Genomic DNA, 60,948 nt, shown 5'->3' with positions numbered 1-60,948 from the left:
TATCCTGCTGTTCTCCTGTCTTCCTTTTGTCAGGATCCTGAATTCTATCTCATGGTCACTGCTGCCCAGATTACCACCCACTTCTACTTCCCCTGCCAATTCTTCCTTGTTTATGAGCAGCAGGTCAAGAGAAGCATGGCCCCCAGTAGGTTCCTTCAGCACTTGTACCAGGAAGTTGACTCCTCCATCTCTTTGGAGATGTGCCAGCTCCAGGACTTGTAGTTGTAGGTCACCCTCAGAGAGTGCTGCCATCTGATGACAGCCTCGGTGCTGAAGTAGGCTGCATGGCCTGTCTGAGCAGGTACTGCTTCAGATGAAGATCACTTGCCATTTGAGTCCATTTTGTGAATGCTCTTCGAGTTGAAAACCGCTCCTTGACATGGGCTTTGCCTAGGTACACCAAACACTGCAATGTTTAACACAAACTACAACTAACACAAAGTCTAACACTATATTGGGGGTACTAATGAACTATATACAACTAGAAATAAATTAAAAAAAAATAAATCACTGAATAGACAATTACGAGGTTGAAAACTACACAGAGCTCTGACTCCAGCCATGGGCAGTAAGAAGTTGAGGGAAGTTGGGGCAGCATCTAGTCAAGGGAGGTGCTACAGCCACAAGGTGTGAACATCCCCCTCCCCAGATATTGCCAGGCAAATTCTCTGGCTCTGGCGTGTTGACACCTAAGTGGAATACACCGCTGCATCTACTCAAAAGAAAAATCTAACATACTGACCAGGTTACAGAGAGTGACATAAAATTACAGATCAGTGTTCTTGGGTTACATAGCAGCTCCATGTATTATTGCCATTTTAAATGCTGAAAAACAGAGGCACAGAACTTATGCAACAGACTTGTTATGTGGAGTTGTGCAGATCTGGTATTACAACCCAGGTTTCCCAACTCTGCCTCCTGAATTAGCAGATGCAATTCTTTGTGTGTTCAGGGCAGCATTTGGAACTAAAATACAAAGAAGCAGGAATTTATATATAGTTAGAACCTGTGGGTTAGAACCTTTTGTTATCAGAGCCAGAGTATCTTACAGCATACAGGCTAACCACAGAGGTGGTATCTTTATTTCACAGGATTAAAGATACAGTACAAAATGAATCTGTACATCTTTCTATTAACATAATTTGTTTACAATTATATTACACTTTACCAGCCTTTATATTGTATTTCCTTAAATACAAAATAAATTTAAAAAATCCCTACAATACCCTCAACAGCTGCAGACAAAAAAGGACTTTTTCCCAGTAGCTCTGGCCTGCCCTTATGCACTTGTAGTAGTTCTCAAGTCATACTAAGCCTTTTCATTGTTGTAAATTTTTTAATATTATCTGGAACCCAAATATAAATTTCAGCTCATGGTTGCCTATCTAAAAAGGAAAGGATTGGTGAAGTTGAGCTTTCCCCCTGTAATAACAATGCTTTCAATGTGCCAAACAATTTGTATATTGATAGCAACAGGATCGGTACATAGTTTTGAACACTATAAATCCTCTGACAGCATGTTTAACTTTCTTGAAGAGTCACATGGAAAGATTGAGTTTTACTTCAACAAATTTATCAAAACAGCTGAAGTCTCATGGAAAACATTTTTTAAAAGTTTCGAAGTTTAAAACGATCTGAGGACATTTGTATTAAAGCAAGCTCCTTTCTTCTGCTACTTATTCCTCACTTGAAATTAGTTCTAGGGTGAAATATTTCCAAACAAACAAATAATGACAACTGATGTAAGCAGACTCTTGGGCGAACATCACCAAGGAAAAGGAAGATTACAGAATCCTAAATTCTCAATTTGGCAGTTAAATCAACTATTTAAGTGTTTTGTTTTCAAACTACAAGCAACATTTTAAAGTCCATATGTACATAAGGTTAGTGATTTGGGGTCATTAGAACAAAATTCTCTCCTCAGATCTTCATCTTTCTGATTTCTTTCCACGTGTAGAACTCCCAGTGATGGCATTTGGGTGCTCTACAGTTCTATTCTCCTTATGCAAACTCGGTACAGCAAGTACTGGGGTGATCAGACAAGTGAACTTTGCCCTTAAAAACACCAAAAGACAGGGGGATCACGAAAATTCTTTCACTCAAAACACACTGCAGTTCACATTCAGAAACCCTGCTCTCATTCAAGCTTCCTGAATAAAGAATGAGAAAGAAGAAAAAGAAAAGTAAACTGAGCATAATTTAGTATCAGTAGATCTTTAACTAAGAACAATCTCAAATTACCACTTATTTCTGATTGAAGTTACCTAACTTCACAGTGGTGAAGTAGTCAGAACTCGCTGATTAGCCTTCAAAATTAGGCAGGTGCGTACCCAACTTTAGCAACTGAACTTCACTGAATTAGAAACAGAATTTGAATGAACTGCCACACCAAGTCATCAGCTGAATGGAGAACTTATTTTAACCCAACCAATTTTCAAATTGCACTTGCACATAACTAGAAAAACAAGGTGTGCCACTAAAAATGAAAAAAGATGCTTTATAAAAACAAATACCAGCAAGGTAGTTAAAAACTAACTCCTATTTGCTTAGGAAATTGAAAGAGCTGGTTGACAAATTGTGCACAATATGAAAGAATTCAGTATTACTAATGCTAGTCTTTTTTTTTTTTTTTTTTAAAGAAGCAAAAATATACTGCAAAGTTTGGAGCAGAACAGCAAGGGATTATCAGAAAAACTAAACCATGTTGTAGGCAGCTGACTTAGAAAATCTACTGATATTTCTTTAATCCCTGAGTTAGTTTGATGGTTCTCGTATTAACTAGCCTAGCTTCTGCTATTATCACTTTATTCAAATGGATGCCATTTGACAAGATTAAGCGATGGTCAACAGTAGGGGAAAACTTCCTTATTGCTTTTATTGTATTTCTCAAAAGGCAATTCTTTAAAATAAAGTTTTGGTGATATTTCCTTTATTGATTTCTTTAATGTAAATGTTTCAGCTCTGTGCAAAGTGACTGCTGTTCTAAACCCATTAGGTGGGAATGAATTCCCACACAGATAGTATTCAGCCTTTAGAATTAGCTTTATTAGATTATAACATTCTAAACCTTTTGAAGATTGAGAGATTAGCAAATGGTAGAATTGTTAAAAAAAACAGACACAATGCATTCAGTGGTGGTGAATTGGAAAATGTTTTCCATCCAGCCTTTCACTGCCTCATGCTGAGCTACAGAGATCTACAAAAATCAAGGGAAAAGGTAAAATACTGCAAAAGGAAAAGGCTTTGGAAGTTCAGTTTTTTTTTTTTTTTTTAAATAATGCAGTTACTGGACTACTGTACATTTGAATCAGACCATGTAGAAATTCAATACTGATCCCTCTCAGAACGAACTGATCTGAAACATCCCCCTGCCCTAGAATGCAACTTCCATGAGGACCAAGTGAGATTCTGATTTCACGTTCTTGGAGTATCTAAAAGTTTTTTCTGTATTCATAATACTGAAGTCAGCCACAAAATGTCAGCTCCCAGAAAAGAATATTTAGCCCTTCTCCCAAAATACAACAGGTTAACCGCAAAGAGATCTTGCACATTCAACTCTTTGTAGTATGTTATGAACAAAAAGTACAAGATCTCAGTTTTGAAGCCTTTTCATATAAGTTGGTTCTAACTTAAATGCCAATCTACTGAACAAAAGCCTATATAAAAGGAAACAGTTAACTTTTTAAATGCACAATGTATGGTCAATAGGAAGCATCAGAGTCTTGAGCATTCAGATTTCATTCTGCTTTTAAATAGTGTATCCATAGTGTATAGCGTTAATATAGAAACAAATATCCATATATGCTACTGAGAAAAAGGAGTACAGATTTCTGCCCCAAATTTACTTTGTGCATTTAGCTTCGAAATGGTTATGATCAGTTAAAACAACTATCAAGAATCTTACAAAACAAAAACCTTGAGTTCATGGTTCAGATTCTCTACCCTTGTGGCACTTTTGGACTGCTCTGGTGACATGAAGAAGCCATAAACCATTAGGACCTCCTCCACTCTGGGTTTCTCCATCATGCTAATGCCATCTGTTAGGTCACTCTGGCATGGGTGGCAGAGGGGTCACAGCTAGACGCTGCTGTGCTCTATTGATCGGCTGCTACCAGCCAGCACACTTCTGAGCAGTTCTTAGGCTGCTCTGAAATGCAGCAATACTGAGCAAAATCCAGCTCCAAGGGTAGGGAGCTGGAATCCACCCCTTTGTAGCCTCTTCATTTAGATGTGCCCAGCAGATAACGGGTGCAGCAGAGAATTTGCCTCTATGTATGTAACAAGATAGGTAGATTTTAGCTGCATACAGGTCATGTCCATTGCACTTCCTGACTGGATCACTGAAGTTGTAAGGTTAGCTGGAGAAATAAAAAAAACCACTGGAAAAATAGTCTACCTATAACTGAGCTGAGAAGTCTTCTGGCTTTGTCCCCTCTTCAGAGTCTCTCTTAATACTAATTTTTGCTGCACACTACAGTTAGCCAGACTAGTGAGACAAGAATAAAAAAAGCAGGAAGACTAACCAATTGCCCTTTTGCTCTTGTGCTAAGAAATCCCACAAGTTACACACAGCTACAAGAAAATACTCACTTTTCCAAAGTTTGTGGAGGACATTCTGTGAAGGATTTGTTAAATCATTTTTTTATTTTACAAATGCAATTTATCTCTATCCACCTTCTGGACTAGAGATTGGCCATGAGCAAAAATGTACGCTGAAAAGGAAAAAACAATACCCCAAAGCGCAAATCACAGAGAACAAGAAGTTGGCTCACTACAGTTACAGATTTTGCTTTTGTTTTTGCTTCTTCTGAATGGAACATCCAGGTTAAGCCATGTAAGGTAGATGAGATTACGTGAACTGTGAAAACTATTATTAAAGAATAATTAAAATAAGGACTATAGAACACTTGGGATGCAGATCAGGAAAACAAGTTCTCTCACAGTTTTAGAGGATCTTTTTTTGCTCAGACGGGCACAATTCAGCTTTTCAGCCTTCCAACAATTTTTCTTTGTACATAGGCCAGCTCCTATTAGCCAATGTGTCCCACGCACTTTAAGAAATGATGAAAAAAGACTTTGAATAAAGAGAAATTGTATAGAGCAAGCATCACTTTTGTAGTTGCACACTTGTGTTTCACAAAAAAAAGCCATTGTGTTATTCCATTGGCACTGAAATAACATTCAAATCAGTTTAGAAAAAGTTACTTATCCCTGAAAAAAGGCATCATTCTAAGCAGCGTTCAGATTTTTATGCTTTTTCGAGCCTCTTTTGGGGGTGGGGGAAGGAGCATTGATCTGTTGTCCTAAATCACAATGAAAACAGTTTCTGCTGGAGAATCCAGTTCTTTTCATTGAGATTCTTGTTGCTGCTATTGTGGCAGCTGATGTTCTGGTGGAGGTTCTTGTTGAGGCACAGCTTGCCGCAGCCCTGGGGGCCTGGGGATTGCCTGATGTTGCCTCTGTCTATAAGCTATAACTGTTCCCAGTAGCAAAGCAATGATAGTCATAAGGTAAAGGTCCCACTCAGGTCCCAACAGCTGGTCCATGTCAAGATGTGACAATATCTCTCTGATCTAAAAAACAAAACAAACAACTCACCATTATGTTCTTCTAGCTGTACAAGAGTCAGATATGTCATAGCACTTTCAGACATTTTTTAATTCTGGGGAAAGCCACCTGCATTTTTTATTTTTTAGCAGTTTCCTTTTAATACACCAGTACCAATATTTGCCATTATAGATTAACCAAAATCAAGCTCCAGTTTCAACAGCTACAACAGAAAATGCTATGCCCTATAAAATGAACACCTGCAATTTCTTTTTATGTATTTTCATATCTTTCATATGAATAAAGCTTTAAAATGTGTAGTGGGCCCTTTAACTCACTTCTCTTAAACCTGAAGCAAGAATAACCCATGCTGCCATATTAACTAGTAGAACTGTTCTGCTCCTCCTTCCTTTTAATGTTTCTTTTCTATCATATTTCCTTCCTTGGAGCTCAAGACTTAAAATCTATATGAAAACTACAGGGAATACAAATTTTGCAACAATTCAGTCTCACTTGCTTATTTTCTGATGAAGGCTGAAGTTTTATTTTTTTCCCCCCTTTTTCCTCTGCTGGAGCCTGCCAAATGGCCTGAACAAAAGTGCAGAAGTAGAAACAAGCAGCTGAGAAACAGAGAGAAGGGGATGATGGTTTTAAGCTTGCAGCACTGAACTGGATCTCAGGGAATTGAACCCAGGTCTCCTAATCTCCCTACACTTCTGGTTTGACCCTCAACAAGTCAATTAATCTCTCTGTGCCTCAGCTCCCTTTCTGCGACATGTGGATGATCACTTCTCTCACCCTTTGCCTGTTCTGTCTTTAGGAGTGTTGAGGAAATACATTAAAATTAATAAATATAGGAGGCAGTCAGATAATATGGTGATGGGAGCCATATAAATATCAGGACAAAGATTTCTTTAATGCCCATCACTAAGCATTATGTGGAGACCCTGCTGGAGAGAGCAGCACAATAATTGTACTGATGATAGTCGCTGACTGGGATAGGGTGGAATTGTTAAGGTTGCATATAAGGAAGTGCAAATACAGTATGATCAAGCCACAAAGAAAAGCAAATAAACACTGACATGCTGTTCCTGGGGAAACATGGTCACATACAAAAGTGGTCAAGTTTTAAGCCAAGAAAGTTCTCTTGAAGGGAATACTGGCACAGTGTCTAGAACACTGATTCAGGGATTAGTTATTAGGATAAACTGAGAATAGTGTCCTGCAATTGCAGAGGTAGGAAAGGCAATGAGACCATGGTCTGTTTCATTTATTTTGTTAAATAGAAGAAAACAGTGCAGAAAAACGTATCCTAAAATGTACGGAGATTTGAGGTGGGGATGTGATGCTTTGCTTCCACTTCTAAGGAAATTTTAGAGTTAGGAATAAGGGTTCCTTGCCATCACTCTTAAATATCTGCATTACTTACATTGGTTTCTCGTACATACTGCAAGGAGTAGACAATCCCGAGTTTACAGAGTGCTAGGAAGACAGGAACTTGGGCATCTGGGCTGGCTTCAGCTGCCATATCATAGAAGCGTTTTGCAAGGTGAATATCCTGCAATACACAAAACACTGAAATCTATTTCCATAACCCTCCCCCAAAATTAAGGTATTTAAGCTGGCAGTTACCTCAGGGCCAGAAGCTTCTGATACCAAAAGGAGTTTTTATACTACACTATCAGCTAACAAAACACAACTTAGCTTTTATCTGGCAAACAGGCAAATAATGCTTGTTCATTACGAATTGTTTTGTGGCCAGCTTTCCTTCTTCATTAAGATCTGTTTGACCCCCACCTCCTTTTTCAGGCCATGTATTTGCATCCACATCCATGCTAGGTTTAGAACTGCTTGAGTGTAAAACTGTTGAAATTGATGTAAAAGTGGCTGTTCAATCAATGTATTTTAATACATACAGAGAACTTTGTAAAGCAGTAAGGGAGCCTTAATTCTGAAACACCCTCCACGCACTCCAGCATAGCAGATTAGGCACCTACATTAAAGAGTATCAACGAACCACAACCAACCAATCAAGCCCCAGGATTTTAGGCCTCATCAAATCCATTTTAGAATGGATATATGCAAATAACTATGGAGACGCTACTAATCGACTCCATAATTTTTCTGCTTGTTGCTATATGACAAAGCCTACATTTATATCCGAGTTTTGAAAAACACACAAAACTGTATTATATACACTTTGTGCTGATGGGTTATGTTAGCTATTTTATACGGTTGTTTATTTCAATAAAAGGAAGGTTGAGAGAATTCCTTAGAAATCTCCCCTAGAGCAATCTTATTGTTCAAGGTGATAGGGATCACTTCTCTTTTCACATTTGTGCTATACTAGCAGTAATAAGAGAACAGAAGCCAGCCTAAAGTTCGTTAGTGCTTTTAGCTAGAATCATAGCTGCTGTGTTCAGTTTATACAGTGATTTTATAGTTGTTTTGTATTTCCATTTCCTTCTGCTATTTTATGAAGATGACTGTGTAGTGAATTTGTTCCTTACACAAAATATTTGCTATAAATTCATTAAGTACAAACTCAAATTTTGATCATTAATTATATCCAGTACCTGATAAAGGAAAACCTGCCATAATCAAGTCTCTTTTTGAGAAAGAAGCTTTTGGCAAAGAGAGAAACTAATACAACATGGCAAACTCTTTCCTCTCAAGCCTTAAACCCATGAAATAAAAACAGTTCTTCTCAATCCATTCACCATCCCTTGAAAAACTTCTGTTTTTAAAGCCATAATTGAGCATCTCTCATTTGGGACAAATTCTAGAAATATTGACATTAGCACCAATTATTTTTTATTTATTTTTATATACACTCCAAAAGTTGAGAACTATTGAATTCTGGAAGCACTTGTAAGAGTTCAAATTAAAAAAGTAAAAAGTTGACTAACTGTAGTGAAGGTGAAAAGAGGATATTTTATATCCTTACTGTAATCAAACTTCGGCTTTGCTTTAAACTTTGTAAATTGCTTAGTTTTCTTAATGGCAAGAGTCTTTTTTCTAATTTCATATTGTAAATTCTTTAGTGTATTTTAATGTGAGTAATGATTCATATTTTATTTAATACTTAAGGTGCCTGCAATTCTCACTCTCACTCACTCACTCTCTCTCTCTCTGCAAATAAACGTTGTAATCTTAATGTTCTTTTAGCAAAGCCAAGCAATCAAATGTTAGAAAATGCCAGAATTAAGGTTGCAATGCAATCTTCGGGAAATTTTGGGTGCTAAAATTTAATAACCCTACTGAGCACAGAGTAACAATTTATCAAAGGCTTATAACAGCCAAATTTGGATAGATTTACATGGAGATGGCAAAAGGCACATTTCTGATTTCAAGCCCCTGTTCCAAAGCATGGGAACACTAAAGCTTTTCAAAGAAAAAAAGCTTGTGTGAATTTCTTTTTTTTTTTTTTAAATGAGCAAAAATATTTTCTAGCTTCATTCTTGCTGATCCATTTGGCTGATATTTCCCACAAAGTAGTCAGCCTGAAGCAGACACCCAGCAAGGAAAATTTTCCCAAATGGTTAAAGTTTAGCAAAAAGTTACAAGCAATTGAAAACAGGATCTTATAATGGGAAATGTTGGGCCACTTTAATAACAAGTGTTGCTACCAGCCCTGGCTTTGTTATAATAAACACCCCTAACCCCGTTAAGAGAATATTAAAGTTTCAAACACAAATACTCCAAAATTATGAAGTGCGAGATTTATGATTGCCTATTGCAAACTTAATTCTGTCCCCTTGTGAAACCAACCTATGCACTGAATATGGTAGAGGTTCTGTGAAGAAGCAGTATGGTACAGTGCAATTAAATAATGCATACACAAAGTGGCAGAATGAAGGTAGCATAGGCAATTGCAAATCTGGCATTTCTTAAGTTCAAGGGCTTGACTTTCCAACGTAAGTAACAGTTTTTTGCATATAATCTCCTGGCTTGTTTTGTGTGTGTTGAGGAAAGGTAAGAAAATTGTACATCTAGAACAATCTGCATTCCATCTCCTCCCCCACCATCACAGTTTGAACCTTGAATCTTCAGTATTGCATCACAGGCTTCTATCATTTGAGTTATAGGACTAACGACAAAATAGATCACAACAGGATCACAACAGGCTGCCATCAAAGGGGAGGAATTTTGGGGGGAGTGGAGGGATGGGATATGGGTCTATAGAACCATGTGCTGGGTCCAGGCGGTGGATGAAGGTGAGTCTGGATTGGCTCCTTTCTTGCCCCCTGCAATGTCCCGGTAGTGGGAAACAGGACTATTGAGGCCATATCCTGGATCCATAGCCTGGCTCCTTCCCTCCCAGGTGTTCTGTATATTGTCTACTACTATTTTGGCAACAGTACGGGTCCTGCCTTAGAATTTCCAGGAATTATCTTGGCATGCTGCCAGAAGTTCTCAGCAGAACCCAAGGGAAGAAAATAGAAATAGGGTTTAAAAAAAAAAAAAAAAAAAAAAGTTTTCTCCCTGAGAAATTTGAGTGGAATTTCATTGGGAGTGGAGGGCACAAAACAAAAGAAAACCAAAAAATCAAAGCAGTTCTGCTTGAGGGCGTACTGGATTTCTGCTGCAAACAAGGGAGGTGAGAGTGCCTCTTAGGATTCTTGAGACATTTCATTTTTCTAAATGGAAAGTATTAGGCAACACAGAGAGAGGTTGCTTCTAGATTCCCCTATGAGTTCTGAGCAGTTCTTACATGTATGTACATTCTTCATTACACAAAAGAATGAGACAATGGGGTTGAGGATTAGTAGACCAAAAGACCTATTTATTCATGCTTTTAAGGTTCCTTTAGGTCCTACAAGTGATTCACAAGTGGTGAGGAACAATATGTTTCCTCAATAACCAAATATGTTGACTTCTCTTTAAAGGAGTGTGGTTTGGGGAGAGAGTCATAGCTTAGTACAATGTGAAATTACAGCTAATATCGCAAGACAGTAAAAGCAACTATTTTGTTGCTTAAGAATAAGGATGAATTGAACCTGATTGGCAATCACCAAAGCACATGAACATGGCATTTGAGCGAGGACAGTCTTCTGGTTAAAGCACTGGATGGGGACTCTGGGCTGAGGTTTTAAAGCTGTTTAAAGAATTTGCACATCCAATTCCCTCTTTCTAAATCCCTTAGGAAGCTTTGGAAATTAGCCCAGGACATTTGGGTTCAATCCTGTTTCTACCACAGACATCTTGCAACTTTGGACAAAGTCACTTTCTCTGTGCCTCAATCCCCCATCTGCAAAATAGGGATAATAATAATAATTTCTTCCATCCTCGGTCAGTCTGGTCTATTTAGATTGTAAGCACTTTGAGGGATTGTCTCTTATTAAGCTTGTATATAGTGCTTAGCATAGTAAGGTCAGATCTTACAAATATATTTATTAATAAATAAATACTTAGACTGAATAAAAGTAATTACTCGTATCAAGCTGTGCTCACCTGTTTGATGCCCAGTCCTTTCTCGTGCATGTACCCCAGGTTAAACATGGCTTGGGCACTATGTTGTTGCTCTGATGCCAGTCGGTAGTGAATAAATGCAGTTTCATAATCAACATCGGTACCAAAGCCATAGAAATGGTAATCTCCAAGCTTAATTCTAGCAACAGTGTAACCTAATTAGAGAAAAGGCAGTACAAGTGTAAGAAACGAGAGAGATATAACAAGTGTGTCTCTAGTTTCAGTTTAAGATGCACTGATGATTTCTAGAAAAACATTTCATTTCAATAGGTCTTGTACATCATATCATTTGCTTTATTTTTCTTCTTGTACAATGAGAACACAGAATTTTTTATTGTGAAGGCGATCAGAAGAGCAGCAACAACTGAACTATCCTGCTTTCATGCAGGTCTTCAAAGTAATAAAATGATAAAGGGAAAAGTCCCATATTCACAGCAATATTAGCAAAATAACTGCTGTTTAAAATACTGACTGTAGCCTCTGGGAAAACTATAAAAAAGGTTCAGGTGGCTTGCATAATGGTATGGCTACTATTTTATTTGCTATTTTTTTAACCTTACATGTTTTACCTTACAAGATCCTTACATTGGCTAATTTAAAATATACCCCCCACTGCCCGCTCAGGAAAGAGAGACACTTTTACAGTTTCAATTTTTTCAAAAATTAATTGCCAAATGGGTTTATGTTTTAGACCTTCTCATACATCAATTTTTCCACATTTCCAATGTTTTGTTGGAGCCAACCCTGCAGATGTGTGTCACATGCCTAAACACTTTTGGTATGTCTACACTATAAATGCTACTGTAGAATCACTGCATCTACATTGCTGTACAACTATAGTGTAGACCAGCAGTTCCCACCTTTTTGAGTGAAAGCCCCACTAGTTAACATTAGGTAAAACACATGCCCCCCCATTCCCCAACCTGCCCCCTCACCAGCCATAAACCCCTATAAAACACATATAAATGATAATAGTACTAAATTACATTAATAGGAATAATAAATTACTCTTATCTGAGTAAGAAGCTAAGCCTTCCCTGACACAACCTCACCTCTTCCCGTTCCTCATGGACTGATGATAATGGAGTGGGCCCTGGCGGGTTGGCCAGGGCTGCTCCAGGCCCCCAATGGTACAGGGCTGCTCCTCTCTGGGCCGGGTGCTTGGCCAGTGTGGGGCTGGGGGGGGCTGCTCCTCTGCTCTGACCAGAGTGCCGCTCAGGGTTGCTGCTCCCTCGAGGGGGATGCTTCTTCCCTCCAGGCAGAATGAAGCTTGGGGACGAGGGGGGGGGGGAAGCTGTGCCCAGCCTGTGTGGAGCTTGGGGGGGGGGGGGGGGGGGGAGGGGGGAGGAAGAGGGCGGGGACTCCTCCACTCTGGCTGGCATGGAGCTCAAGACTGCTGTGCCCGGCGCAGAGCTCAGGGAGCTAAATTATCTCAATATTACTGAAGCCTCATGGATCCCCTGTAATCTTTGGAGCCATATCCCAGGTTGGGAACTGTTAGTGTAGACACTTCCTACAGCAACAGAAGTGGTTGGGTTTTCCATTGCTGTGGAAAATACAGAGATGGTAGCCAGGGTGGCAGCCTGGTCAATGGAAGAATTCTGCATCTACCATGAGGGTTACGTTGACCTAACTTCATTGCACAAGATGTGAAATATGATATGTAAATAGATCAATTTAAGTTTTAGGTATAAAGCAGGTTTTTTGGCAATTCCTTAGGCCCAATCTACATTGCAAACTTGCCCCATTTAACCCCTTGGTGGCCAGTTGCTTATATAACTGTATCTGGGCAAATCTCTGCTGTACACAAGGCAAGTTGCAATTTGCAGTGGTGGAGCTTACTCCTGCTTTAGTCAGGATATGCTCTAACACAAATCCGACCAACTTGTCTACACCAGGCATTTGCAACTACAGTGGTGGTTGATCACTGATGGCTGTAATTGGGGCACACTGTCAAGAAGGCAAGGTTTCAGTGGCCAAATAGTGGTCAATGACTGATAGCAAAAGTGCAGAGGGCACTTGCACCTAGTTTTAAAAGGAAACCAAAGCTGAGACAGATCATCTGACACTGTCCCTTCAATGTTAGGCTGTTTAAGGCCAATGTATAATTTCGCACTTTGCATTGCCAGTTTCAATAGTAACTGAAAAATGGTTGCTGATTATGCAGAGTAGCTATTGTCCAGAAAAAAAATGTAAGTGTATATATTTATACAATGCCTTTCATGCTGAAGGATCCATAGATGCCTTATGTACTGAAAAACACATATGACATCATCGTACGCAGTGTAGTTGTAGTTGTGTCGGTCCCAGGATATTAGAGAGACAAGGTGGGTGAGGTAATATATTTTATTGGCACTCGAAAGCTTTGTCTCTCTCACCAACAGAAGTTGGTCCAATAAAAGATATTTTACCTCACCCACCTTGTTTCTATGACACCACTGAAATACACCTATCTCTGGGTTGAAGGTCACCAGCTAATCACTACAGAGCATACTTGACGTGGAGAGGAAAGTTTGCCAAGCACACACAGGTAAACCTTTACTCTATGAAAAGAGCTACACGTTGGGCAGTGGCTACACTGTGCAGCTGGAGCCTCAGTTTATAAGGGCCCATTCCAGAGATCATCACCACAATTAACTGCATGGCACTCTAGCATGGAAGGATAGAAAGCTGAATCCAGCCTGGATGGATTTGAATCTGGAATTCCAGGGAGCCTATGTATTTCAGTGTTAGATCATTAAATTGCATCTTCCAAAGATCAGTTCACAGATAGCTAAACCAATGTATGGAGGATGAGCCATCTACAAGAATCTTAAATACTTTCTCTTTCTCCCCCAGTCTTTCTGTAACAGTACCAGGACTTACTCTCATCTTGGCCAGTTCCCAGCAACACAGCTTTTTGAAAAATAAATGTTTTCTGAGTTGTAGGAAAATATGACCCCCAAAGAGATGTGTCCCAAACCAGCGAGCTATTGTTTGCACTCAAATTAAGGACTATCGAACATATTTGAGAGAGACTAAAAAATTGTCTGATTGTCAAAGTAATTGTAAACTCTTCAAAATAGTGATTTAAAAGGGAAATCACTGGGAGCAGTAGCCATGCTACTGAGAATGCCTATAAGATAGGTGACAAGTGTAAAACTGCAGAGCTGAAAGTTACTGAATCTCTTCTAATCCTCACAAAACTCGATCAGTATGTGAGCTAGTTTTCATTTTGAAAATTGGATAAAGAGTAAGCCTGGACGAACAGCAGAATACTTCAGTTAAGGAATGACTCATTGGGTTGTCAATACTACACTTATTTTATTCCAAAGGAGAGTGTAAACCTGTGACATGCTATACGAAATGTACACCCTTATGGTGTGATTTGTGCATCATTCATGTTCACCCTTATAGTGTAACTATGTATTGTCTAATGCAAAGTGTGTCATGGAAGGTGTTTCGTGAATGCTCATGACATACTGAATATTATTGTAGTATGTTTCCTGCAATGTCACATATATATAGATATGAAACTCTGCTATGTAATATTCCCAAATGTGTCTCTCACATGGCTTGAATAGATCCAGGCAAACTCCAAGCAAAGTGAGGGTACATGTCTTGCAGAGGCATGCATACAGGAACAATGGTCTGGCCTGAGCATCTGATAAGGCGATGCTCATTTGACTCAAGTGGAGAAAATTATGCCCATTGCTGGACATGGCCAATCACCTGCCCCAGGGGGTGACAAGGAAACATGTTAAAGGCAAAGGTGTTTTTGTCTCTGGAGCTCTCCCTTGGAATCCATCTACAAAGCAACTACAAGCAACTAACAGACTGCCCATGGGAGTGGGGTAAAAGGGCCTGGCTGAAGGAGTCAGCTCAGCCAGCCTGTGTGCTAAGGTTACATCAAAGACTGAAAGGCTACTGAAACGTTAAGTTTAGTTTAGTATGAGATTTTGTTTTATTTCTCCCTGATCAATCTGACTCATATTATTCTGGTTTATGATCACTTAATCTTTCTGTACTTAATAAATGTATTTGTTTGTTTTATCTAAAGCAGTGCATGTGGTTTGGGTGTGTGCAGAGACTTCATTTAAAGTGACAGAGCTGTTGCATATCAATTTCTTTGATAAAATCGACTAACCTAATTGAGCTTGCAGAGTGCAGTGGGAAGCACTGAACTCTGTAAGATGGCAGTTCCCAGGGTTACATCTAGGACCGGGGATATTGCCTTGGGGTCATTCTATTGCAGAATCCTACAAGTGGCTGGCCAAAAGCACTCACTACTAAAATAGGAATCACTTATCTGCAGGAGACTGTTAGTTAACTGACACAGGAGTGGGTGGTTCACACAGCAGGGCAAGGGCAAGATGGGCTCCAGGAGTGAGGGATTGGGGTGACACAGCATTATACCAATCCAGAGTGCAGAAGGGAATGTCACAAACCTATTAATATCCTATAAATAATAAACTATGGCAGGTACTCAAAGTGAAATTGTCATTGTTGAACTGTGACTCACCTTGGGATGCTGCTCTATTCCAATGCAGCAAGGCTCGAGGATAAGTCTCATTCTCTCCTACTATGCTGGCCTCTTCTGCAGGAAAACAAAGAAAGTAATTAAGTCAAGCAGAAAGAGGGCACAGAACCTCCATGCAATTTTCCTGATTTCATGCATGTCAGGGTCCATGTTCACCCATTTACAAAACTACTTTGCTGAGCTGGATTAAACTGATGTGTCACTAAGAGATCATGAGTCAGATTCTTAACTTTGGTTGTTTTCCTCCCTGTGTTGTTCTTGTGGTACAAAGGGGACAAAATGCTTAAGTGGTGAAAAGCTGGTGTAGCTGCCTCTCTCTCTCCCATTCTATATCCTTCCATAGATTCCCATGTGGACCAGAGGTACAAACGGACAATCCACATATTGCACAGCATTCCATAGATTTCTCTAGCTGGAGTAACTTAGAGCACCTCCTCTAAGTTACCTCCATGGCCAGTTCAGTCCTTGGATCAGGGAAGCAGAAGTCTACTGCATCCCAGGTCCTGTGCTGAACACAACTCATTTGCACTTGGTGATTTAGCCCACTGTGCTCAGCAAACAGCACTTACATGCTGTTTAGACCCACATCACCAAGCACACTCAAGTGATTAAAACAAACTATAACCACTGCTTCACAGACACTAAAACTATGCTCCTTATGCTGTGTAACCACATTTGTGTTCATTTACAAAACAAAGCACATTCCTCTGGAATTTTACCAATTGATGTGCCAAGAATGTTAACTGTAGTTCATAAATAAAATCCTTATGAACTCCTCCTGCCCAAATGATAAGAAATTTCCCTATCCTCTTCAGAATGCCATAAGCTATGGCAAAAATGAGGCTTTATCAGCAGCCTATTCATGTTACAGTACGTGACAGGCAACTGTTTAGACTTTCTGTGCTCTGCAAGTTATCTACTCCACTAAATCTGCCTTTTAAAAACAGTAGTAGCAATATACCATTCCTTTGAAGAATGGACCACAAGTTAGAAAACTTATTACATGGTACAATATAAAGTTTATTTCTATTTTAGGCAGTTTGTACTACAGATAACAGCTGCCGTTACTCTAATGGTGGCTGGAATAGTTTGTAATACAGCCCAAAACTTTTAGGAGCTAGATTTTCAGGCGTTCTTAGCACCTTTGATGAGGCCAGATTTTCACAAGCTTTAGCTCCCATGTATGCATCTAATATAGTGGTCAGATATTTTCTTCCCCAAGAGCTTAGCACTCAGCAACATCTATAGTTTTTAATGGGAGCAGGAAAGATTTGAAAATCTGGCCTTCAATAGTTTTTGAACACAGGAGTTGAACAATTCTAGTCATTTTAACTCAATGTACAAATTTCAAAAGGGTGTAACCTCCACGGATGGTTGGAGGAATAGGACGACCTAAGTAGTTAAGAAAAATTACACACATAGCACAGTGCTAGAATCCATTTCAGAAACGTGTGGAAGTTTTAGATTTTTGCTGACAATGCCACAAATAAAAGGATAGCTGTGGAAGTGTTGCATACGTCAGGAGATTGGAAATGGAATATTAATTCTTTCAACTCTAAAGTATTGGTTTCAAATTTGAAATGTTATGTGGCAGCAATTGATACCCTATGTAAAATGAATTAGTGTCAGTCTAGTCCACGATGGACATGTGATCACATCACAGGATTGACATCACAAATGGCAGCCTCAGAGTCCATGGAAACTTGCCCTCTTACTCTCAGAGGTGATGTCCTTCAGATCAAGATTGAGAGACACAGAGAGCAAGCTTCCAAAATGCCTTGCCACTGGTGTATCCTTTCTGGATATTTCAGCCATCAAGGTGCTCAGTATGGCACCTTTTAGCAACATTAAAATGAACTTAAAAACACCCCAAACAAATTATGAAATCTACTATCAGACAATAGGTTGGCTTGGTTAGTAAGGTAATTACACAAAGCCCATACCAGTTGTATTTTTGAGATCCACACAACTTGAACGCTGGGTTCCTGCACTGTCTGGTAAAATGTCTAAATTTTTTTTAAAAAAGCATGCATCACTGTACTTCTAATATGCATTTATAAGCCTGCTGAACTGCAACAGTCTTTATTTTGGTCACCCAGTTTTAAGCTTGATTTAATCATTAACCAGACTTTCAAGTCTAACAAAAAAGCTCAGCTGTCCAGCTAACTACTTGTTATTGTCCCATCCTCTCCTTTCATACCAGAGCCATGTCAGACTTTAAATGTTCATTAATACTTGGACCAGAAAAATATCCTTACAGGGCAAATGAAACAGAATCAATAACTTCTGAATGTAGGAGGCATTCAGGATGGGGGAGAATTCTTGCTTTTCAGTTGCTTATTAGTTGAGACTAGCAATTTAACCCTAGATATGCCTTGCTTGGTGATAATGCATTGCATGTTAAAAGGACAGTCACTACTAACCCACAACGAGCTATTGTTTGACAACAGCTAACACAGCCCCTTACTCTGATCAAGTATGAAGGCAGCATTGCTCTGTGCCACTTCATAGCCTTGTTCTGCCAACAGGAGATATTGAACCACAGCAGCATTTGAATCACCATCTTTATAGCTATTGTAGGCACTCATGAGCCTCTCAGACCAGCGCCCTCGTTCACATACGTTCTTAAATAACTGCAGGGAAAAAAGAACACAATTGTCAGGAGCTTCTTCAGAAGTTTACTGTTTAAAGGATATGAAGAGATATATCGTAGACAGCCTTTGAAACATTTTATTTAAGTGGACATTAAGGATTGTGGAAATGGAAGGAAACAGAAGAAACTTGGTTTAATAGTCTAACAGCACATCCTTAATAATGAAAGTACTGCAGGAATACAACAGCCTCAAAACAAAACAGTAAAACACTAGGGGCTGGTTCACACTTACCGCATGATTCGGTGGCAGTCTACGGGAGTTACGCAAACTACGCAGAGTAGTTTGCATAACTGACGTCGGCTGCTCAGCTTCCCTTCTGCGTGCTGTTCTCACTGCTGTTCCTGTCGGCTCAGCCCTACGCTACTTGAGGGGGTGGACTTACTCAGTTGACTTCTTGATCGATCGAGCAGGTCTCACTGACCGCTCAATCGATCAAGAAAGATCGATCTAGTGGCGGCAAAATGAAAATAGCCTTAGTTTCTTCAAGTATTCTCCAAATAGTTTCTCCAAATGGCAGTCTCTGTTTAGAGAGGTCCATGCCTCAGCCAGAGTGAAAAGAGGCTGATCCAAGAAGAGTGAACACATGTCCCAGGCAAGGCAGCACCAGGAAAAACGACAGCTCCATTGTTACCACTTTTCTTGTTTCTTTTAAAAAAGAGCATTTTAGAATTCAAAGTAGTCCCTATTGCATGTGTTTGTGTACAGGGCCCACACATTCTACCACAGCTTTTGTGTAATCCACCTGCTACTTCAAAATCTCAGGTTTTTTGGTTTTTTTAAAATAACGTTTCAAGCACTCAGGCCCACCAACTGAGGGACTGTGGGAGGCCAAGGGGAATAATTGCCCAGTGGCCCAGCAACTTTAAAAGGCCCAGACGAATGGGAGGATAGCTACGTATCCTCCTTTCTTCCACACACACCCCTTCTTCCGAGACCCCTGCCTCTTGCGCTCTCCACCCCTTTCCTGAACTGAGTTTATTTATTATGCACTATGCAGTTCTCCCGAAGTGGTATCTGCTACTCAGCTTCCCAGGTTCACCAGTAATCTTCCTAGGGAGTCCAATGGTCCCAGGAAGAGAAGTAGTAGATACCTGCTCAGCTGCCCAGGACCCTGCATGGCACACAATAAATAAGTAAACTTCTGGTGAAAGCCCACTTGGACCTCAGCCATCCCTTTCTAGGGGGGCCATTGAGTGTTCTGCCCTGGGGCCTGGACTGCTGTCAGTGGGCCTGCTAGCATTCCATTACAAAGATAATCTTGAAGCCCTCTCCAGCTGGAGAATTCAGTGTCAAAATAAATAGGGATTACCATCTTGATTGTATCATTTGCTTTCATGTTAAAATCCTCTCTTTTTTCTACTTTAAGTGAAGCTATTGTAACACTTCCAGTCTGTCATTCCAAAGTGCCACATAATCTAGGGACCTTGCTATGGAATATATAGGGATTTGTTCATTTATCCAGTTATATTGTGAAATGGGGTCAAAACACAAACAAGCAAAACTCAACTCTGTGAGGTTAGGGGGAAGTGTACAACTCCACTGATTTCAACTGAGTTGTAGCCTACTTACACAGTCAGTACATTCATTCATTTTCACAAATTAGTAGAGCTGGATGAAAAACCCTTTTCCTGCCCCAAGAACCATTAAGAATTTGAAAATTTCTCTATTCTGAATGGAGACAGTCAAAATCTTGAAGATTTTCAGACAAACAGTTTGGGGAAAAAAAATTGTTTGGAGTCAATTGAAACATTGTTTCAATTTTGACCTAATTTTTAATTAGCTTAAATTTCAGAACAAAAAGTAATTTCAAACAAAAAGCCCTGGAATTTTTATTTCAAAACTGTCAAGATGAGACATTTTCCAGTTTTTCAGAACAAAACAGACTGTCTCTTATGAATAGTTTTGTTCTGACAAATTAGCATTTTTCACAAAAATAATCTAAATGGAAAAATTCCTGACCAGCTCTACAAATTAGCCTAGGTTGTAAGTTTATAAAGAGAGGTCCTCACCTCAACAGCAGTATGACAGGATCGCATCACTCCAGTGCCAGTGGCATGCATCTGTGCCAGGTTATAGAAAGCCAGAATATGACCACCCTGGGAGGCCAAATTAAAATATTTCAAAGCCTGTTTATAGTCTCTCTTCACTCCAATGCCATCTACAAAGAAAGAAGCAACACCAGAGGTCAACTGTATTCATTTGCAATCTCTGAATACCCTACAAAGGCAGAACTGCAACCAAAATGAAGGATATAGTATTTGTGTTTCTAATTTAAACAATTATGTAAGAATAGCTGAAGGCAATTTGTTAAGAAAAATACCCTCAGGTAAGAATTACAGTATTCAAATTGAAGGAACATGAAAATTGTTTTACCATATTTTGTGCTAGATGGTCTAAATTCCTGAGATGAATTTATTGGCTCATGTTAAACACACTCCAATTGTCCCAGCGCCATCTAGTGAATATTTAATGGAACAACATTCTGAAGCTACTTACTGTAATACATGGAACCCAGCTGAAGCTGTCCATCTACCCATCCTTGTTCTGCAGCCTTCTGGAAATACTTTAATGCCAGTTCATAATTCTGCAGGAAGACAAGTCCAGTCATTAGAGAGCCTAGCAAGGTGGCACCCTAAAGAGGTACATTCTCATTAAAATGAGGATGGACTTGCATGCATGTATCTGTGCATCAAGAATGGATTATACGTGGCCCAAAATCTTTATAGGAAATATTTTTGATGACAACAGAATAAATATATTAATGCTTCTTGTCCATCTATATAGATGAGTTACACATAAAACACAAAAGAGTTTTGCTGAGTAAGACAACAATGTGATGCAGTTGTGAAAAAGGCTACTATCATTCTGGGGTGTATTAACAGGAGTGTCGCACATAAGACATGGGAGGTAACTGTCCTGCTCTACCTGGCACTGGTGAGGCCTCATCTGGAGTACTGTGTCTAATTCTGGTGGCCCACACTTTAGGAAAGATATGGACAAACTAGGTAGAATTCAGAGGAGAGCAACAAAAAGCTTTGGAAAATATTTACAAAACCTAGCCTATGAGGAAATGTTAAAAAAAAACTGGGCTTGTTTAGTTTTGAGAAAAGAAGAGTGGGGACCTCATAACAGTCTTCAAATTGTTAACAGCTGTTACAAAGAGGATGGGGATCAACTGTTCCCCAGGTCCACTGAAAGCAGGACAAAAAGTATTCAACTTAATCTAAATCGCCCTTGCTGCAGAGTAAGTATTAGGAAAATCTTTCTAACTAAACAGGAAGTTCTGGAATAGGCTTCCAAGGAAGTTTCGGAATTCTTGTCACTATCTAACCTTTTCTTAGAAACCTCCAAGCACCTCTTAAGGGTGGACTAGGTATACTTGGCTCACGGTCCATTCCAGCCCTACATTTTTGTGATTTTTATGTACTCTTCATAGTAGATTATTTCCTAGCACTTGTTGTCAAGTGTAGAAAATGGCAGCTATTAACTCATGTCTTTTAGAACACTAGAGAAATCACTAAAAACTTTACATGTTCTTCAAAAAACCTCTGCTTCAGAAACCTATGCCAGTAGCTGTATGATGTGTACCCATAAAGCTTCGATACTGGAACAGCTGATTGCAGTGCTGTGCACAGACATAGTTAGTTTGTTTAGCTAAATGGGATGGACATGCTGTACTGTTTTAGAAGAAAACAGTTCCTGAACCTCTTAGCTACACTGTTTAGCTTTGAAATAATTCTGCTCAACTATAAACACACCTTGAATTTGTAATGTCTCTCTTTGCAAAGCTGAAGATCTAGAGCTCCAGGAAGGTATATATTGCACTTGGGATCACTAACAAGGCAAGTGAAGTAAGCATTTGTCTCTGCAGAGTTCCATAAAAAATCTATACATAGACTTGTGTCCTTGAACCAAGAATAAGTAGGAATAGTTCAAAGTCGCATCTAATTTCAAGACAAAATAAAGTTGGATTTTAAAAGTATTTTATAGTATATGTTTTGTATTTTAAGAATTATTTCAGTGCTGTGACTAGTAACATCTTTAATAGGCATTGGATATTCAAGTTATTTAAAAATATCAGGGTATGTTTCTCAGTGCTTGAGTTTTACTTTCACGATTCATATCAATAGGATTTGAGCAACTACAATCTTACATCACACACACACACACACACACACACACACACACACACACACACACACACACACACACACACACACACACACACACACACACACACACACACACAGGATTACCTATGAAGGAAGAGTCAGCAAATAAGATTATCTGACTTAATACTTACACCTCTCTTCTGCCAACTAGATATTTTAGAAATTGACTGGTTTTTCCACTAGGACTGTAAAGATACTATTCAGACTTACCACTGGAACTCCTCTTCCATACAGATAAGCCATTCCTAGCCCACTCTGTCCAACTGGATTACCCTAAAAACACAGGAAAAACACTTATGGAGGAAAAAAAGGACCTGGCTACTAGTTTACCAAATTCATTAATATGTCCTTTAACGTCCTCTAGGATAGATACTGCTTAAAATTAAAGAGTTTATGAAAATCTGTTAAAGTGTCTCAGACCCTATTTTATCTCTATGCTGCTGGTTTTCTTTGGCCACCCCTATTCTGTTACCACTCTATTGATTTCAATGGAGAACTAGTGTGTGTCCAATATGAGAAGTGAGATCCTGTGTCGTGCCTTTTAGAGACACAGAACAGAAGTTGCACTCCAAGAAGAGGCACCAAGGTAGCCTTCAGCCATCTGTGTGCTCCTGAGTCTAGGCTGTTCTGAGGACTGGAGAGGCTCCCGATGTAACAAACAGTCCTGGTGCCCCAAATAACAGTGTCCCTGGAGCTGCCTATGCATGGCCTGCAACACTGCCTAGAATCTCTGCAGGACTGTGTGCTTTTGCTCTGCCCCTGACACATACCCCTCACCCCCACACAGCAGGGTTTTGAGCAGTCTCCTGAAGGTAGCTTTACACAGCTGCCTTCCACACTGCCTGTACTTGGGGGAATTCTCCCCCAGCCAGGGCTGTTAGGACCCCGTTATGCTGGGTAAAAGGTCTGGAGTAGTGTAAAAGCTCCGGGAAGGGAACTGGAAGGAGCCATGAAAATCTCACTCCAGGTATCTTGACAAATTCAAGCAGTAATTAAGTTGCTAATGTTAGTTGCCTTGCAGGACATGGAAGAACACGAAGAGTACTAGCACTTCATCCCAAAACCCAAAGAATTGTACTCTCACCACATTTTATACATACACCATATTTCTTTCCCAGAAGGCTACTTCTTATGTGAAGATTAACATGAGTGAGAAAGATTTTAAATGCTCAAACGTCCTTCATATTTAAAACTCAGTCAGATAATGTGAACATATTATCAAAGGAAAATGAAAGCATACGGTGAAAGGACAAGAGAAACAAACTGCAATGTCTTTTCCTTCTGGGACCCACCCACGAAGCCACCATCCCCCCCAACACAAACTGCAGGGGAATTTTAAAGAGATGGGATTTAAAAATTTAAAATAGATTCAAAGGTTGCAGTTCATAAGAGAAGTATTGTACCTGCTCAGTGCAACAGACTCCACAAAGCACTATGGTCAGGAGCTTAATTTTACGTTTTATGAAATAGTCTGTATTTGTAAAGTAATATATATGAATTTTTAGCTATTTAAGTTACAAAAAGTGAAGTCAAGGGTGACTTTTCTGAACCAAGAATTATATACCTTTGAGCAGATATGAGTACAAAAAACAAAAAAACATACCATATCAGCAGCTTTCTTGAAATACTGAAGAGCAGTCTCATTGCTCTGGGGTATGATATCACTTCCTTCTGAATACATCTGGTAGACAAAAACACTACTAACAATTAATTAAGAAAGGGGCACAGTTTAGTTTTAGGTGGGAGAAGTGAAGAACCTTGACTAGTTTTCCATGTGGAATTCATCTCCATTTCTTTTATTGGCAGTCATTGGAAATATATAAAAAATTACTGTTTAGTGCAAATTTTAATATGTATAGGTAAGAAAAGATGTGTTTTTAGACTAAGTGCTATATAGTGGTCTTTTAAAAATAGAACAAAAACACATCTATGAAGAGAAATTGCTCATTAACCAATAAGATATTGATTAGGAGGCTTTGTTATGTGAAACTATTGTACTTCATCAAAAGGCATTCTGGAAAAAGTTGAGCTACCATATTGCTCCATTAACAGTGGTGTATCTCACACACCCATAGACTTAATATGCTGGAGAGACTAAGAAGTCAACAAGGCAGAGCTAGAACTCTTGCACTACTGGGGCTGCTCAGGGAAACAGATTACTCCACAACCACCTACTGTGGGATTTCCTGCATCTTCCTCTAAAGAATCAGGACTTGAAGAAGAGCTCTGTGTAGCTCGAAAGTGTCTCTCTTTCACCCACAGTAGTTGGTTCAATCAGAGATTACCTTGTCTCTCTAAAGAGGCTTTGTTTGTTTTAAAATGAATTCTTAATGTTAGGAGCTTAAGTCTTTAATTAGACAACTAAATAATTATCCTAATTTTCAAAAAAAGGGGAGAGTATCCAGCAGTGCCCAATGAAACAGACACCCACATTTGCATGCTCTGGAAAATACTTGTGTCTTACCTTTCCTAGAAAGGCCATGGCGTGAGAATTACCAGCATTAGCTGCTTGGTTGAAGTATTCAAATGCTCTCTGCAAGAAAGAATCCAAAAATATTTTAGTCAATAAAAGCATTTCTTCTCCATGAACAAATGGTGTTATAGAATCTATATTGCACTCCATTTGTAACAGGTATATTAACAAATGTTGATTAAGATGACTATGATCAACCCACAGCATATAGTGATTTAGCAAGAGAGATCAGAAATAATGCCATTCATTTCAATTTACAAAGCAGCTTGACATCAACCTGTCTAAGATGATTAATTTTCTAGGCACCTATATAAGGTAAATCCGCTCTAGAGTTACAACTCTTTTTCCATAATTCATTTCGAGACCACTGCTCCCAGGTGCATTTCTGTTCACTACCACAGAGAAAGCTACACACCATGTCTGATGACAACCTGCCATGCATGAAACCTGATTGATCTTCCTCTATCTCCAGAATGGCTTTCTTTTTAAACACAGAATGGTCAAAATCCTGACCAAGATATTAACACTAAGTTGAGTGTCACTACTGGGAAACAGGAGCAGTATTCTGTAGGTTCTTCGACAAGTTATCAGGATGACGTTTAATTAGACAGTTTGCTCAAGTCTACTAAATGATTAAATATACATAGTAGGAAGTTTTCCCCATATAATTTGCATACAGACTAGCAGACCCTCTTGGCCTTGCTTGCCCCCAAGATTCAGCAAAGTGATGCCACATTTTTCCAGTTGTGAACAGTCTACGCAGCTGAGCCCTACTAGCCTAGCCTAACCCATCCCAAAAACTTATTTTCAGGTTTATGACTCTCTATACGAGATTTTCCAGTCTGGGTGGACATTTAGATCTGATTTTGTACTATTCTGAGCTAAATGCCCAGGACTAATTGATGTCAATAGGGATAGCTCATTTAAGTCGGCTAAACTTAAAGTTCAGTTTGATCAGAATTAGCTTTCACAGCCTCTGGCTCTAAGAGGCCTCCTTAGTTTTAAATCCTTGATTGATACTTGAGAGGCGAGTGGGAACACTATCACTCTGGAAGTCACAAAACTCCATCTCAGGTATTTCAAACCGCCTCTATCTTCAGTGCAGATTCTGTGGCTGTGCCCAGTCTGAATAATACATATGAATCAAAAAAACCATCACTGAACACAGAATGTTTTTGTTTTAAGTAGATTTAAAGACAACTGCAGAGTTCGTTCATTGCCTTATTGGGAATTTCTCTGGAATAATCTTCATGACATGCCCACTTTGAGTCTGTGGGTTACATGAGCTCTTCACTTTCCATCACAGAAGAAGTTTTAAAAAGAAGTCTATCTGCCTTTGCAGCAAGTCAATTCCTTCCTATTGCATAAGCCAATCTGGTACTGAGCTGGGAATTGTGAACACCTGGCAGTACTGAAAGCCACATGTGCATTTGCTGTTTATTCAACCATGGAAGAGTATATTTACTATATAGCAACAATTCTTGTAAACAACATGGGCCAGATTCTAATTTCAAATGCATGCATCAGCACACCATGAAAAGCCTCGTAAGCATGCAAAATCTCAGTCAGTCACGAAGATATGCAATGATATCTGTTGTACATAAGAAACAGGAATCTGGCACCATGTATTTTTACTTCTTTATTTCCACTGTCTGCAACTAATGAGGGGCAGAGAGAGAAACTGGTCCTTCTATCAGTCAGAATAGTCACAATTGGTGTATCAAGCCAACATTTAGACAACAGTTTTAGTTTTTCTGGAGTACTAACAATTTACTCTCTTGTAAATCACTAGATTTATCACTAGGGCATAAATGCCAGCAATGAAGTAAAACGGGTACCTGGTGATTTTGCTCCACTCCTCTTCCTCCATGTAAATGTAACTGCCCAAGGCCAACCTGAAAAATAAAACAAAGACCTAAAGCATCGTGTGTCTCTGAGAAGCTTGATACAGACGCAATACAATTACAAACTGAATAAGTTAAATCACGTGCACAGCAAACAGCATGTCAAGTTGTTTATCAGAGATACAGATGAAAGGAAATAAAATTGAGAACGAAGTTATTCTGCTTCAGTAGCCTCCATAGTTTGAGGCAAAAGAGTATTGACTAAAGCAAATGAGTTGGCTCCCCCAGATTTAATATCTTTGTTATGACACAAAAAACTGAACATCTTTGAATTTGTCACCCTAGTTTTTAAAATCATATCCTTTCAATTCTTTATTTGTTGTTGTCAGTCATCTCTCTCTCTGTTTTTTTATTCCTTCTATTAATGTGGATTTAATTTGTAGTGGAAGGGAATCATGTTTATCATCTGCAGGCAGCAAAATCCTCTACACAGAGAACAGATATAACGTGGGCAGTGGCAGGCCAACCTTCCTCCACCTGGCCCTACCAAACCTGACCTGGAAAGGCCATTTTATTTTCAATAGCCTCTCTGCTGAGATTTCTAACAAAGGAGCCAACTAATAACAGCTGTGATGTGGACACTTGTCCACTAATAACTTAACTGAAAACAATTATTTTTCCATGCAATGGATTTTAAAATTATTTGCCATCAGTGACCACACAGTAGTATATGGAATTGAGTATTTCCATATATTTACAACAAGAATTAATTTCAGTATCTCAGATAACACTGCAAGATCGCTGCTGGCAAACACTTTCATTGATGACTACTCTGCATTTCTTCATAACAGCTTTGGAACTCCACCAATTGTACAGCAAAGGCCCTCTGGCTTCTACTTAACTGTCACTGCTGCCATATATGGCTTGTATGTTGTTGGTCCAAAGAGGCTCCAAGTGTTGTGCCACGTTTATTCCTTAGAGTAAACATTCCTAATGTAACAATAGTACTATGTAGAAACTGTTGTGTTCTACTGAAAAGAGGCAGAGAACATCAACAAAAGGGATTGAGAACATTCATGGTTAAAGAAGACAGTTCTTCTAGTTAAATCTATCCAACTTATAACCAGTCACAAGATACCTAACTATGGAGATACTGTTCTCCCCAAAGCCCTCACCAGTTCTCTACTCCTCTGTCCTGAAGGCCCTGCACTGTGACAGTCCTTCTGGCCAAGGCTCCTTCTAGAACAGCTAATTCTACTCCTAAACTGGCCGGAGGAGTTGGAGTTTTGCAAGGCTCTCTCTTCCTCAGGATGAGAGGAAAGCAACCATTAATGTGTGATCAAAAGAGGAATTTTATTTTCCAAGCACATACTGAAAAAAAGAAACATTTGTCTGTCATATTTTTGGTGGAATTTTTAAGTTTGACAACCAAAAATGGTTTGTCAACAAAAACCTGAAAATTATAATAAAAACAAAAAACATCATTTAATCAGAAAGCTATTTTCCATCAAAAGAAAAATTTTTGATCAGCTCTAGTAATCATGTTGGTTTGGAAGCAAGAAAGAAAACTGGAGTCTTGAGAGCTTCAGGGGTTTGCATATTGTGCAACTGCTCCAACAGCCTCTGAAAGCTTCCACTCCATTGTGTCACATTGATCATACCTGTGCTTGTACATCTCCTTTCTCTGCTAGAAACTGGTAATATTGAATCAAATCTTCCTCTAGCATCCCACTGGCCATTCCTGGATTTTCCACTTCATCTGCCAGACGAATTCTTTGCACCACTGTACCTCCTGTCAGAGATATATCGCTAGCCACTGGCGAAGAGGAGATGAGAAGAACAAGGAAAGCAACATGAAGTTAACATACTAAGACAGATCAAGTAAGCCATTTGCAGATAACTTTCAACTGAGAGCTACATTTTTGGCACACCACCAAAAAGAGACTGGTTTTACCAAAAATCAAACGTCTACCCAGGTCCCATAAACTGGGCAAATAAAGCGGTAGATTAGAGTAACTAGTTTTCAAGAACAAACTACTTATTTTATGATCTTGTGTATTGTAGGCGGATGATAAAGGGAAGTAAAGTTTTGGTTGTGACTCTCTCTGCCTTATATGGATGGTGCACAGTGCAAGACTAGCATAGGGTCAGAGTTTAGGTTGCACAAGCAATATTGTCTTCCTATTTCCTGAATTCAAAGTATGTTTTTGAAATAAATACAAAAATCTCTTAAGTTTTTCTAGAAAGATCAGTTAATTTACAAGATTAATCCTGCCTGGGGATATCAGTTTGTGAACTACTTTGGCTTCCTTCAGAATTAAAATTTTAAATTTAAAGATTATATATAGAAGGTCATCATAAGTTGGACTACAATATCTATAAAAGCTAAGCTACCAGTGTGTTCAACTAATGGAAGTAGAATATAAAATTCTAAATATTTTGAAGTGTGCCCAGACAAATGTTGTAGGCAATTTTAGATTTGCTCCTTAGTTAATAAGAAAAATAATTTACCATGATTAGCCACAAGTCGATAGTGAGTGAGAGCAGATTCACAACTCTGAAGGACTCCTATCCCAGCCCAGTATCGGTAACCCTGCAAAGATTAAAAAACAAGGAACCATCAGTTGTTATACAGCCACTTATTGGACATTTTATCCAGTTAAATAGTCAGATGCACTCGTGCTACTTTTATCAACTTTTCACAGTAGAAGTGCTTAAGATTAGACATCCTGTTAAATACAAGGTCAGAAGGGTTTTTGGGATGTCAGCCAGTTACACCTAACACAAATGAACATAAGAGTAGTTAATAAGCCTTGCATTTAAAATCAAACAAAACAATTAAACAGATTTTGATGCCTCAGGAGCAACAACTCAACACATTCTGTTTAAAGACTTTGCAGCTTATATACCATATTCAATTTGCGTGTTTTATACTTGCTGTTGGAGAAAAACAAGATATTGCTTAGGAGCTCTTTGGCTTTTAAGGGCCTGGTTCTCCTGTCATTTATACTAGTGTAAATCTGGAGTAACTCCATTGAAATCCATCGAGATAAATAAGGAGAAAACAGTTGTGAAAGGACACTCGAGCCTTAAATGTTAGCTTCCACCTTCTGTGGAAGGTTTCTGTATTAAAAAGTAATGGAATTGATGGGCAATAAGAAGCCCTATACACACATGCTCTAATGTTTAAGAACAGAACAACTATGCTTTTAGGATAATATAAAACATGCATGACCTTAATAACAGAGATTTAAAATTAAATGAAAAAAATGGAGCATTTCTATTATCTTTATTTCTGTGAATTAGCTATGAAATCTCACTTACTAAAATCATGTGCGCTATCAGATTTCCTCCGAGAGCTCCAAAAGTGTAATAAACCAGGGCCTAAAATAAGAATAGAAGATATTTAACTATTTGCATCTGAAGTGAAATAAAAGCATAAGTGAAAATTTGACAGTTACCTTAGCTTGACTAGAATTGACACCAAGACCAGATGCATAGAGAAATCCAAGAGCCTGAAATTAAAAATGAAAAAGTTAATGAATATTCGGAAGTTTTACGATTAGGTTTGTACACTATGAATAAAAAAGTAAATATGTTTAAAATCACAAGAAAAAAAAATTTCCACAATTCAGAGACTAATACTGCTATGAAGTTGCAGTGACCTGGAAAACACAACAGGTACTGAAGTGCATATAAGCAGACCAACAAGTCAACTTTATTTGGATAACTCCCGTGTCTAATTCAACTGCAACAGGTTTTGTTTCATTTTTAAATATGAAGTACATGATTTCTCCAAAGTCAAGAAGACTACCATGGATTTCTCTTAATGTTCTAGAAGAGGCAGTGCTGTCCAGTATCCACTGGAGCGTACGGCTGCAAGCCAAACACTCAAGAGACCTAATAATGACGGACAAACTTGCTGAGTTGCCTTAAGTAAGCACCTTACCCTCAACGCATCAGTTCCCTCATTAGTAAAATGGAAATAACTTCTCTCTCACATGAAATGTTATGCAAGGATTACTTTATTCTCAATGTTCTATATAAAAACTAAGTTTTATATAGAGAAGGGGCTGCTGACGGGGTGATCTTCAAGAGGGCTTTGGGATTGTGGAACTTTCTCCTCACCTTGGTTCAAAACAGCCCAGAGTTGATGCAGGTATGCTGCAAAATCTATTTGACATAAAACTGGGCAGGGACAGAGTTGAAGGGTATATTCCTGCAGGAGGGGGGCGGCTACTGGGCAGGTGTGTTGCTTTGATTTACAGGCTGGCTGAGTTAATAATTATTTGTATATCCTGCTGGGCAGTGATCATTTGCAACTGTAAATCTAAGTAGTCAGGACACCTAGAACTGTTTAAATCTGAAGAAAAAATAAAAATAAGTATTGCTTTAGCTCTGACACCTGTACAGCCCGAGAGAGAGAGACCACACAGAAGATACAGTGTCACATACAAATGTAAAAGCTAACTTACATAGTTTGACATGTTAGGATAATCAAGAGACTTCACCTACACCACCAAAACTAGAAGTTAGTTGTAGCCACACCAGCTGATCAGCTATTGGTGATGGCCGCATACAATATTTCAGAAACAACACAGCTATGGGAAAGTCAAGAATTGTGCATCAATCTTGATCTGTACTTCATTGCCTGACCTAGTGGAGACAGGATCTCCAAGTGTTTGTCTATAGTAGAGTTTTTAACTACATGTAATTGATAGCCAACAGGTTTATTATAAATACTAATCTTCAGACATTTGTAATCACAATCAAACTTGTGTGTCCTGGAACAAAGGTTTCAGGTGCCCACACTAATATGTAATTCTACTTACAAATCTCTAGTGTAGATATACTTAAAAAGATTTACAAACAGGTTTACTGTAAGGTAATGATGGTACTGCAGTATGAATACTGCTAGATGAAAAAGGGACCTATGCATTAGCTCTCTCCATCAAGAATTCTTTGTTGTAGAGTCTTCAATAACTGAAAAAAAGATAAGTGTTTCTGCTGATATTTCCAGCATTCAGCAGCTCTACACTGTAACAGTCACTGAAAAGTTCTGTTGCTTGTCATTTGCTCTCAAGGTTATCAAAGAGAATTGGAAAGCTGCTAACCACATTGATAACTTCAATGAGCCTGACTGCTAACTCTGAAAAACCTGCTGTGCTTGTGCCAGGGTGTGGGAATAGGGAAGGGGCACAACACTGGTTTGAATGGTTGTCTAAATAATAGCTGTACCCTTTAGACAAGCTACAAACATACCTCAGGGCTAACAAACCTCTGAATCACTTTTGTTAGTATGATAGAACATGGATATTAAGAAAATGAACTTCAGAGCTTGCTCCAAGATTCCTTTATTTCCTCAGGAGGAGAGGTTGATTAAGGTTATGGAATGGGGTAGGGAGTTTATTTGAATGGAGCAGGAGATCTTTAAAGGCTAAACGGTCTCAGTAACGTATTACTTCAGACTAGGATAAGGCATTTTTATAATCAAGAAAAAAATCCCTCTTAATATGTTTAATATATAGACTCAGACTGATAGACTGAGGTCAGAAGGGACCATTATGGTCATCTAGTCTGACCTCCTACACAACACGGAACCTCACCCACCCATTCCTGTAATAGACTTAACTTATGACTGAGTTACTGAAGTCCTCAAATAATGGTTTAAAGACTTCAAGGTACAGAGAATCCACCAGCAAGTGACCAATGCCCCAAGCTGCAGAGGAAGGCAAAAAAACCCCAGGGTCTCTGCCAATCTGCACTGATTATATTTATAGGAATACCTGAGTTCTATTCCATTACTGGAAGTTTGTATATTTTTAGAATAGACATTTTAACAATCTACACACTTTCGAGCCTCCTAGTTAAAGTGGGTGTTTCAATTACATTAAGGCGTGTGACAGGGAAAGGGAGAGGGAGAAGAAGTGGAAGTGGACGGAGGCAATAACAGAAATTAAGGGAGAGAAGGGTGAGGGGGAGGAAAAAAAAAATCTGACTAAAGTCTGAAGTCCCATGATAAGTCTTTCTTTCAGAATCAGATATTTGTACTTTGCATAAAGTGTATGTGTAGATATTTAATGAAAACTCTGTATTTATACATACAGCCTTTAAAATAAAAAAAATGCACAATTCTAGAAAATTTAAAACATGTACGTTTGTGACTAAAAGGGCAATTATGTTTCATCCAACAGTTGTCAAATTCCCAATGGAGGCTACATAACTTTGAAAGAGATTTAACTATCAGCAGTTATCTTTATGTAACTCCCATAGCCAAACAAACAGGACCAGGCCATTGACTCAGAGGTTTAAAAGATATTTGGTTGGCTAGAGAATCTTTAAGTTTTCTCTGTCAGATTTATTTATTTATTTAAGAGCAAAATGGTGCTGGATTGCAGCCCAAGAGACTTAAGTCCTATTTATCCACAGAACAGGTATAGCTCAAGGAAAAGCAGGGCCGACTTCCCTCATCAATGCTTCTCATCCCACTCTAGAGGTGAGAAAGGAAGTCAGGCTTCATGGCCCATCCAGCCCTGGTCCAGTGCTGCTCATATGAATGCTAAACAAAAGCTCTCTTTAGAGCATACCTACCATTTGCCCTTTAGGAGATCCCTCCTCAGTCAGTTTCTCAAACAGCTCTTTAGCAGACTGGATGTTTTGCTTCAAGTAATCCCCAAACAGTACAGCATAAGACACTTTCTCCATTGCTTTGGTATGGTTCATGTCAGCTGCTTTCAGAAGATACTGATATGCTCTTAAAGAAGAATGTAATTAAAAGTTTAGTCACCTTAAAACAAACAAAACAAGTTCTATCAGTAAAGCTAAAAAGTACAGAGGAAACTTTTCACTCCCCCACTCTGTCCTAATTGAAATTCTATATCCACCACCACCTAGTTTGCCGGCATTTTCCATTGTAAACATTGTATAATCATTCAAAACCTCACATGATTAAACCACCAAAAATTAAGAGCGTATCCATATCACAATCATCCATAGACACTGTTAATATATAAGTTAATATAATCAATGGGCCTTTTTAACAGTTCCCAGAGTCATTCACCTACTCACTACAGAGGTTCCCCCTTCTTCCCCCAGTTGTGGTGGTGGTGGTTATGCAAAAAAGCATCAAACACAACATCTAGTGATAAAAGTAAAGTTACCAACACTTCTGCTCTTTACTGGTTTCATAGGTCACAAGAAAAGGAAGGCAAGCATCAAATAGTGGATCTTGATTCACTTCAGTATTAAATCAAATTTAAACTAAAAGCACCAACAGATTTCACACAAATACTGGACTAAAATGATTACCTAGTTGTTACTGTTGTTGTAATGAAGTGGCTATGTTAACCATGAGAAAATTTTGGGGAAAGTCCTTTTTGCTAAGTTAGTTTTGCTGATTTTACAAGATCCATAGTTGAAATACAGACAGATTCTTTTCACCGTAACTCCCCAGAAGGTACCATTTAAACAGATTAATAGTTTACACAGATCAAAGTACACAAAACTATTTTTGTTATGCATTAAACTATCCTGAAGGGTTTAAATGAAATTGTTTCACTTCTTCCTTATTTCTTATCTGTTTGCTTTCCAATTTCCTTCCTATTCTCTGAACTTGTTCCTTTCCCCTCTGTAAACTAGTCTTTATACTCTATGCTGGATTTTTTTTGCGCCATTCTCTTGTAGTCTTATATTTAATATTCTTAGAAAGGTGAGTATAGTGACTATAAATTGAAAGACTATAGCTACTAATTTCTAGAATATACAGAATATTTAAAGCACAAAAGTTAGGATGATCTTGCAGCTAAAGCACTGGACTGGAATCAGATTTTGAGTTTCCAATTCTTAGCTTTGTCAAAGATTTCCTACATGACCTTGAATAAATCACTTAATCTCCTGTGCCTCAGTTTCCATGTGTAAAGTGGGAATAATGCTTCCTTTCTCCCACGGTCTTGTACACACTAAACTTTTCGGTGTCTTTGTCTCTTACTATGTGCATGTAGAGTGCCTTACACAAGAGGCCCTGATCTCAGTTGTGGCCTCTAGACACTATACGTGATTTATAGTAAGTTAGAACTACCTGATACTGCTGCTGAAGAAGGAACTGTCATATGTAGACCTGAAGTGCTAACTGGATTTACTAGATGGATGGAGCACAGAGAAACCAAACTGAACAGAATGAGAGAATTTCCATCTCACCCTTGCTCTTCCTTGATTTCCTCTTTTGCATTTATCCATTTATGTTATACAAAACTAAATTATTGTAACTGAGGTAATTAGCTGGAACAGAGAATATAATCAATATTTGCATGTATATATATATATATATATATATATATATATATATATATATATATGCGCTTTCTTGGTAACCAGGCAACAGGAGAGAAGGTCCTACACTTCAAAGATTAGATTAACAAGATTCAGAAGTCAGTGAGATCCTGAATTGAAAGAGAGAAAGATTTGAGGAGAGAGTGTCAAGAGTGCCAAACAGGCACTGGAAATCTCAAATGTCAGTGAATCCAGATACGAAATTTTAGAGTTCACATCAGGTTAGTTGTTACATCTTGTAGGGGCTATTTTAAGATATTTCTCTCTGCTGCTGAAATAGGTGCTACATGTTAAAACATTTTCCACAATTCCTGCTCTCAGTACAGATTAGGTGTAAAGGGAATCAAGAATTTTTTGACAAAGTATTTTTTGTTTTTTTTGTCAGAAAATATTGATTTGTCAAAAACTTTTCACGGAAAAATATTAGGTTAAATGAAACTACAAATCAGTGGCTAAGGACTCACCTAGGAGGTGGGAGATTAAGGTCCAATTCTTGCCTCAGGCAGAGCAAGGACTTGGACCCGGGTCTCTCACATCTCATGTGATCACTCTAACCACCCGACTATTCGGGTTGTTGTGGGGTGGGTCTCATTCTTCGTGAAAGATTTTTAAAAGTTTTAGGTTTGTCCTGATATAGGATGAAATTTTTTTTACTTTTAATCTTGAAAATGTGTGTGGGAAAAACAAACACCACGAGCTTCTTTTCCCACAAGGTATGTGGCTGCATAAAAACAATGGTGGTTGTCCTGAAATAGAGAACATTGCTAGAATTATCTGAACACAGGCTATGCTGGAGAAAATCTGACTACTTTTCGTGGATCTATTCAAAGAAAGCCATCATGAGTTTCTGCTCCTGTGAATGTTCTCCAATCACAATTTATTCTCAATATCACATGGCTGATTTATATAAAATTAAGTCTATATAACTGCTATAATTGCAGAGGTCTAAAACCCAGCGTCATTAAGATGTGTCTTGTTTACAAGCCATCACACCAAACCAAGTCACGTGTCTCTCTCAAGAACTAGTTAATGTTCAAGCATGAACTTACTCTTTCTTGTGTGCCTTTTTACTGCTCTCATTAAGGATTTTCATCCCAGTCTGGTAAACATCCTCTGCTTCCTGCATCTGTCTTCTCTTATTAGACTGCTCTTCAGCTAAAAAAAGAAAAGAATAGAGAAGTGATTTAATCAAATGCAAGAAGCTGTTCTCTTAAATTTCTATTTCTGCTACTCTTCATGGCATATTCTTCCTTGGTCATATGATCTTATTACTGCAGGGCAAGATACAGAAGTTGTGCTGGCAAGGAAGGAGAAAGTTGTCTCAATAGGCTGTTGGATTTTTACAGCCACCCTTTTTTGTGCATTTGCCTATTCTCTCATTTATTTTGCTATCTCCGTGCTCCTCATATCATCCTACTGGAAAGTGAGAATAAAAGGAGATAAAATATTCACAGTCACACATATTTTGGCTTCCTTTCTGCAAGAGACAAAAGGGTCACATTTGTGCAGCAAGCTACTGAATTCAGTGGGAAGTATACAGTAAATTCTCTATGTAATTCTGAAACTGTACCCATTAAGGTCAGTTTCAATTTCCATGAGCCCAGAAAATGGGAGTACCACATGATAGTGTGGGAACAGCCATCTATGCCACTAAGATGTTTCTGCTTTTCCCATTATTTCTACTGTGAAAACCCTATGTTTATGGGGACTCTTGTCCACAAGGGATAAGGAGACCACTAAGCTCAATAAATATTCTTTGATACAAGAAAACAGAAATGTATCTTGCTACTTACTTTCACAGAAGCCCCATTTGTGATCTCTCTTATAATCATAGGTTGTTGCACACCAAAGCCTTCCATCTTCCCTCCCATCTGCAGTACATTCTACATACTCCTTCTCCAGGAACAGGAAAGGAAAGTGGCAGGGCTCACCATCTGCAGTGCCTCCGATGGCTGTCAAAACTGAAAAGAAACGCAGGAATGAGATCTCTCTCATAATTTCTCCCAAATTAGAGTCTCTCTCACATTCACATAACAAACAAACTGTTCACCACAGGGGACTGTTCCCTGTATGCCAAGTTTCTGAGTTTTACTAAGACAAAGTCATTAATCCTCAGTTTCATTATTCATGCAACAATATAGAGAAGGGAATTTAAAAAGGAACATTTGTCAAGTAAGAGTCACATTTTAATGTTATTCTTACTATATTATTAGCAGTTTTAGATTATTAAAGTTTTAAGATATCAAAGCTGGAATTTGAAAATCTAATTTAGTTTCCAGCACCCAGCTTGGGCAATGAAAATGAGACTGGTTAGATTCACACTCTATTCTAGGCAGTTCGACTTGTTGGTGCTCATGTATTAAGTTGCACAATAGTACAGTTTGAGTTTCTAACATTAAGGGAAATATTTACATCTAAAGCTCAGCCAATTTTTATGGATTTCAAATATATAGAGGACACTTCTATTAGTTTTCGTAAAAGCTTCTCATTTTATAAGCATTGCCAACTCCCACAATATTATTGTGAGTCTCACAATTTGGTATTTTCATTAAAGCCCCAGCTCCTGGAGTCACTTGAATCCAAGGGAATCTCAACTTTACTTTAAACAAAAGCGTAAGTTTCTAGTCCTCATGGTTACAAGAGAAAAGCTTGAAAACATGACCCCATAAAGGCTCAAAAACCAGAAATCCACAGAACACTTTAAACTTTGGATTTTTTTAAAGTGTGTCCAACTTATGATTTTTGAATTTTTGGGGGTATCAATAATATTTTAAAGATACATTATAGATTTTGTTTAAAATATAAAAAATTATTTACAAAATTATATAAAATTATATAAAAATAAGGTTGTTTACATACAAGTCTTCTTCTAGAATCACTTGGAAGACTGCGAAGCTGGACAGTACCAAAATTTTCATTTTTGTGAAGATAATGACATGTGAACAAGTTAGTTGCTTGCCAGACAGTACACACTATTAGTGGCAGAATGATTTTTCTTCAGAAGTAATATACACACGCTTCTTGGCCAGCTCCATCAGCTATGCCCCAGGGGCTCAGCACAACAGTCACAACTAACTGCTAAGCTTAGAGTAGTCTGTAGAATTAAAATGACTGTGTATAATTCAATTCTCATCTGATCAAGTACTGAACTAAAAGATGTCTACAATCAGTGACCAACAAACTCAGTGCATTTGGACATGAGCCCCACTGAGAACTTGGGATTTTGTCTGTATTGCAGTTATTGTTTTGGAAAGCCTGACAAGTTTTCCCATGTCAAGGGGAAGTTTTAAAGTTACCTTTTTGGCCTCTCCCCCTTTTAACAATGCTAGTCAAAAAATTATAGAAGAATATTCATTCATTCTTTATAAGAATCCTAAATTTAGTTATTATCCCTCTAATATGGTTTCACATAAAACCCTATGCTAAAACCTATGAAGTTAAAAAGGTCTTTAAGTACTGGTGACATGGCATAGTAGTAAGAGATGGGAAAAAAATTAAGTCAGCTTAGGCAGCACCTGCTGTGTCAATGGAGCGTAAAACTGAAACTCTGGTAGAGAACCTCTCTCTCTCTCTCTCTCAGTTGCATAAATAGACAAATGAAGGTTTCACATGAACCAATGGCAATGAACAATTCCCCCTCCACTCATCAGTTCACCTTCTTGAAACTCAACAGCTTTTTACAGGCCGAAACCCCACTTCAATGAATATAGGATTTCCCACCAGATCAAACCACTGGGTTCATCAAGTCTGGTCTCTGGCCTCTAGCAGTGGGCAACCTGGATGCTTCAGAGGAAGGCAAATAATAAACACTTTTAAATAAGTCACTTTTAAAAAAAAATTGTATAATGCTGGTAGAGGTTAGCAGATGTTATTAGAGATAGTTCTGCACAATTGCAACTTGCTTTCACCACTCTAATCTGCATTTGTGAAAAGGTATATGACGAGAATTGCTAGAGATAAAGTATTGAGTTAAACTTGAAGTTACAATGCAATCACCACTTTCCATAAGTGGAGAGTAAAAGTTAATTTATGCTGGGCACATAAAAAGTAAACAACCTTTTTTTAATGTACATCAGCCTACATCAGTGATACCCAAATGCCAACAACTGACCCCTTGCAGCAACTTCAAGGCAAGTATATTAATCAGATGAACGCTAACTTTTCATTACAAGTTAAAAAGCAATGCTTACTCAGCTTCCCTTGAAGATTTGAGCGTAAGCAGACATTGTTATGTGTATTTTCATTTGAAAAGTTTATATGAAAGTAAATTACTGCCTTAGGGTCCTGGCAGGCTGTCAATGCACAATGTTGCCTCAGTGTCAAAGTTTGCTTCCACTCCCCTCAATTTAACTCAAGCTGCACACATTCAACTACCAAGACAAAAAGACCACTTTATAGTCTTCTCCCGTCTGCCCAACCCTTTCACCTCCCCCCCACAAAGCTATCCTCAGGCCAAAAAGGCAACTACTTCTGGGGAGAGAAAGACTTTACATCATAATCTATACTTCAAGGTAAGAAGATATTAATCACGTTCATGTTAGAACTTCAGAATTTGTATTGTTCTCCACTCACAAGTTGTTACAAAAAAAGCAAGGCACTCCCACTAACCAGAGGGAATTTTCATATGCTGTGCAATCAATAGAAACTACAGAAAATCTTTTAAAATACATCTGAAGTAAATGATATAGGTTTTCAGGATTATTTATTTTGAAATTATTGGCCAACATTACAATAGGGAAAATTAAGGGTCCAATGACCATTCCATTTTGAAACCCTCTGTTCAGTTAGACAATAGAGACAAATGAAGATTATTTCTGAATCCCACTAATCTCCCAAATTTTTCCAGATCCATTTTAAGTCTTGTTTTTGGTTCAGGAAGTCTGCAGAATTCAAGCAAAGTTACCTGGTTTCTGGATTTCTACATCTTCCAAGTTCTTATTTAATAGGTTTGACATTTCAAGAGAGTTAAACTCCTCCAACATGCTTTCTTTCTCCTCTTCTTGGCTCCTAAAACTCTCTTCATCTTCAATATGAGAGTCTGATTCCTCTGACTCAAGGAAGATCTGACCTGCTACAACACGGGTACCTGTGGAGCGGTCCTTCACCTGTTCTTCTGAAGGCAAGGAAGTCTGGTAAAAAAGAGTAGAATTTAGAAAATGAATCTTCTCACTGACTACTACTATTCAATTTCTACCCCCTTTTCAGTTTCCTGGTAGACTTCATGAACTAAAGTTAGTATATTAATTTTGACTCTTGAGCTTAAGATGCATGTGTTGAATTGCTCTTTTCAGTGTCCAATCCCCTCTTCCCCTTTAATTCTTAAAAACTAAACAAAAAACCCCCTCTTTTCACAATGAAGCTGTCTCCAAAATACACACAAAATTGGTTGTTCTTCATTCAAGCAGATTGTGTAATCATCACTTCAGTTTATCCGAAAAATGGAGCTTCATTTATGCGGATTCAGAATGACCTGTTTAAAGTTAAGGCACTCTACTACAGTCTTGGAAGTATAGCAGAAGAAGAGAGTAGTTTCCTTCATATTTAAGAGAAAAAACTATCACAAGCCACAGGAAAGTCAAATTTGGAAACATGGACCCAAGTGTGTAGTGGAGATCTGACTGTATAAGGCTCTCTAAAGGGGAGTCCTTTGTCCTAACATCAAACAGATAAGTAGACTGAAATTTCTTCTTAGAAGTGTAAAGCTTTTCCTGTAATGTCTTGTCCTCCGCCAGCAGTTTTTGACTCCATGTTTGAGGTATTCCATCTGAATTACAACAGACTTTTCTGTACACTTATTTGAAGAAGTCCCTTAGGAAGTTACTCGCCCTATCAGTCTTGTAATATTAGTGCTCTCATCAAAGTTTCAAGTCCATCACCCTCTGACCACAAATCCTTCATTTCCTATCTCCTAAAATCTCCCGTTTATATTATGATATTAATGAAAAATTAGAAGGCAAGTTGTCTACCATTTAGAGCAGGACTGGAATTCAAGACTCATGGGTTTCAGCCCTAATACATCCAATAAGAAGGGAGAAAGAAGTGGAGAAAAAAAAAATCTAGTCTCTTTGCCTTAGTTTCCTCATCTGTATATCACCTACCTCGCAGAAATACTGTAGGGCTAAATTTCTGTTTGTAAAAGCACTTGGATATACTAAGATGAAAGGTGCAAAAGAAGTGCATAGTAATACCGTAAGTGAAAAGGGAAAATGATCTTACCTTTGCACTAAACCAGCTCTCCAATGTTACTCTACATATGCTAAATTGTAAATGGTTAATACTTTATACTTCTGTAGGAGCTCTAAGGTCTTTATTTGTATTAATTAACTAAACTGTCAATGCATGAGGTTACAAATATTATTCTTTTATCCAAAAAGGTGAGCTGAAGCTCAGCGAGGTTAAGTGTCTTGGTCAAGGTCACACAGCAAGTTAGTGGCAAATTCTAAATAGACTCCAATGAGTTCTGATTTTCAGACCCTTGCCCCACAGAAAGAGAGAAGAAAATGGAATGCATCATTGGGTGATAAGTAGAGATTTATGCTTACCTTTGATTCTAATGACTCATCCTGACTTCCTTCTTCATCTGTAAAGAATTTTAAAAATTAGTTCAGAAGCTATTTTAACATAGGTTATTGCCTAAATAAAAAGCGATACATTTACCTAGAACAAAACAAGATTGTTTATCATTACTCTTTTGAGATATACTAGAGATCTAGAGTTTGCTAACACAAAAAAGGAATTTAAATTAGAATTGCCAAGAAGCATGAAGTTTTAAGTTGTCAAACAAATTTTCATTATCAAAAGGTGCCAGCATTGCCCAGGAAAGCTATCTTTCTAGCTAGATATATTTAAATATGGTTCTTGATCGAAAGGTGCCTATGTGAATTATCTGGCCAGCATATTCAAAGCCTCAGAGTGGAGATTTATTCATTCAAATAGAACAACGTCAAGTTATCAGGCCAGGTGCAGAGCGGGCCACTTGACCATTATGTTGCCATGCAAGGATCCAAACTTTGTTCTTTGCTTGAAGGCTGGAACTGTCAAAGCCCATTCAGCTCTGTGGAAAGATGCTTTGTTAGATTCAAAGTCAGCAGGGGAACAAGGAACTGTAGAAAACAGGTCAGTTGCATAGTCTTATTTGTTTTTGTGATCTCATCTAAAAGGGGAAACAGAATTGTTGCACCGATCTATTTTTGGTAGTTTCAAATTTGTTTTGTAGACTCCTGTATTTCTCATCTTGATTTTCCCCAAGTCCTGTACGCTCTACTGTAAATAACTTTTCTCCCCCACTAGTCTCCTTGACCAAAAGTCTCAAGTTGTCACACAAAGTGGGACCTTCCTAAGTATGACAAGAGACCTGAGCATTGTACCATATCTAAACATAAAATACAACTCACACAAGCAAAAATATACCCCCCAAAATACAGCAGTGTGTTAAAACATTGAAGATATCACTTAAATCAAGAGAGTCAGGACAATTAGGGTTAAAGTTACTGGTCTGTCCTTAACTCACTTTACTAAGTCTAGATTATACATTGCAGAGTCTTAGAACAGGAAATCTAAAATACTATAGAAGAGATGAAACATTTATGGAACTGGCCGAGTTCAGAGAGACAAACCATACTCTTGTTAATATAGGTAAACTTTATATAAAATAATAATTATTCAATGCCTTGAACACAAAGTTATATTTGAAGTGCCAAGTATATTAGCCACTTAAGAGCTGCTGTATTTACAAAGTATATGGGGTAAAATGCATGTTACTAACCTACACACATTGCCTTTGAAGCAATGATGTGCTGACAGAAAATCAGCAGAAGGCCGCCACATTCTGCTGCAGCAAAGAGACGGAGTACTTGCACATTTGCTATCCCTAACAGCTCTGAAATAAGTGATGGAAACTGCTATGAACATGGCATTTCATTGACTTTACAGCTCTAACGATTCTACAGACACCACCCTGGAACAACTGCTGTGTACTGCCATGCAATAGCCAGTGTTAGAAATCAGTTACCAGAAGTAGGCAATACTCCCCTCTTTCCTCTTTTGCTTAGTCTAACTTCCTGTCATGAAAGATAAGTACCAGGGTTCCTTCCTGAACCACTCAGGTCTTGTCTGGCAGATTCAACAATGGAAGCAGGAGATTACAAAGGTAACTTAAAAGTTTAAGAAAGGAGCAATGCTAGCTGTATTTTCCATTTTGCAGCAGACTATAATGCTGTTTAACTCAAAAAATCTCACATACGGCAATTACTTCTTCCACTACTAGAATGCAGCACCTTCAGGGTGACATGCAACAGATGTTTAGAAGCACACAGCAACACTGCACAACAGTTTAGGTAAGGAAGTGAAGAATACGTATCTGTTTTGAAACTGCAGGGGAAATTGGGAAGCTGAATGTAATTAGCAGTTGGAGTCTAGGTAGGACACTCAGGTTAACACCTTCACTTTCAAAAGTGGTACAGTCTAGCGGTTTTAAATACAGACTTGCAGACTAACAGTAAGAAATCCTACCCCATCTTGCATTTTAATCCTGACTGACAACCTTTATGGCCTTGGGCAAATCACTTATCCCCACTTTATATATACAGAAGAAACTGAACTAGGAAGGACAAGTTACCTACCATCCAATGCAGTGGGATTAATTACTTTCACAGCACTCTGAAGATGTCTGCAATACTATTTAATGCCTTACATATACAAGGATACTTTTAATGGCCACGACTAGTTAGGACATCTGCTTTAGGTGTCATCTGCAGATTCATTGCAATGATCAAATATCAGCTAATATGCTCCTAAAAGAAAGATTTCAACTAACACTGATAGCCACTCACTGCTAATTGGCAATGTGTATTTTAGCAATATTATATATATATAGATTTTCATGGATTCCAAGGCCAAAAGAGACCGTTGTACAGGAGGTCAGACTATAAGACAACACAGGCCATAGAACTTCCCCAAAACAATTCTTAGAATTCTATCTTAATTGAAAAATTGTCAGTGATGGAGAATCCACCACAACCCTTTGTAAATTGTTCCAACGGTTAATTTTACTGTCTGAATTTGTATAGCTTCAGCTTCCAGCCACTGAATCATGTTATACATTTCTCTGCTAGACTGAAGAGCCCAGTATTAAATATTTGTTCCCCATGTAGGTACTTATAGACTGCAAGCAAGTCACTCCTTAACCTTTTCTTTGTTAAACTAAATAGATGGAGCTACTTGGGTCTATCATTATAAGTCATTTTTTCTAATCTTTTAATCATTCTAGTGGCTCTTCTCTCAATACTCTCCAATTTATCAACAAACTTCTTGAATTGTGGGCATCAGAACTGGTCACAATATTGCAGCAGCAGTTGCACCAGTGCCAGATACAGAAGTAAACTAACCTCTCTACTCCTATGAGATTCTTGTTTATGCAACCAAGGATCGCATTGATAAAAATTTTAAACTGATCTCTAAGGAACCCCACTGGAAATACACTTTCTTGATGACAATTCCCCATTTACAGTTACATTTTGACACCTATCAGTTAACCAGTTTTAAATCCATTTAATACGTGCAATGTTAATTTTAAACCGTTCTAGTTTTTTTAAATCACTCTTATGTGGTATCAAGTCAAAAATCTTACAGAAGTCAGCACTATTACTTTTATCAACCAAACTCGTAATTTCAAAAAAATATCAAGTTAGTTTGACAAGATCTATTTTCCATAAATATATATTAATTTGTATTAATTACATTATCCTCCTTTAGCAAAACAGCGAGAGTCCTGTGACACCTGAAAGACTAACAAATGTATTGGGGCATAAACTTTCATGGGCAGAAACCCACTTCGCTGGATGCATGAAATGGAAACTTCAGTTTGGTAGGTATATATACACCCATGCAAATCCTCCTTTAGTTCTTTGATTAATCAAGAGACTTTATTAATTGTATGACTTTGGCATACAAAAGCCAGGTCACATACAGCAGTCTCGCTCAACCAGGGGTACGTACGTGTACCCCTGGGGGTAAACAAAGGTCTTCCAGGGGGTACATCAATTTGTCTAGATATTTGCCTAGTTTTACAATAGGCTACCAAAAAAAAAAACAAAAAACAAAAAACACACTAGTGAAGTCAGTACAAACTAAAACTTCGTAGACAATGACTTGTTTATACTGTTTTATATGTTATACACTGAAATGTAAGTACAATATTCATATTCCAATCAATTTATTTTATAATTATATGGTAAAAATGAAAAACTAAGCAATTTTTCAGTAACAGTGTGCTGTGCCACTTTTGTATTTTTAGGTCTGATTTTGTAAGCAAATAGTTTTTAAGTGAGGTGAAACCTGGAGTACACAAAACAAATCAGACTCCTGAAAGGGGTACAATAGTCTGTAAAGGTTGAGAACCACTGACATACAGAACAAAATACCAACAGTCTAATAGGGTGTATTTCTTCCATATGCATATGAAACTGCCCATTATTAACAATTACATGTGTATAGGGACAGAAGTGCAAAATTAAGGTGGGAAGGGTGAGGGGAAATCTTGTTCCAGACTAAATTAGCAGCACAAACCAGGACTAAATTTGTTTTGCTTTTAAAGACAAAAAGCAAAACAAATGGACTGTTTCATTGCTGTTGCATCATGTAGCTTCTCTCTGAAGGAACCAGATCTACATTAATAGGCTGCGGGTATAACAGTCAACAGGCTGTTACCCAGATATTCTTTCCAAACCAGATTGCTAAAAAGGCAAAAACAACTTTAATTTGTTTAGTTGTTCTTGGCCCTTAAATGATTTTCCATTTAAGTTAGGTAGACTGACTTGCAGTGATACTGGGTAATGTGACCAGCAAAGGGATCATTTACAGACCTACAATTCTTGACACAGAACTGCTGAACAGTACATTGACATTATAGTTATAAATAAAAGCACGCCTACTTTGACAGATAATTAAGAACATTATTTTGTAGGTATTAATGAAGGGCTAGAAGTAAGTCACGGTCGGAAATAAAGAAGGAAATATTAACCAATATTCATCCATTGAATAGAATCACAGGGCATTATAATGTTTATGCACCTGCCAAACAGTGATAGAGCTAACTGTTTATTTGCTTTCCTAGATGCAAATCCAAGTTCTCTAGATGCTAGTTCTGAAAGGGTATATGGCCATTTGTGAAACAAATTGGAGGGACAGTGCAGATTATTAAAAGGTAACAAGCCGACAAGACAAGCAGAACATTATAGTTGGAAGTTTAATGAAAAATGTCTTCATCAGTCCTGGAGCTTCTTGTGCCCCAAATGAAATTCTACTACTTAAGTATGAGGTATTTTATGAGGATGAATTACTCATTTGGCCACTTGTTTTAAGCATTCACTCTCATGTCAATCCAACCTGTTAAAGATGAAGAAAGAGGATTGACAGTAAACTGACTTATCTACATTAGCAGTACCTCTAGGAACAAGTGTTGTGTAAGAAATTTCTAATATTTTTTGGGAGGAACCAGAGCTTAGGAAAAAAACATGTTGTGCAGTGTGGGCTAGCCCTGAAGGGTAGACCACCACCAGAGGTCAGACAGGTTTAGCCCAAACTCCCATAGAAAAATAAAAGGACAACTCACATATCAATGTGCAAAGCTGTGGAGCAGTCAGTAACAGAGGAGAAATGCTGCTAGGGTTAATCTAGAAAACGTTAAAATTACAGGCTGAGATGGCTACTCATCCTTCAGAAATAGCCCAATATCTAGTAGTGCCATAGGGAATCTCCCAAAAGCCTCATGAATGGTCCAACTGATCTCTGACAACTAAATTTTTCCATCCAGATGTTTTTGTAAATGCTCCAAGTTCAGAACAATACAATACAAACCAACCAATATCTTTTAAAAATGGACCATTGGTGCATGACTTTGTGTGTTTTTATTAGCTAACACATTTCCTTCAATTTTTTTCTGTAATTTATTGTTTACACTTTGGAATAGAATTTGGCCTCACTTATTTAAGAAAAAGGATAAGCAAACATGAAACAAAAAAAAAAACAAACAAACAAACAAACAAACAAACAAACAAACAAACAAACAAACAAACAAACGACTTTCATCATATGAATAAATTCTTCTGACTATGCCAAATTTAGATACAACACACACTTCAGGTAAGAGACATCTGAACCAAGTTAGTAGACAATGCCCTGGCTATTACAACTACACACAAGGCATGCAGTGATTGAATAAACTGTCACTTCAGGCTGTTGTCTCAACAATATTAGATTCAAGTTGTCCCACTCAGTAATTCGTCCCACCACTATTCTATTACACTGCAAAGACTGTAGTCAGTCAGTATTAGTCCTCTTACAGCAACTACAGGTATTCAATGTGATGTTTGAGCTACAGCTCATTCAAGGCTCCCTAAACCTCTTTCCAAATGCTGGCTGAAGCTTTCTCTCCACAGCAGTCCCTTTCTACAAATAAGGATCTGGGACTTAGACTACAAGAAAGTGAGCTTTTAGGGAATATTTATTTTTGTATCAGGCTCTGACCTTGCAGAGGCCTTTTATGCCTTATTCACTGAGCATTATTCTTACTCAACAGGTAACCACAACAGTTCCCTGCAGATATGGCCTGTTGTACCTCTGCTGCAGTAATACCCTATCCAGCTAAGGAAAGGAAGCAGATGTCAGCATACTACTTCCCACTCAAGTCATTCAGTAGGAGCACAGCATGGCAACAGCAAGAAGCACCTCCTCTATTCAAACAGGATGGAGAATGCTTCATCCTTAGTCATAGGTAGTAGTAGTGGTGGTGGAGGTGGGGACAGGGGAGATGGAGACAAACAAACAAAAACTCCACAAACAAGCCAGGAATCAAAACTTGCATCCTCAACGTAACTAGTGCAGGACATAGCCCTCAAATCAGACCAGCAATAGTTATATGCAACAACAATTTTTATTACAGATACCAAAGAATAAAGGTTAGAATTTTAGACTACAGTTATTTGGTTTTGAGATTTTAGGGAAAAGGAACAAAACAGTGAAAAACATTATGATGACTCACAGATCCCAGAACACCATGAAGTACCACTGAAACATTTCCAATATGTAACAAGAGCAAATGATGTGAAACCTGAACTTGTGTGTGTACAAACACACGCAAAATAAATAAATCTTCCCATAAGCCCCTGGTTATACTAAACCTTCATAATTAAGGATCAGATTTCCTTTATCCCCACTTAACCCATATAAGTGTTCTCACCATAGGACTGTCAATATGTAACATAGAAAGAATGTGAATAAAAACCAACAGCAGCACTTTTGGATAGCATTAGCCAGTACAATATGGTGACTAAGGTGGGGAGTAAAAAACCAGGACTGTTCATTAGGCTCTGCAGAAACACATCTCTAGACTCACCAATTTCAGCATTTGTATCTTTCACAGACCTTTTTGCCCTCAGGAAGCCACTTATGAGCCAAAATAATGAAATATCTAGTATTCTCTTAGTACTTCCACCATTCGTGAACTGATATGTTGCAGGAAGATTAGTATTACTCGGTCATGAATTATTTCTGACTCTTTGAGACATGAAATAAGTCAGTATCTCAACACAAGTATCTTACTCCATAAACATCCCTAGAAGAAATCAAAGAAGTAACTAAAGGAGGGCAAAATTTGGAACAGTCTTTTTCAGGACCACACTAAATAACTATTTCGATATCTCCATACCAGATATCCATACCCAATGCAGATTAAACAAAAACAAGCCTCTCTCTACAGTGCTGGACAATCATCCAATAGCAGATGGGAGTCCAACAATAACAGAAACTGCAAATTCTAGTAACGAATGGTGTGTATAGAACCTCAATCAAAATGGTAGATGTAATAATCCTTTCCACATCTTCCAGTTTGCTCCCCCCTAACCTACCAGCATCTCATAAATTTTACCTGGATTGAGCTTCATCCAGAGAGCCCTCACCTAAATTAATCTCTGCCAAACACATTTACAGTTTATTCTATAAACAGGTGGTGTGGTTCATTCATTTGAGGTCTAACACTTTTCTTGGCTTAACAGCAAGCATGAAAATCTCTAAGAAGGTACTGATTTGAGCAAAGTTTAAAATTTTCATGAAATTAAGATTTCAAACTAGGTTTCAGAGTCTTGGTTACAAAGCCAAAGACAGTATTTGAGAAGATGTGTACCCAAATAGAAATGTTAAAAAAATCTCTTGAATCCAGACAATTAAATTGTAGGTTCAAGAATTTGAGTTTTTGAGGTTTCTCAGAAATTATTTTTATACATCCCAGATAATTTAGGATTAGTCTCCAGAAATTACAGGCGAGTATTTAGGAATTCAAATATCCACTTGAGAGGTCTACTCCAAGTGAAAAACAGTGGAATTAGTATTTAAGATCAAGCCTCTAGGCTTGTATGAACCCTGACAAAGTATGTTTCGGATACCAATAGGCCTGTTATTGCAGGATAACAGGGAACCCAGTAAAAACAACCACAAACCAGAACTAGTTCACAAAATAATCCTTCTAAAGCAAGTGTTAGTTAGAAATGCTTTTCCAGGATCATAGTGGCTGCCAAAAATTATAGGACATTCAAAGCTATATCTAGATCTTGACATGACCACCATTCCAGTTTTTAGCCATAGCAACCCCTTAGCAATACCATATAAAACCAACCAAATACATGTTAGCTATGTATTTTATTGAACATGTTTGTATCTAATGTGTGTTACAAGTCTTCCTCTGTGCTAATCCACAGAGGATATGAGTTGTTACAGCCCTCAGCTATGGAGCCTTGGCTGGCTCTTTAACTATTCACGCTCTTAGCTCTGGAGGTCCTCAGATCAATCCCCAGTGTTTCAGCCAAGAGAGTGGTCAACACGCATACATAGTGCCACATGTTTTAAACGTATGCTACTGTTGAGGATATTCATCATACCTTCAGTATACACTGCTGAATTCTGTATTAAAAAAAAACCCTTGAGTACTAGGTTCAAAGTTCAACTACCAGAATATTGCACTCAGAAAACCTCCACCCTGTCAAAAAAAGTTACATGCTGCATACCAACCATGTCACTTACATGCATTTAAATATCCTGCATGTTTAACTAATTGATTTATATGTGGTAGGATGAGACCAGTTTTCATTTTTAAATGTCTTTATAAACCGTCTGAGAAGTGGTAGATAATCCCACTTACTCAGTACACTTGCTATATTATCTCTTTGGCTTCAGAGAGCTAGATGCTTCTGTACTACACTTTGGGAAACATGCAGGTGGCTAATTACGTTATCTAAAAAAGCTGTGATAACTATATTTGAGATCCAAGTTGTCCTTGTACAAGGCAACATTAATTTTTAACCCCCTAGTTGGTAGCATATGCAAAAGACCAAAAGTCTAGGATTTAGTTTTCAAAGAAATCTACAGACTGACTATGAGGTCATCTTCTTGAATGACATGTTCCAAGATCACAAATTTTCCAAAAAGTGCCCATGTGTGGAGGGATTTTCTTCCCAAAAAGTCCAGGGGGAAGCTGCCTCTGTAGCCTGCTAACATCCTTTCATACAGCAATCTGTAAAAGCACAGGATGTGTGCGCGAACTGGAGGCTGAGAGCTAGTCTACACTTAAAACTTACAGTGGCACAGCTGTATCGGTTGCTGCAAGAACACTTGTATAGCTGCATTATGTCCACGGAAGAGAGCTGTCTGACCAACATAACAAAACCACCTAAACGAGCAGCAGTAGCTATGTCGACTGGAGAGTGTCTCCTGCCGACATAGTATTATGCTGACAAAACATATGTTGCTCAGGGGTGTGTTTTTTCACCCCTGTGCGACAAAAGTTTTGCTGGCACAAGTGCTAGCATAGACAAGGCCTGAGAGTAAGATAACATACATTTACATGAAAGGGAGACAAAATTAAACAATGTAATTAACAAGAAATAAGTATCTGGAACAAAATAACTAAGCAGTGCAGAAGTATTATGCACACTTACAACAATAAAGATGTTTTATTAACAGAAACAACTCCAGCACTGTTTATTCACTAAGGGTATGTCTAAATTAGGGGGGAAAATTTATTTAAAAATTGATACCTAACACATTTTGATTACATGCTGTTTAAAAACATTAACACCCAGTGTGGCCAATGTTTAACACCTTTAATTTCCAGGATTCCCCTTAACTGCACTTCACTAACTTGTTTAAAAAACAAAAGCACCTTTTTTCCTACTCTACATAAGGTCTAACATATTTGGAGCAGCTGACATGTTAACTCAAGTAAGGTGTTTTTCAGTCCCCTAAACCAGACAATCAAAATAGACACGTCCCTCTCACCAGCAGCAAACCAGAACAGAAGTTGTTGACATGTCTCCCACCTGACCCCACACCACAACCATCGTTAGGTCAGCCACCCTGCTGTCACCCATCCCAACACCCCAGCCGCTAGCCATCCCAACACTCCATCCCCACCCCATCCTACCTGCTGTCACTCATCCCCCAAACCCCACCCGCCCACCGACCCCCACACCGCACCCAGGCACGCTGCTGTCCCCAGTTCCCCCACTATCCCGACGCTCTCTCTTCCCCTCACCACGCCCCGTTCCCGTGTCGCTGTGCAGTGCCAGAACCCCCCGAAACCCACGCGCCGCCCCCCACAGTCGGCACCCAGCGCTGCCCTCCCGGAAGGGCGAGAAGGGAGGGGGGGCGAGGCGCAAGCCCCTCGCCCCGCCCGAGAGAGGAGCCTGAAGGGGATGGCCGGGCTCTCGGGGCCCTAAGTACTGACCAGCGGTGACCAGGCCGCAGCCCAATAACGCCGCGGCGCAGAGTAGCAACCCGAGCCGCTTCTGCAGCTCCATCGCGGGTCTCCTGTGAGGCGACAGCGCCACTAAGGACTGGATCCCAAATCCGGCTTCCCCACCCCGCCCACCTGCTCGCTGGGGCCAATCACGCCACACCAGCTCTTCGACAACAACCAATTACTGTGGGCCGTTCACAGCGCGGACAGCCCGTTGGACGATGGCTTCTCCGACATGGCCCACTCGGATTGGTTGAGCACATTATTTACGGACGGATACCTTCGTCACGCCAAGCGCATCTCAAGAAGGAAAACTTAACCCCGCCGGCCCAGCAAGATCAAATACCGGGACTACAACACCCAGAATGCATTGCGGTCCCGTTACCACAGTACCCACAGGGCATTGCGAAGAGTGCGCCGTACACTACCTGACACGGGCGAGCGAGAGGGCAAGGACTACATTACCCATAATGCCTGCAAAGGCGCAGTTTCCTAATACACAGGCTGCCTTGTGGCAGGTTCGAATCCCCCCCACCCCCGGGATTATGGGGTGGCCCTTGTGAGTCAATTGCTGAGGGTCAATCTGTAATTCATCTTTAAAATACGTGTGAATGGAAGAGCTTTGGGCTCCCTCAGCTGGGGATGAGCTGCAAATAAGAGGTAGTGTGGGGAAAGTCCCTCAAGAAGGGGCAACACCAGCGCAAATGCAACCTCCCTAGTTCTGGAGGGGAGACCAAGCACCAAGCTCCTCCAGGGAGCTGCTCAGGAAAAGCTTCATAGAAAATTCTTCCCATTTTATTTAAAACTCCAGATTTGGTTAGAATTACAAAATTTGAAAACTCTCACCCAGCCCTATAGCTGGACAGAAAATATTGGCGCTGGTGATGAATTGTGAACCTCTTTAATGGCCCTCACTTACTTTCTTCCACAATTTTTCAAATTTAAAAGTGTTGACCACATCTACCCTTGGCAAACCCAACGGAAATTAGTATTGCTTAGACTCCTGCTTTGTGCTGTCATGTCTATGCACAGGGGGCTAACAGCAGCCCCTCAGCTCCTGAAAAGTAGGGAAGGGCTGTCTGAATCCAGCTGGGAAATAGAAGGTGCTGATCATGCAAGAAAGTGTGTTCTTGGAAGATTTGGACAAGAGTTGACAAATTTGGACAAGTAGGGAGGGACTAAATTGTAAAGGTAAATACCAGGAACTTGAATTTGATACGGTGAAGAAGAAGAAGAGGGAGCTAGTCCAGAGACTCAAAGAGTGTGGAGGAAGATAATTGTAATAGCGCTGTGTTGAACAGAAGTGGGGGGTCAGGCAGGCCAGAGAGGAGGCGGTTGCAGTAGTTGAAGATGATGAGTTGCTGCACAAGAGGCTTAGTGGTATGGACAGAAAGAAAAGGCCAGATCTTCAGAGTGGCAAGGAGGAAGTTTTGGAAATTGTTTAGAAAGAGGGGGAATCAAAGATGATACCCAGGTTATGGGCCTGAGTATCAGGAAGAAAGGTGGTGTTTTACACAGTGATGGATTATTTAGGGTTTGTAGTGCACAGATACCATGATGATGGTTGACCTTATTTAAAAACAAAATAAGCCAACCAAACCTCTAGCTAGATAGGGAAGACAAGGAATTAAGTTGTGATTATGTTAAATTTAAGTTGATTATGAAACATACTTGAAGGAAACATGAGAGAGACCAACTGAAATGTAACACTGCATGGATGGAGATGTGTCAGGATTGGCAACGTTAATTTACAAGTCATTGTGTAGGATTGATGGCCAAAGCCATAGGAGTACACCTATAAATCTACAAGATGCTGTGTAAGTAGATAATAGTAAGAATTATGCTAGGAGAAAAAGGAAATATTAGGTTTGTCAAGCTCCCCGGAGCGGCTTATGAACATGAGCATCAACTTTAGGGAGAACTGTGAAGAAGCAGGGCCCAAACTGGTTGTGGATTCTATAGTTAGATTTCACCAACCAAGTATTAAGTGTGAACTCCTAAAGCACTATAACAGCCTTCACATGGAGTCACAGACAATCACCTTGGGTACTCTTATCTTGTCATGCAGGTAAGCTTGATTTTGTCCCTTACATCAAAAATTACTACAATATTCAGGTTACTCCCAGTCCCAAAGGACTGGACACTTATCCCCAGGTCAGTTTGCAACTCAGATTTCAAACCAAGGGCAATGTTTGTAATCAGTCCTGTAATAAACTAACTAAAGATTTATTAACTAAGAAAAATAAATAGTTATTTACAAGGTTAAAGCAGATAAACATACACACTCAAATGAGTTACAGTCTTAGGTTCCAAAAAGTAATAGAAGCCACTGTAATATTCAAGCTGGGTAACCCAGGCTAAGCAGCTGCAGATCTTTGGTTTATTCTTAGTAATCCTTGCCCCTCAGAATCCAAGCTGCATAAAGATACAGTTCCTTCTTTCAAGTGAATTTTATTGCTTTCCCGCAGAGTTCAAGCTGATGGGATGAGTCCACCTGCACATGGGTGTGGGGGAGCAATCAATAAAGTCTTTTGTCTCTTGACAATACAAAACAGAACCACTCGAGCCCCCGCTCAGTAATCTGGGAAAATTAAACACTACCCCGGGCACCTCTAAGAGGCAATACTTCCCCCACTTGAAAGCACTGAGTCTGTGTATTGCAAAGAAAACTTTTTAATAAAAAGAGAAAAGGAACCCAGCATTAATTTTGGAAAACACAACCACCACGATTCAAAAGCATATGACCATGACCAAACACCCACCCCAGAATATGTTGGGTAGTGTCCTTTGCCTCATTTTCTCACCTTGCAGTGTGAAAGTCCAAAAAGAAGTGTTTTTTAAACACAACACTCCCCTCTTCCTCCATTGCACTCCACTAACAGTTCCTGTCCTGGGTCAGCGAAGACCAGAGTTCAGAGGTGCGTTCACGAGAGTTCATCTCTGACTCCCGAGCGTGGGAACATCAAGCAACACCTCAACTTCTGTGCCACCGCTGCAACTGGCTGACAATTGGCACTGTTCACTCTGCCATCACTGCCCACTATTGGCTGCTGCGCCATCATTCACTCTGCTGCCACTGTTCTTGCTGCAATGTCACATTCTGAGGTTCCACCACTTAACCATTTCTCAGTGATTTCATAGACTAGTGGAGAACCACACTGGTAGTGCGGGCTGTATAGTCTCTTTCACTGCAGCACTATCCCACACCAGATCTAAAGCTCAGCACCTGGTTATCAGAAATTTCAGCTCTAGTGATCGCTGAACAAAACAAAGAACTCTTAACTGAGTCTAATCAGTTCTTCCATCTTAAACAGTGAGGAGGGGAGGGTCAAAACGGTGTCAGACTCCTTAGACAGCACCCACACCAGGTAGAAACACCTATGCCCACTCCCTTCTCATCTCCACTGGGATTTGGCATCCCTACCTCCTGCTTAGCAAGTGATGTTCAGTTTAGAAGGAACCCTTCAATCAGGACATGCTAAGTACAGTTCTGCTGCCTTTTACAATAAGGATAACAACATTTCATTGCCCCTGCACTCTATACTAAAGTGATTTGTAATGCAACAACAGCCAAAATTGATCACTTGGCAGAGCAGTTCCCTCTGCTGAATATGTAAGCAGAGCAGGCATGTCCATGGAAACAAACACGGTCTGTTCCTGAAGACTTTTCCCCCAGCTCATCACTAGATATCAGGTGAGAGCTCATTCAAACTCTGCTTATGCTTCTAACGTGGGATACAGATATCATAAGTGAGATTAATGCATACAGCAACTCACAAGCATTTCATAAAGTCTAAACACTCAACACATTTTTATAAATCTAATACCTATTTTAACAATACTAACACACAGGTGAGTTTCCAGCTATGCATTTGTCAGTGTGCAGTGAGGCCGACGTGCTTTGGCATGAACTGGCACCTGGTCTGCCTGCATCACAAGGTTAAAAGTCATATGTATTTTTAAAAAGACTTCCTTACTTTTGTTACTAAAACCTGTCAAAGAAAAATCTAACGTTTTCATTTTTTAAACTTTGTTTCCTTTTTTACATTTCTATCAGCTTTGAAAATAACAATTGACTTGTCACTCTAGGTTTTCTTTGTGTGTATGTGTGACATTAGTATTTATGTGTATTACCACAGTGCCCAGGAGCCATTGTGATGCACCAGGATCCCATTGTGCTAGGCACTGTACAAAGACAGATGAAACATTTGGGCTCTGTCCCAAAGAGCTTACAGTCTAAATACTTGTTGCTTTCATTTTTGTTTATAGCTAATTTCCAGTTAATTTCTTTTTTTCTCCCATATACATTAGCACAATACTGTGATGGTAGGGTTGAGGACATCACAGAAGAATATTGATTTCTGTTTTAAAAATTTCCATTGGAATAATAATAAAAAATAGGAATACTTTCTTTTGGTCTTCGATATAGGGAAAGCTTTTAAAAAAACTAAAGTCTAAATTTTGGGCTAAAAGTTTTCCTGATAGAGGTAGTTATCTCTTCAACGGCTTTGATATTGTGCAGTGGGAGTCTTGGTCTGAACGGCAAAAGAAACTGCTGTCTCACTAACATAAAATGATTAGAAGAATAAAAGATAAAGCCCTTACTGAAGGCTTAATCAAAATGGATAAATGAAGCTTAAAAGTAAGCAAATTACTTTGAAAGAAAATAAAACCTTGCTAAACGACAAACTGTGCAGTTGATTAGAATTGAGAAGAGCTATGGGTTATTTAGCTAATAGACAGCAGAATCCAAAATGGAGCTGTGTGAAGAAAAAAAATAACTAAATATCTTTCCAACATTAATTATAGGGAAGAAAAGGCCTGTGGTACAGTGTGAGCTACAAAAGTCAAGATATCTCAACAGGAGGACTGGCCCCCATGTTTTGATGTTAGATTAATTATGAAGTGATACTATTCCTGCAGCAAGATCACCCTGCAGTGTCTTACATACTCTGTGTCTCCTTGTGGTCTGGGTAGACTGTTCACGTGGTATAATGTCCTGTAGGTTTGTTGGCTTCTCTGGATATTTCAATCACCTACTTTACTTTTTTGTAACTTATTTATTTTTGTTGCTCTTAGAGGGGGTGTACTACATTTTTATGCTTATAAAAGCAAGCAACTCTTCAGTCAGAAATATAATGAGGTGGGTAAGTGCTAGGCTCATGCCTCACAGTTCTGCTAGTGCCCCTGCATTCTGATTTAGGGCTATATTTTCAAGAACTCAGCACCCACAATTGGGACTAGAATTTCATAGATGCTCAGCACCCAAAATGCTGAGTTCTTTGAACATCTGGTCACTTACTGTGGTGCCTAAACGGGAGCTGAATTAATTCTTATGGTTTTTTGATCCCGGCTGTGGGTTCTGAGCACTTTTAAAAATCATAGCCTAAGTCCCTGCTGTTCCAGCTCAGGTTCCTTTAGAGCTGTGCCAATGCACCTCAGTCTTGATCTGCAGTCCTTTGTTATTCTAACCCTGACATCTTCAGCTGGCTCTACTAATACCCCTGAATCCTGACCTGTAACACTCTCTGCTATCCCATTCTTGGCCCTCTTGTGAAGACAAAGGACCAATCCGTAGTGATGCTAGGTATGTTATGACTAGAAAACACGTTTTCATTTGTCAGTATGTATGAACCAAGATCTCCAGCTATATAGTTATACCTGATCTCCACATTCCTCAGGTACAAAACATAGTGTACTCACTTATGCCACAACCAGTACTGCAGCACAGGCATATCTTCTCTACGGTATATAAAAGTAACAAAGAGGCTTGCAAAAATCCAGTAAAACCATAAACTATTTGAGTTTTGGGATGTGGGTCGGCTTGGCCCATCCCCCAGCCTAATGGGAGCAGTTGCTGAGCCTGGGACTCAACTGACTATGGGGAACAACAAATGAAAAAACAGGAACAGGTGTGAAGATCAAAGGGCTAAACGGAGGGAACCTGAAGGGGAAACCAAGCAGAGAACCCCGGACAGCACCCACCGCTCCTCAAAAGTAACTAAGGAGTCAGCGGACACAGCCCAGAGGAACTCTGCCTGGATACGTGATCGGATGGAGGAATGGAAATAGGCCCCACAGTCGCAGAGCACCTCCTCCATAAGTGAGTGCAGTGGGGCAGGCATAGTAGCTAAGAGAGACATGGTAGCAGAGGCCCCTCCTTCTCCCAGATCAGCCTTGCTCCAGGAAGGCAGAGCCACATAGTGCCTCAGATCTGTCGTCCGCTTCTCTGCATCTGAAAGAGTGAAGTGGAGGATTTGGCCTTATTTCACTTGCATCTTTATTTGCATATATTTTGATTATATGTTTACTGTCATGCCTGGAGTATATGCTATTCATTTGGTTTTACATTTACATTTTCACCTTGTTTCCATCCAAAAAGCTATGAAGCTTGTGATTTTAATTTGTCTTTGAGGGAAAAAGAAGGTTCTGTGAGTCATTCTTTTGTTTTGTGCCCCATCTAAAAATCTCAAGGCCAGTAATATTTTCAGGAACAGAATTTCAGAGAATCCAACACGTTTTCTTTATTAGATGCCTGGTTACAAGTGGTTGATTAAATAGCTAACCAAAAAAGCAAATCTGAAATGAGAAACTCACAGAGGAGCTAATTAGCCAAGCTTTACTTTCATAAAGGTGTCAGTTCCAAAAGGATCCAGGAGTTGTTTATTATGGAGCATCACTCTCAGCTTTCGTTAGCTTCACTGGTCTCTGCAGATCAAGTCTCTCTAATATTAAAGGAACAACAACAACAGTAAAAGAGAGGGAAAAGTGTTCAGCAGTCCCAGTCTGTTGTGGATTTAGGACCTGACTGCACAGTAAATCTTGCTATGTCACAGGAGCATTCTATGGCACACATTCTATGACATCTGACGAAGTGGGTTACAGCCCACGAAAGCTTATGCCTGCAGAAATTAAATTTGTTAGTCTTTAAAGTGCTACAGGACTCTCATTGTTTTTGCTATGACACACTAATGCCTTCCTTGCATTATGTGGTCTGGTCTTCTTTGTGTAGATAGTGACAAGCTATGTCATAACTATATTACAGCTCTGATCTTTACAGTGCTTGTGTAACAGAACAGTGGTCACATTGGCGGGATTTTCAAGAGCACCCCACAGTGGCTTACCTTTTTTCATTGAACTCATAACAGCATGTCCATGATATGAAGAACTTTATGGTGGTGGCAGGGGTAGAGCCTAATTCCTCCTGCTCCAAAGCAAAGATCCATGCCTCTTGAGCTAAAGGAGACTCCCAATAAGCCAGAAACAGTACAGGCCCCACGACACTGTTGAGCAGTTCTGAGCAGTTACTGCTGGTAACACCACTGGTAACACACATCATCCAGTTTTCCATACCTGTAACATGGTTCAATAACATAGTTTTAACATAAGTTCTTCCCCATCTACACAAGCAAGATGAAACTGTATTACAGCATACAGTAGTTGCAGCACTACTGTCTTACTATAAAATCTTCACAGCATACTAAAAATTTACTGTGTGTTTGGAGATGGTCTTAGACATTTTCCAAAGTATGCTAGGAAGAACTATGTTTAAACATGATTTCCTCCACCAGTAGGACAACTAGAGCAACTAGAAAGCTAAATGATCATTTTCTGAAATACCTGGTGGATGGAGAGATTCAAGGTCATTATAGGGGGTTAGAGGCAAGCTGAGAAGTTCAGATGTAGATCCCAACCTTCCTACAATTCCGGGTTGCTTGGATCCTGGGGTTTGGGTCTTATTTTTGAACTAGTTAATTCGTCCGTAGTTAGTAATCTGTTAAAGTCCTCAGCGTGAGTTAGTTCCAATTAATTTGGTATATGCTGTCCTGTATGAACTTGATAAATTGAGAGGCAGCAGTACATTTATCTGTGCACCATCCATAAAATTCTCATTACTTATTTTAATCAATTTTACATTTTATTCTGTAAAATTACTAATAGATACTTATTTTCAGTGCTTCTTTCCCTTTCCTCTATGCCATAATATGTACTTCACTTATGCAGACATGACCTGGGGCTTTTGTAGAGTCCATTCTACAGGCATTAGACTGAAAAAATGCAGCTTATGATTAGCACCGCTTCATTTCAGATGAACTGACAAATGGTGAATACGCAAGGTTTTAATAATATTTTGTGCTTTTAAAGTACATTTAATCTGAGGAACTCAAAAATATTATGGGTCTTGTCCAAAGTTCATGGAAGTCAATGATAATACACCTATTAACTTTAATAGGCACCTAAATCTATTTGTGGATATAGCCCTAATCTTCCCTGGTCCTCTTTGTTCTATCTGATTCCCATCTGTGAAATGGAATAACAACACCTTAGGGTACTTGGAAGCTGAAAGTCTAATTTTTGTATAGGGTCTGATCCAAAGCCTAAGTGTAAAATTTAGATCCTTAAAACCCCTGATCAGCTGCTGCCTAACCCTGTATGTGCCTAAATTCTGCCAATAGAGTTCCCTAAATTTCTGCTGATGGACACATGTTCAGCTGCCTAAGTCCTGATGTCCAGTGCCTACATCATGCTGGGGCTTGATGTAGTGGGCAAGTTCAGAGTACACCTACTAGCTCAGGCAGGCCTGGCACAAAACACTGCCAGACAGAAGCCAGACAGAAGGTGCTGCCTTCCGTATATGCCTTAGTCAGAGCACTCATTGAGAATGTGAGAAATGCAGATTCAAAGACTCCTATTGACTTTAATGGGTTTCGGATTAGTCCCTTAGCTAGTAATTTCCCTAAACCCAGAACTGGCATTCTTTGTTCTCCACCCACTTCCTTCCTGCAATGATTATGTGGAGATTTTCATTACTTCCTCACATTTTCATTTTGTTCCTCACATGTGAAACCTTTCATTGTTTCTCTCCACGCTTGGTAGTCTTCTCTACAGATTGACCAAACCACCTGATAAAAAGCTGTTAACTGATCTCATTAGTAAAGGACTGTCTTGAAGCAGGATTCAAAGGTAAAGACAATGCTAAGGCTCTGTGTGATTGAAGGCCCCAGAATCCTGAGCTGATTTATCAACTCACAGGCTGGCCTGACATCTTCCTCCAGTAGCGGGAAAGACTGAGTAGGAAGTGTACTACCTGATTGTACTACCAATAGTTGTGACAGCATTCTTGCTAAGGAACTCACAAATCATAAGGCCACT

At 39.0% G+C, this 60,948-nt stretch overlaps 1 protein-coding gene across 1 annotated transcript; it reads right to left on the bottom strand.

Moving 5' to 3' along the window:
* Positions 1-1,053: 1,053 nt before the first annotated feature.
* SEL1L (SEL1L adaptor subunit of SYVN1 ubiquitin ligase) lies at positions 1,054-51,903 on the bottom strand. The gene is made up of 21 exons (XM_067532288.1): positions 51,784-51,903; positions 41,552-41,589; positions 39,913-40,138; positions 36,803-36,970; positions 36,059-36,164; positions 33,273-33,435; positions 30,143-30,196; positions 30,006-30,065; positions 29,193-29,274; positions 28,343-28,497; positions 26,676-26,732; positions 24,829-24,897; positions 23,968-24,045; positions 22,575-22,637; positions 20,689-20,776; positions 20,202-20,350; positions 18,006-18,171; positions 15,521-15,595; positions 11,002-11,174; positions 6,977-7,105; positions 1,054-5,573 (listed from the first exon to the last, which is right to left on the bottom strand). The coding sequence occupies exons 1-21, from the start codon at positions 51,854-51,856 to the stop codon at positions 5,370-5,372; spliced, it is 2,376 nt and encodes a 791-aa protein (XP_067388389.1). The 5' UTR covers positions 51,857-51,903; the 3' UTR covers positions 1,054-5,369.
* Between the last annotated feature and the right edge of the window lie 9,045 nt (positions 51,904-60,948).

This window comes from Emydura macquarii, unplaced genomic scaffold, assembly GCF_026122565.2.
Source record: "Emydura macquarii macquarii isolate MOO-44397 ecotype Brisbane River unplaced genomic scaffold, CSIRO-AGI_Emac_v2 contig_374, whole genome shotgun sequence".
Taxonomy (NCBI): domain Eukaryota; kingdom Metazoa; phylum Chordata; order Testudines; family Chelidae; genus Emydura; species Emydura macquarii.
The sequence above is the reverse complement of the archived record's forward strand: the minus strand, read 5'-3'. Positions and strand labels throughout refer to the sequence as shown.

What these genes read in the sequence shown, in the direction of transcription:
- SEL1L (XM_067532288.1), bottom strand. Translation starts at nt 51,856, where the DNA reads ATGGAGCTGCAGAAGCGGCTCGGGTTGCTACTCTGCGCCGCGGCGTTA. An exon ending in AAAAAGGCACACAAGAAAGA is followed by an intron (nt 33,436 to 36,058) that starts GTAAGTTCATGC and finishes TTCTTCTTTAAG; the next exon opens with AGCATATCAGTATCTTCTGA. An exon ending in CCATGGCCTTTCTAGGAAAG is followed by an intron (nt 24,046 to 24,828) that starts GTAAGACACAAG and finishes TTTGTCTACCAG; the next exon opens with ATGTATTCAGAAGGAAGTGA.